This window comes from Perna viridis, chromosome 7, assembly GCF_037379345.1.
Source record: "Perna viridis isolate PV_CMFRI_1.1 ecotype Kerala chromosome 7, ASM3737934v1, whole genome shotgun sequence".
Lineage (NCBI taxonomy): Eukaryota > Metazoa > Mollusca > Bivalvia > Mytilida > Mytilidae > Perna > Perna viridis.
In genome coordinates this window covers 46,497,657-46,568,443 of record NC_142451.1, presented here as the reverse complement: position 1 = coordinate 46,568,443, position 70,787 = coordinate 46,497,657, and the positions used below count along the sequence as shown (strand labels likewise).

Here is a 70,787-nt window from a genome sequence, read left to right as displayed (position 1 = left end):
CGAACACGGTAAGATATATCTGAAATCTTATTGAAAAACGCAGAGATTTTCAGAAGAATTTTAAAAAAATCCAAATCGGACCAAAACATTTGAAAAGATTCGTACCTCTCTAACTCCAAAATAATTAAAGATAAGTCTACCCTATACAAAACTTATAAAACAGAATTTCAAAAGGAACACATTGACATCTGAATTGTCAAAATCGGATGATAGCACAGTATTCTATCAATTCAAATGATTATACCCGTTTCCCCGTTTAAGACGCCTGTTTTCAATGGGACAGGGTGAAAACCTCCAAACCCTATAGAGCCCTCTACCATGTCTCTAGGAGCACGTGTTAAAATTTCAAAAAGATCAAATAAGTTGTACTCAAGTTATTTTAAATAAGCTAAAGTTAACGGACGTCGACATGAAGATAACATAATACGACGGAAAACCTTTCTTGCGGTCGTATTAACAATAGTTAATAGGTTTTATTTTGCTATACTATATCATCTTTTACTCTTGAAATATTGTTCTATAATAAACAAAACAGGGCTACAAAAATAATTCAAAGAAATAAAATTTTGTGTTTTTAAGGTATTCGTAGCTTTTAAAATGCTTGAACAACATCTTCATCTGTGGTGGATTCAACGAGTTTTGGGTGTTGGAATCTACCCTCTCCGCCTTATGCTAGAAAGCGTTCATATTATGCAAAATGTTGCAGTAATCCGACCCTCCCCCCTACACAATTATTGGAAGAATATTAAATCCGCTCTTGTTCAATGTCTTCATCAGAAATACTAAAGTAAGGCTTTACACAATTAGCCACTGCTAAACACCAGAAAGTGCTCCTCCGTAAACTAATGAAGTAAATGTTGGTTAATGGTCATTTATCATCTTCGTCTGAAAAGCTTCGGTCAATCTCTCTGTTCTAGATTCCAGACAAATTGGATACAAAAAGAGATTGGGAGATGTAAAGTGCATCTATTTATAGCAAACCATTTGATTTTTTAAACTATTGTTCAGGAATGTGACGTGACAAATTACGTTTATTATAAGTATCCTATCTCTGCTCTCCCAAGACAGGTATCCTATCCCCGCTTTGCCAGGACAAGTATCGTATCCCGGCTCTGTCAAGACAAGTATCCTATCCCGCTCTCCCAAGACAAGTATCCTATCCCCGCTCTCCCAAGACAAGTATGGTATCCCGCTCTCCCAGGACAGGTATCCTATCCCGCTCTCCAAGGACAAGTATCCTATCGCCGCTCTCCCAAGACAAGTATCCTATCCCCGCTCTTCCAGGACAAGTATCCTATCCCCGCTCTCCAAGGACAAGTATCCTATCCATCCTCTCCCAGGACAGGTATCCTATCCCGCTCTCCCAGGACAAGTATCCTATCCCCCTCTCCAAGGACAAATATCCTATCCATCCTCTCCCAGGACAAGTATCCTATCCCGCTCTCCAAGGACAAGTATCCTATCCCCGCTCTCCCAAGACAAGTATCCTATCCCGCTCTCCAAGGACAAGTATCCTATCCATCCTCTCCCAGGACATACAAAATGCACAGAATACACATTTTTTTCTTTTATAAAATACTATTAAAACATATAATTACAAAAGAATTTCATTTACATGATTTTCATAAATTAAATTGTTAGTCCTTAACATATGTAAAACATATGTTGTCGTTTCTGGTGTACATGTAATACGCATTTTGAAGCTTGATTACGAACATGTGTTAGTACTGTGTAGCATTCTGAGCTTCTTTGAAATTTCTTGTTAATAGCGGCAAATGCGGAGATAATTTTGGGTGTTTGGAAAAAGGCAATTGCCTAATTTGAAAAATAATTAAAGCTAAAAGGAAATATAACGGTAATATGTTCTTTGTATTTTTAAATAGAATGAACAAAACCCCGAAATAATTCTATCAGAAATAATTTAAGCCATTACAGGAACGCATTTCTTTGACATCTTTTCAATACTATTGATGTTATTCGTCAATGAAAATTATCTCCTTGTAAAGATTAGAGGTTTTCTATGGCATCAGACTAGTATTAGGTTAACAGAAATAGATGACATTGTATTTTGAGGAATTCATTTTGAATTGTATGTAATTGACAAAAAATATATGACCGTGTCCATATGATATAAAATACCCGTTTGTTGATAAGCTAACCATTAAGAACTTGTTTAAAAGCAAATTTCACTTAAGGAGGTAGACCTAGGGTAAGGGACACAACTCTTAAAAATCATTCAAACGTTTGTATTCAGCATTTTACATCAATCCTATGTAAGCATCTAATTAACTTGGATTCATTTTATGCTTCTTCAAACAAAAGCTTGAGAGGCTTTGGTGAAATTGAATATAATACAAACATATCACTGATTTCATGAGTTATGTCCCTTACCCTAGGTTTACCTCCTTAATCAACAAGATCAAGAAAGTAGATATACACCACGAAAACAAATTTTAAGAAAACATATAACTAAGTTTTTTGTGAATTTGTAAGAAAAAAATAAAGTGCATATATATTTTTTTTAAATAGTGTCAGATAACAGGAAATATATGGACAGGGAGCTTTAAGACTTTACTTTTTGGGTATGTAACATATTACCATTTTTTCTCCACTTTCCCCAACTTCCTATATTACTTTCATTGGTTATCACTTCAATAAGAGACAAACTGCATGCGTTAATACACTATTGAAAAAGTTGTCAAAAGGGAATGGTTAATAAATTGCCATATAGTAGAACATGATAAAAAGAAAACTGAAATAAAAAGTGCTGACTTCGATAATATGTAAACCGAAGCCAATGATATCAACCTGAGTTTGGTTTTGAAACCAGAGTGTAAACATATTGCCACACTGGACCTAACCATATGTAATATTCTGTCTGAATTAACACGTTTTGTTCACGATCACCGAATCCGCCATTATAAATCGTTTGTTTTAACGACTGGTTTTACGGTGAATCGATGCACGACATGAATAATACAAGTTATCTGAGGTTTCTGTGTCTGAGATACCTGTTCCCGCATGCAATTTACTCCACTGATAGCCGATTGATGCAATATATATTGCCATTTTAATAGAAGTTGCGTCAAATTCTCGTTACGGTTTTCGTAATAAGGGCGGAAATACAAACAGACTAGCGATAAAACTGGCGAACTCGTCAGCTACGTACATAGTAATCATCGCAATGATTCGAAGCACAATGTAAAACAGAAAGGACTTCCAACCAAGGTATCAAATACACACAGGAAAAATTGAACATATGTTTGTTGTGTGTTTTATAGATTTAGGACGACCGTACAAACATATGAAAAAATATGTTTTCAATTAAAATAATAGATATATGATACTCTCTCATTAAAATATTGATAGGTAAAGAAATGTTTCCCAGATGATTTTGATCATTAAATGCATATGTTTTCATTTGAATTGGGGCAAAGTATGCAGTTGGGTAAAAACAGATATATTCTCATTCTCATACCGGTCCGAAATATATGTTTCCATATGTTTTGAAACATGTGAAAAAATATGTTGCAGTTATTCTTGTGAAGAGTAACATATAAATAACTCAAAATATGAAATATAACAAGAAATGGTATACTGGTATTCTGAACTTACATATAATTTACCCATGTACGTATTGTTTACTGGATATTTGTTAGTAGTGTTCATATATTTTCCATTGCACGAAACAAGTGCACTCTACTGGATCTGAGAGCCGGATCTTGTATTAAAAAAACCGAAAAATGAACATTTCTCTTTCGCTTCTTTAGCTGTGTCAGTTTTGTATTTTGTGATGAAAAATAATAAAATATAACCGTCAAAATCACTGTTAGAAAGGAAATTTTTAATCACTACGAACGGTCTTCAAGAAGGTCAGCTCGGAAATATATTAATCAGGTAAGTTAAAACCAAAGGCCTGTATATATTTGTCAATACTGAAGTTGGACAGATCAATACAAGGCCATGCTAAGGCCCCTAGGTAAGTATATACCGGAAGGCCTTCAGATAGGTAATATGGAAAACCTTTGGGTAGCCGAGAAACATGCATACATTTATTTACCTTTTTTTCAATCAGTAATGATGTAAACCGTTTCTATATGCCATGTACTATCTTTTTGTATCCAATTTGTCTGGAATCTAGAACAGAGAGAGAGATTGACCGAAGCTTTTCAGACGAAGATGATAAATGACCATTAACCAACATTTACTTCATTAGTTTACGGAGGAGCACTTTCTGGTGTTTAGCAGTGGCTAATTGTGTAAAGCCTTACTTTAGTATTTCTGATGAAGACATTGAACAAGAGTTTTTTTTTCTTTTGTGTGTGTGTGTGTGTGTGACGTTTTGTTTCCCTTATCTATTTCATTTGGTTCGCTACAATGTCGATGTAGATCATTTCTGTTTCATGTGTTTACGCTTAGGCCCTGTTTTTGATTTTTTACATATTTGAATCATCCCACTGCTTCTTGCCGATATATTCTATGCCATGACCATTACGGTTTTGTATGCAAGACGTCATAACCAGAGGAACTACGAAACTTTTTTTCTTTTTATTTTACTGACAATAACACCTGTAAAAAAACTGTTGTCCAGAATATTTAGTTGTATCGGACGCCACGGGTGCAATCCTAACTTTGTTATAGGAATATACTTACAACATAGCAGACTTGACAACTGTATCGATTTTATCAGTGTTTGGATGCCCTAGGGTATCTCAGATGGTTTTTATTTTCTTAACCGAATGTGACTGTAGTAATTTTTATATTTGTATTTTTTTCTACCTATTGTGCATTGACATTAGCTAAGGCAGTTCATGAAGTAACCCAGACTTCGTGCTAATAGACCCACCATAGTGCCAATGTACGCCATGCACGATTGGAAATAAAAGATACACATTGGGAATCATTCGTTGTTTGGAGTCTGGCGGAGATTCAATGCACAACTATTATATGTGTAAGGAATATAGAAACTAAGTAGTAATGATAATAAAACATTTGAAAGGCAATTCTAAAAAAATTCCCTAGAGCAAAACCATTCCCTAAGCAACAAAGGCAAAAATAACAGGCAACATATTACAACATGAACGATACATGAAAAATACTTTAATAAATACGTTATGATAACCCGAACTCCATTTAGATTGAGAAATAAGCATGTTTTATGCTGTCACAATACTCTGTCTTATAAGCTTGATGTTGGTTGCATTTTGAACCGGTGTTATCTCTTTACTTATAAGCTAAAAAGTACAGTTTGTCGATATAAAGTTATTATCAGTGCATCCCATTAAATTCCTTATCGCAATCTACATGCAGCAATTGTATTCCAAATATCAATAACGGAATTCCATAATACTAGAGTTTCTGTGATATGACGTCAATCTTCCTAACATTACATAATTCTTCATGCTACTTCAAATAAAGATACAAACTTTAATTCTGATGAATGCAAGCTGTTGTATTTCATGCAATTCAATAAATACAAATGTTAGCAAAATGGGAAATTCTTAAAATTCAACCTCAAACTGATCTGACCTCTTTAATAACCCTTATTTAATTATTGTGTCAGTTTCAACTTAAGTGCATAAGAGTTTAGTTCCCTACTTTGTTGGATCTAGTATATTTTGGATGGTCTGTTTTTGTTTATTGAGATCAATCGGCCTGACATGTATGCTAGTTATAATCATTATCAAAATAATTCCATTTGCACCATAGAATCATGAAGTATATAATATGTGAGATGGGAACAATAGTTCTTTGTTTGCTTAGTGTGTGTGGACTTTCAGTGTGTATTTTTATAAGTAGCTATCTTTGTTAAAACCATGCTAGAAAGAATTAATAGAAATTGGACCGGATAACTGCCATCAAAAAAAAATCTACAGAAATCGAAACACATTAAAGATTTCATATAATCTTTCTACTAATAGCGAGAAAAATAATTTTCCGGTTTTTTTTAGTATAATTTGTAGAGTTGATGTGATTTTTTGGTGATGTCACGTCTTAGAAGTATGTGACTTTTTGGTGATGTCACGTTTTAGAAGTAGAACAAATCGGACGGTTTCAGATGGCTATTTTTGAGTTATTTGGCATATAAACAACGATTTGGTTGTAAAATTGTTAATAGTTGAATCATTTAAAATAACACCTTCCTGCCTTTTGGTGGTTACTCACTATGGACCAGAGCCAATATTCACCTATCAGTGAATGTAATATTATAATGTTGACATTTATGCACTGTTTTCTGGTATCTAAGATGATGTGCTGTTCAGTATGGGATTGCGTTCCGTCGCCGTTCTTTCAGTCGTTAACCTTTAATGCCGTTTATAATGTCTTTTCCTACAATTATATGATTTCCTGATATCAAATGTTACTTGTAACCAATATAACCTGGAGATCAGCTGAGATGTCATCGTAGCCCAACAAAACTTCGTGAAAATCGAAAGGAGAATACAAGACTTTATCTAACGTTTAAATAAAACCTGACACCTGGTACTACACCAAAAATACTTCAGGTTTGACATCCTAGTTTAATGGATATCTGTATAAGTACATGCATGCTACAAGGAACAATTTTATCTACCTTTTTTTACTGTCTGATGGCAGAGATCTTGAATTGTGTTATTCTAATTTACAAGACTTGGCATGATAGAAAGAAATTATGCTTTTCTGCTTAGTTGTCAAAATTCAGCCATTCATGTACAATAAATATGAAGTTGATGAATATTTGAATGGCAGGGAGTATTTTTGTCTAGAATAGATTACATAATTCCCAGGGTAATGATTAACTTAATATTTGATAAGTAAGTTTGCCTCCTTGTTTGGATACAGTTCAGAAAATTCCATTGCTATCATCAGACATTTAGGTTTGCAGTCAGTTGAAGAAAAATGATATTTTTTATTAATAGATATAAGACTTATTTAGTGGAAATTATATGACAGAAGTTAGGTGTTAATATTATTAACTGTCCTGGATAATGCACGCAACTTTTTGGAGGGTATCATATAATACATAGCCACTTTGTGTGACGGGGTATAAAATATGTTTCAGAAATGTCTGACAATAGGGTTAATATTTGTGCCATACAATATATGACTAAACACTTGATCGGTATTAAAACACTCTACACGTTGACGTACTACCAAACAGAGTTGGAAAACGCTCTCGCACCCACGTGGGGTGTGGGAGTAGGCCAGAGCGTCAACACAGCAGCCCAGTCGCTAGTAGGGCATACTCTCACCGAGTTTTTCGGTCAGGTATCCCGAAGGTTAGGCTCCGCCGCCAACACCACTTGGTTCTACTAACCACTAACTTCGACCGTGAGAGGCCTGTAATGGTATTCAAGGTTGTTATAAAAAAAAACTAATTATCATCGGCATTAAAAGAGAAATGGTGTTAACAACAAGACATGCTAGGAGCACATCGGCAAGCGGAGGACATGACTCCGCGCTTCCATTGCTCATTTGATTTAAATTTTAATTGATTTCTACATGTTGTTAGATGTTCAGTTTTCTGTTTCTGAAGTCGGTAATTGATGCACTTTGTAAATTTAATTTTGAATGGGTTTGGATGTGTGATAGTCGTCTGCCATAGTACAGGTATTCAGCAGGTTGTGGTCAGGACAACCACTTTTTATAGTACAGTGCATGCACAAGACATTGCCATATAAAAAGAGAACGTACTGTATTCGTATGTTTGGCTTCTAAGCGTGGTTACATTGTTAACATTTCTTTGGAGTATTTTTTTCAGCAAGCAAAAGAGCATGGGTGAAATGTACCATTGACAATCGTATTTATTTAGCGACTTTAAAAGGACCGAAAAATTTTGTTTGTTTACCCTCGCTCCTTACATAGTGAAATGTACACCCTCATGCCAGACATAGTATGAAGTCACGAAGACATTTTTGTAGAATTTTCTGAATGAATCAGTTCAGCATCAAACAAGAAGCTACAGTAAACACATTATAAAATTAGTTGTAGTTGTTAGTCACCATACAGGTGGACTAAGTACGTGATGATTTATGGTTTGGTATGGGAGGCTGTCGTCGTTTATGTACTGAGGGGAAGGGGTTGAATTTTCGTTGTGAATGACGAAAATATATCTATTAATATCTGACGTAGAGAAATGTTGATTACATGAATGGCGTATGAATTTGTCGTTTCTATAATACTATATAAACACTGAACGATTTGGTTTGGAAGTATGAATAAGGAAATCAAATGAAAACAGACGTCGCCAACAATATTAATAAAGACTCTACAATGTACGTTTGATGTATATTATTATTATTATTATAAGTCTACATTGTAATTAAGCTCTTCTAAGTTAATTGAATTTACCTAAACCAAACCCTGACCTCACACGAAACATCATGATAGCATATTCATGTCAAGTTCTTCCTTGCATTTTAATTAAATTTCATGAACGACATTCTAGTGGCTGATCCGGAAATTTTCAAGGGGTGGTGAGAGTTTCTAGGATACAGAAATTTGTGATAATGGTGATATTTTTTTAATTTTTTTTTTTGCCCTAATTCAGTACAAAAAGACCTTTTTTTAAACAAAAAGGGAGGTTCTAAACTTGGGCCCCCCTACCTGGTCCAACACTCTGATCTCCATTTGAAAGTACTGGTTGATTATCGACATAATGATATTCATAGGACGCTATATTATTTGTAGTTTTCTTCTTGTCTTAACTTAAATTTATTACATTTGATATGTGAGGGTCATTTCAGGATATACTTTGTGTTAATCATCAAAACTCTTCACAAAATACCCTGCACGATCAGAAGAACATGAATAACCTGCAGGCTGAGAGAAGCTGAAAAAACAACATTAATCTTTACAAATGGGACGTATCTAACCTTGACTAATACTTATTTTGAAATATATATTTTGGGCTGATGCTTATTTTGGATCTTTTGGTTTTTCTCCGAGTTTTGTTTTTAATACATCCTGTTCCATGCGTATCAATTATGAATAAGTAAATTTACAAGGATTTAACAATAAAAGAGTGCTATAAAATGTTCTTTAAATTTACGTGATGGACTGTACCCTAAAGAGTTCGCGTGATGTTGTATAATGTTTTGTTTGTTTGTTGGTCTATGTTAAAAATATCAATTCAAGATTGTTAAGAGAATACAATAGCATTAAAACACATGATTTTCAGCTCTTTATACTTCTACTCAGTTAAAATTCCCGACTTAAAAGACGGTATGACCAGATCCAAATATTTAATTCTTGGTAGAGATTCCTTGTACCTTGTAAAAACAGTTCCACTTCATCATCATCATCATCATCATTATACCGAAGTCAGATGTTTTCAAAATGCTCGAAATTTTTATCGACAACAAATTTTTGCCCAGTATAGCTAGATCCTTTAATCTATATAGATGATGTATTATCGTTAAAAAATCCTAGTTTCGGGGATTTGATACATCGCATCTACCCAAAGGACACTCAAGACAGCCTCATATCTTTGTTGCGTGTGTCGGTTTTCCATGTCTGCTCTCCCCCTTGATGCATTATTTTGATTTCCGCTAGAATCTTGGTTCCCTTGATTGCCTTTTTATATCTTTTAATGATTTTTTCGAGTTTTTTCAACCTGTTTTCTATGCAAAATTTTATACATTTCGACTAACCCTGAATTATGATGATAAACAATTTCACATGCTAAAGCTTGAACGACACTTACATCAGTTGGACGATATAAAAGTTTTATTTTTTTAAGCGCGTCATGTCAAAAGTACATGTCCACGACACCATAAAATAAACATAATTGGTCAGTTCACACAATACACAACAAGACAATACACATCGACACGTTCAATATACATCTTAGATCATCACATCAGATAGCATATCTTCAAGGTGTTTAAGGCATTTATCATCATTTAGATGTAAGACAAAAGAGAAATTCAAAGATCCACGTGTCCTCCGGCACTCATAACATACAACATCAGTAACTCCCTGCTCATGACCTCATCAAGAGTTGACAGCAGCCTCCGGACTTCGTTAGAACAGCAAGATTAAATCGTAAATACTGAAACACCTTAAGTTGTATGAAGTTATCTCGATTGCACCATAGGGCAATTTATGTCTGGAAATTTCTACATATGCCGCTAAGTTTTGTCTATCGACTTTCAAATTCAAAGGTGACCTTTGGTCTTCGTTTCTTAAGAAATGTTTTGTGTGTGAGAGAAAACACTAGTTTGTAGATTATCAGATCATTAATTGTATATTTTTTGTAACTGAGTAAGTTGTAAACTTTAATGAAATATGTTGTTACTAAAAAAAACATTTGCTTGTAGGACATAGATAAAAATCAGTTGTATCAAAGATATGCAATTTTATTTATTCGTTTAGGCAAGTAATAGAAGAAAAAAGATTGGATATGGTGAAACGCAACAAATGCACCAGCGTATGACATAAATACAAAATAGTAAATACTGAAGGGTCTTTTATACAAGCGTAAAAGCTCTGAGAGGCTAGGATGGCACAGTTCTTGCTTGATTAAAAGGAAGAACTAGTACTGCTGCTCGCTTTTTCGCTTTTGGTGGATATCAGCAATATCAACAGCATAGCAGTACGTGTACTGCAATTAATAATTCCAAGATCACAAATGTTAGCTTATTTTTTAAAGGAAAAAAGCAAAAAGAGATATCTAATCGAACTAATTCGTTGAAATACAAATAATATTCCAAAATATAAGTTGACAAGCCATATACGTGAACTGGTACATTATTACGTTTTATTTACTAGAATTGTGGCCATGAAATCCTTTAATTTATGCAAGGACAAAAGGGTTTTGTTTATGCATGTGAGCAAATAAAAAATATTCCAATTATGGAAGCAAAATGTAGGGAAAGATATAAATCGTGTTTTTACAATGCGAAATGTTTTAAATATATGACCTGTTTGGCATAAAAACTGTCACGAATAGCAAAACACTAGCAAAGCTAGTAAAACTAGCAAAACCTTGTAGAGAGATAATTGCAATGCCACTAGAAAGATTTATCTAGTAGGGTTTCCATTGCCCGACGATATTCTACAAAGGTCATGTGCGCAAAGCATAAGTTTCGTATCTTAGTTAAGATCCATGAGCCCAAAATAACTCGAGACATCAAGTTGGAAGGCGTGTCGAGGAATTAGTAATCAGAACATGTACGTTCAGATAGTATGCAGGTTTTGTTATAAACAGACCCCTCCCTATAACTCATGTGTAAAAATCGCCATTAAACAATGAGACTTAAAGTGTTGATTCGAATTATTTCTCATTTATCACCTCCCCTATCTCGTCCCCGGGCGGAGTCTGTCAGTTGTCATTGAATCAAGCTTGCCCTTGAGCCTAATACTTACATGGACCGTTCACCTCCAAAATAGGTATCTTTTTATGTGTGAAAAACTTCAAAGGATTAAAAAGATACAGATAAAGAGATCAAAACTCCACCAAATGAGATTTTATAGGCGAGCTAAATTTGTGCATGTCATTTGAAAAGCCATGTTACAACTCTCTTTATCTGCTTTAGTATGTGCAAAACCTGTTATAACATATGATTTTATTTTGATATACTTGTGTTCAGAACATCATGCTTGCCAGTGTCTCCGGTATTGGAATTTTTTTCCAACTATTATTATTTGATTTCATCATTAAATTTAAAGAACATTATCTAGTTTTTCGTAAAGTTTTTACGTGAAGTTAGCTGGGAATAGCCCACAGATATACTATGAATTTGTCTACGTTTTTATGTGAAACATGTATGAGTATTATATTGTACATCATTTATAACAGCAGGCTGAGGGCAATATTAAGATGATATGACCATAACATTTTACTATTATTATTGATGAAAACATGCAACTATGCGTATGTCCATGATATAATGTGTCTATTTTCATGTTGGATATAATACTGGTAACCGCTTTGTATGAACCATCTCGCCTACATGAACCACCTCGCTTGCATGAACCACCTCGCTTGCATGTCAGTAAAAAAAACTACATTAAAGAAATATTTCAAAACATTATACACTACGGGTTAATGTACAGTATACCCTTACAATAGTGATCATTTTCCGGAATGATTTTGTTTTCTTATTTCGACGATCTTTCCTATCACATAATTTAAAATATAGCAAAGAAACCAGACTAATAAAATACACACTAAATGGACCCATGGTTGGTTATTGAAATGCCAGATGTGAATTGCTTGAATCTTAGATTTAGGATTGTACCTTGCATGGTAAGACAGCTCATGTTTAACGCATATTTGTAACCTAGATATATGTTGTCCATTCAAAGAATGAAATAAAGATTATGTTAACATATACTTAGGATAATTTGTATGGAATTGAACGCAAAAACGTGATATTAAAAATGAAAATAAATTAACTAACAGATACGTGCTAAAACAGGTTTTCTCGACCTTAGTTTGTCGGGCAGTGTTCTATGTATATCATAATATATATTGATAAGTGGTCTGACTATAGGGAATCCCGTAAATATAATATTGACTTCGAATAAGAGAAAATGTTCGGTTATGTTAGGCATGTCTTTGGTCTTTATTCTCCCCTGACTACCCTCTATATTTTTGTTTGCTTAGTTTTTTACTGAGTAGTGAAATAAACACGGGAACTTAGCTCCAGTTTCTGACACAAAAAAATATATTTTGTGTGGTTAGACGTATGTTGCAATTTCAATAAAATATGAAATGTAACTACACGAATGTGTTTCAGTTCATGGTCATAGAATCCCGAACATCTCTGGAAGTTCTGGGAGAACAAAAATCACCAAAGAACTCCTGCGAATGATTTTTGTCTTCTCAGATAGATAATATATGACGCTCATATATTACCAAAATGTCATCACGATTCGCGTTCTTAAGACAGTGAAGTTCGTTTGACTTGATGACCCGAAGTCATAATCCAATGAAGATCCTATCCACATTTTTTATCTGTAGTTGCTTATGTAAATTTATGATGGATAAGTCGCTATTTGAAATAACAATGAATGAAAATGACAGTCCTATTAATTCTAATATCTCCAGGCTGCAAAATGGATCATCTACTTTGACTGCTTGTTTAATATCATATAATAATGCTATTTTATTTTATTATTATTTTTTTTTGTCATTGTAATTGATATATAAATATCGTGTTCTAAAACCGTTTCATGTATATGTAATTTGTGCTGAAATGAAGCAAAGATGGTTTTTACTAATGGAAGCTAAATTCTATGCGTATCCGTAGAGGTGTCTAGCTATTTGTGAAATATATAACAATAACATCTCTGAGTCACTACATATCCAGCGGTTTTCTTTTTGAAAATAGTTTATATCGTGCAAAATTTTAACAAAAATAGTAAATAACAGTCTACCCTTCCCCTTTCAAAATGCATGTATCTGGATCTGCTCTACTCCAGCAATGCTAGAGGTTGTCTGGCAAGCTCAGGACTACTAATCCTGATAAAACCCATAGTCTTGTTTAAAGCGCTTCAACTGTATATATATGCACTACCCATAAAAAATCTTAAAACAGTTACTAAATTATTGAGATCTGGAAAACAGAGGTACAAACTGAATTTTGACACAACTTGACTCGACTCTTACATAGGCATTGCCTGACTTTGATATGGACATGTACATAATATCATTTTACAACAAACATTTTGTTTAGATTGGTTCTGTGAAAACAATTATTGTCTTCCTTTAGAAATGTTAACCTGGTTTACCTGATTCCATGATGTATGAAATTTGAACTGATTCTATGAGAGAAACTATATTCGACTATTCTGTTTAATCATTTGGTATCAATGTGTAGTGGTTCTTCACTTGGGAAATTCGTTCATGTTGAACATGGTCAATATCAGTGAATGCAAAATTGGTTCAGACTTTACCAAACCGAATCTCATATTTTGAATTTGTATGTCGGTCCCGTACGTGGTATGTCGTTTTCTATGGCAAGCCAAAGTGGACAAAAAGCAATATTTTGTAATATTAGAAAATGAATTTCTAATATTACAAAATAATTTTTTGATTTTAGAAAAGCTTTTTTTAATATTAGAAATTCAATTTGTAATATTAAAAATTCATTTTCTAATATTACAAATTCCTGATTTAGTAATATTATAAAATATCACACATTTTGTAATATTACAAATTGAATTTGTAATATTAGAAAATGAATTTGTTATATTAGAAAATGGAATTTGTAATATTAGAAAATCAGTCACATTTTTTAATATTACAAAATGGTTTTCTGATATTAAAAAATCGTAACTGAATACCACAAATCCATTTTCTAATATTAGAAAATCAATTTCTTATATTAAAAAAAAATCGTTTTTTAATGTTAGATATTCAATTGAATTTTTAATATTAAAAAAGTGTTTTGCGATATTAGAAATCTAATTTGTAATATTAGAAAATGAATTTGTAATATTAAAAAAAATCATTTTTTAATATTAGAAAACACTAATTTTCTAATATTACAAATTCATTTTCTAATATTAAAAATTCATTTTCTAATATTACAAATTCCTGATTTAGTAATATTATAAAATATCATACATTTTGTAATATTACAAATTGAATTTCTAATACTAGAAAATGAATTTTTAATATAAGAAAATCAGTCACATTTTTTAATATTACAAAATGATTTTCTAATATTAAAAAAATCGTCATTGAATACCACAAATCCATTTTCTAATATTCAAGAATAGTTTTTTAAATATTAAAAATTCAATTGAAACTTTAATATTAAAAAATATTTTTTTTAATATTGAAAAAGTGTTTTGTGATATAAGAAATCCAATTTCTAATATTAGAAAATGCACATTTTTGTCCACTTTGGCTTCCCATAGTTTTCACTGCAATATCATCTTGTATTGTAGCGTTTGTCAGCCAAGTCGGATCAGGTATTGGCTGCGAATACGTACAGCTCTGATGCTCTCTCTTCATATCTGGATTTTTGTAATTAAAATGATTAAGTTGATAACTACTGACTATTATTATTCGCGGCTACCTATGTAAGGCAAAAAGGGAAACAATTCTAATTACAACCCCGGAATTATCCGTTTTGTGAAGAAATTAACTAAGTGTTTACACTTCCGCTTACCTTGACAACACACAAAATGGAGTACACTGGCAGTAATTACGATGGAGACTACAAAAATGGGAGGTAAACGCTTAATTTAACGCAAAATACTGCAGGTTATAATATAAGACAATTGCTTGCTTTTAATGGAGTTATTGAACTGGCTAATTAAGTTCAAGTTGCATTGTAAACAAGAGGTAGAAGTTAGAACACGAATTTCAAATGAATTTGTGGAAACGACAGAATAATTTCGTCCACTTAGAACGATATATATGTATTCTACAGAACGACAGAAACTCTAAACGTAACATACTTCCTTCAAAATCAAATATACTGGGTCTTTACCGCCTAGCTGTATCAAAGAGTAATCAAGGGAACCAAGGTTATAGCGGTAATCAAAAGAATGTATTCCAGGGACAAAGACATACACAACAAAGAACATAAAGTAACTAAAATCATACATACAAAGTAACAAAAGTAAATGAGCAACTCTGACTCCACTAAAAACTAGGAGCATGGACCAGGTGCACCGGTAGGGTAAGCGTCCTCTGTAGACAAGTGTAGTAGTAAGGTAGTAAATAGTTTGAATATTTCATCTCCATTCAATTTGACAGCAATTTTCCTAACAGGACCATGAATAATTCAAAAATGGCCAAAAATCATATAACAAGTGGCTCCCAGGGGTCTGAATCGCTCACCTTGTTGAATTTTGCCTTTAAAGGGCAATAAATTTAACAAGAAGTTGTCCAACAATTTTGACTCACAAAGACTTTGGTATGACTTACATGTTCATGTATCATAACTTACATAAGGATCCTTTCAGCTATTGAAAGTTTCATTCTATCTATTATAGTTTTCAAGATGTTGGCAGAAAAATAAAGAAAATGAGTCATTTTTTCCCATTTCAAGGGCAATAACTCTTACAATAAGTCGTCTGACAACTTTTATCTTTGAAGACTTACATAGGAGAGTTCGCCAATCTCATTAGTGATGTCATATTCACTAATCTGCATATCATTAAGTGTCAAATTGGTTGGCAAATAAACAACAAAATAAACAATTGACAATTTCATGATTAGAATCCCAATTTTCAAAACTTTATAGCTTTGTTATTTTATATCCAATTTTGGTTCTGTAAAATGTTTCATTTAGATAAAATAATTCATATTTTGTACGTGAATTTTTTACTCTTTCACTTAAAAAAATGAATTTGAAATAATATTTGTATGAAAAACTCTATTATTATTAAAATTATTTTAAAATATTTATGCTCACACAGTCTAATTACTGAATATTTACTTTAAAATTCCATGGATAAAAAGAGTATTACTGGCAGTGTAGTGAACCAAAAGAATTTTTCAATTACCTTAAAAAATGAAAAAGCTATGATGATGTAAAATTGATGGCCCATGCCACTAAATGGATTTTTTTGCCAACCAATTCAAATCGCAGGTAAGTGATGACATCATGAAGAACTCTCTTATAGTCACAATAATAAAGATCATTTCAGCTATTGAAAGAATTTGGCTAAACCTAACAGTTTTCGAGATAAATGCAAAAAACTACTGTCTGACCCCTGTGTTCTATTATTTTGACGGATTAAAAAAAAAACCACATCAGTTCTATACAGGATTCCCCTAAGAACATTCATAAGTTTGGTTTCAATTGGTCAAGTTGTGTCAGAGGAAGATTAACAAATAGAAAAAAAGTTGAATAAGGGCAGTGACTTCAACATAGCTTAAAGAATTAAAACAAATTTGATCACAGATAGATCTCATCTTGCTGAACACTTTTATACTGTAGATTAAGTGACACCTAACAGTTTTGGAGATATATGTGAAAAACTTCTGTCTGATCCCAATGTTCTATTTTTAGTAATGGCAGTCGTGTTTTTCAATGGATCAAAAATACTTACATTAGTGCTATGCAGGATATCCCAAGGAATATTCGTACCAAAATTGGTTTCAATTGGTTAAGTAGTGTCAGAGGAAAAAATTTTTGAAAAATTTTTAATGACAACAACGATGGACGACAAATGATGGTAATAGCTCACCAGGCCTTTGGCCAGGTGAGCTAAAAATGTCAAGTTTGTCCCTTATTTTCCCGTCTTATATGTGGTTTCAAAATTTACAATACTGAATATGTTCATCATTCCTTATGTCCTTATTCTTGCATTACTGTGATGCAATGTGACTTAAGATAGAATGGGAACTGAATATAATTTAAAAACTATTTATTGGGCATTGACGACAATCATGCTTCATACTTTAGAATTCTTCCTCTTACACCCCAAATAAGAAGTTCAGTCGCCAGCCAAAAATAGTTCAATTCATTATATTAAGTGAATATTCCAATCCATTTAGCCATTAGCCATCACATATCCCCTTCATAAATAAATTTCTATTTCACAAGTCCTTTCTGGATACAGATCTGTAGTTTGCAGTATTTTCCATTTATATTTAAGCCTGGTTTGGAGAAAATCATGCATTCATCTCCCAGTTAAATCAAACAAATTAAGAGTATAAGGTTCTTAAACTAGTGGGTAGTGAAGATCTTGGATATTTTCCATGAGTATGAGAAATGCTGTTTTTTCCCCGAGTGAAGTGTAGGGGAACCAGGGAAAGATGTAGAATTTCTCACATGAGTGGAAGATGTCCAAGATCTTCAGTATTCACAAGTACAAGAACCTATTTCTTTCATTTAAAATTTCTAAAAATATATGAATGAATGGCAGTGAAAAATAGAGCAAATTAATGCACCCATGTGAAAATGTGTGCCATGTCAGTTACAATAAATACCTCAAAATAAAATCCTCAGTAAAATCAATTATTGTTTAATTGCTAAGAATAATGAAATAGAGACACAATGGTGTGGTTCAATAGAAGAAAGTTTTAGATTTTTTTAATGAAATATGTTACTACAATGCACTATTTTTTTACTTCTTTTTTTTTACCTCGCTTTTGATTGGTTGGCTTTGCCAGTGAAGACAGAGTCATGTGCTGCTCTCTTCACAGGGCTGTCTTCACCGGAAATAGATAAAAAAAAAAACCCAAAAGAACAATAAATCTAACATAGACCCAATGTCATTTACAGTTGTATAATTTTTATCTCAAAAGTTCAACAGCCAAATGAAAAACTAAGACTAGTTGCAATCATTGTACAAACACTTGTTTTTTTTTTTAAATTGTCTTTTGATGATTAGATGTATTTTTAGCTACAAATCTATTACATGTATTAGCCACTGGTGATCTCTGTATCTAACTGAAATATTTTCAATAGTTCTTTGTGATTAAAATAAATCACTGAATTCCTTATACATCATTTAGATGAGGTAGGGTTTTGGCCTTTTAAAAAAACAAAATAAAACAATTGGAGTAATAACCAAAAACATTAAGACAACTAAAATACTGGTACTCCTTCCATACATCAACCTGTTCATAAAATACTAACTGTCATCTTATGTACTCGATTACTTTCTAAATTTGTAGCATAGTACTTAAAAGCTATGTGAAAAATGACATGATGAAATAACGATATGATTTCTTTACCCAAACATTATTTAATGTCTCATTTTTCATCTTTTTAGGATGGAAGGGAAAGGGAAGTATGAATTCCCTACAGAAACAAAATATGAAGGTGATATGAAAGATGGAATGTTTCATGGAAAAGGCACATTATTTTTTCCCAATGGAAGCAAATATGATGCAACATGGGAGAATGGTATTGCTATAGAGGTATTTTATTTATTTTATCAAATAAGTAATTCAGTTTATCAACAATAACTATACACATGTTTGGAAACCTACATCTTATCACTGAATTCTAAGTTACAAAGTTTACTTCTTTCAAATCCAGAAAGTACCAAAAAAAAATTCTTAGTATACACAGTGTATCTGTGCAGTCCAATATAGACCATGGTACATATATAATTTGTAGTGTCTTATATGTACTGTTATTAAAAGTGATATCCTTATTGTTCTGAAACATGTTTAGTCGTTCTTCTCTGACCAGACTTGGACACCATCTTATTTTGCTTCACAATGGTCTGTTATTTTTAAAGGAATACGAAATATATAGAATGGTATATTGCAATTAAGATTTCTTTTTCAGGGGAAATATACATTTGCTGATGGTTTGAGATATGAAGAAGAAAATTGGGAGTATTGTGATGGTTATGACAGGAGATTTTACACAGAAATCTGTAATGGTCTAAAACCTGCTGGTAGGTACCATATGTAATCAAGTATAAATCGATCTGCCTGTAAGTCAGAACCTCCTTTTATGTGCAAAATTTCTGGAATCTAGCCTTGACCCACTTATAAGTCAGACTTCATTATTATATACCTGTTTGTTTTGATTTAACTTCAGAAAATGTTGAAATGAATAATTACAAGTCTGAGTTGTTTTGTTTTTATAATGGTAAAAAAAACGCATTCTTAACCAACCAAGAGAGTTGTTTTATTATGGCCATTGTTTGATTCTATATTGCCAGTGATACATCACATCCAACTGTATGGTATACATGTAGGTTACTTAAAAAATCTAATTTTAAACAAAATGAACAGCAATGACTGATTATCCTCATGCAAATAAAGAAATTTCACACAGCTATTGGGGCCAGTTATGTAACTTGCACAGCTAAAAATAGGAATTTTTTAGTCTCTTTAGTTAGAAAATGTCAATTTCTTGGACGGAAGGTAATTATTGGATTAGTCTTGTACAATCCAACAGGTCAGGTATTGAAATTACGTTTTGATTACCAGTAAATCAATTCCTTTCTTCATCACTTTTATGACTAATTACCCTCACATTTTGATCAATTTACTGACCCATTTATTTTGCAGGTCGTTCACAGTTAACTAATAGAGTACCACCAAGAGAGATACCAGAAGGATGCTATGATTGTGGTGATGGATTCTACAATCCAGAAACTCGAGTGGTGGTCGATTACAACCAGAAATTCCTAAGGAATGCTGGTAAGGAGAAATCCTTTGGTGTTAGTGGGGACTAAAATCTATCTAATTTATAATCAGTGATTTGGTTCCAACCTTGTTTTCCAGTTTAACCCTGGTAATAGGATAATGGAACCATGTTTTTGTGGTCTGTTTTTTTTTTATTGGCTGCAAGTTCTTTCAGTCATAAGTTTTATCTTTCAAGTTTGATCATAGCACCGTTCTACCTCTAAGCTAAGTTATTGTGAAAAGTGAATGACCTGTAATTAAGTGACTTAGTCCATTAATTTTCATCAAGTAGAATTGTTGTAGGTTTTTTTAATGACCGTGCACAAAAGTTTGAAATTATCATGATCAAGTTATATTTACAACATATTTACCATATGAAATTTCTCAGCATATTTCTAATGAGATCTTACTTGAATAGAACAAAGAAATAAGTTCAGATGTCGTATTATAGTAAATTTATACTTTTATTAATTACTAGTATAATAAACAGCATAAAAAATCTAGTACCTGCAAACACTTTCTTATACATTCTCATATTATCTTATTCTTTCAGATATTGTTAAAAAAAAGTACCAAAATAAATATTCTTTCGACATATCTACAAATATGAAGCCTAATATATGTATGCATAAGTATGAATAAATTCATTGTATTTTTTCTATTTTAGATGATGATGAAGATGAATGGATAAGAAGAACATGTAGGAAGGGATGGGATGAAATTGTAGGGATCAAAGGTCGAATTCCCCAATCTGCTGCATGATGTAGGAGCTATTGTGTATGGATGCATGTGTTTCCTGTGTAATTGTTTGTGCTTTGTGTGGTATGAAATATTGTATTTGTGTAAAAAATGCATATTTAATGCAGCATATGATGTTTGATAATGAGAGAAGTGGGTCTGAATGGAGATATGATTGTGAGGGTTAATGACATTGGTAGTGTAGAATAAATGGAGTTTGAATGGATTTTCTTTTTTCTCCCATTCTTATTGAGTGTTTATGACCACACCAGACTTTTTAACAGAAGTAATTATATTCTAGCCATTTCATATTTCCTGAGTTTATTCAACTTCTCATCAGAGAAAGTGATTCTGATTCAGCCAAGTTTTGATTTAAAATATTTGTCCACTCTCCATTATAAAATTTGAAGTTTCACTCACTCAAAATAGAGAAATAATTTAAAACTCTTCTACTGGAAGGAGAATATACCTGAACATCATTATAAGTTATATTGTGTCAGTATTTAAGACTTACATTGTATCTTAGTTATATGAACTTATTTCCTGCATTCAAAACAACTGTTAGAGTATACAGAATTCTTGAGTATTTATCACAAAACATGTTTTATAGAAAATATACAAGATTTATTATCATATTTATTGTTTGTTGTGTTTTTAAAGTTCAAAGTTTAAACCTATCTAGTTTTGAATGTAAAGTGGTCTTGCCTGCATGTTGAATGAAAATTTTTTTGAATTCCACAACAAACAAAACTCTAAAAATCAGCAAAGGACTAGGTACACCAGTAACCACACTAATCAGTATCATATTTGAACAGGCCTGCATTTCATAAAAAAAATCTCAAGTCCTGTGTTTTTCCTCAAATCTTCAATTTCTAGTGATCTGATTGGTCGAAATTTGAGTTGAGGAAGGATTTGAGGAAAATCTCAATTTGATTGTTTTATGAAACCAGATCCAGTTTGCATCCTAATTTTGATAGGAAAAAAAATTATCTTATCAAAACAGGTAATTTTTGTATATAATTTTAGAATCAAAACAGGGATTTTTCTTTATTTGCAAAGACTGATATGACTGGAAAATGCATACTTTTTTTAAAGTTAAAGATTGAGAATACACAATAAAAAAGCTTTAAATTATGTTTCTATCTTTTATTACACATGTTTTAACTATTACAATAAATTAACAACCAGTGGTAATTATTAAAAAATAAATACTTTCCACAAAAATGTCACAATAATGAGGTTCTCCCATGCTAAAGCTCCATTCGATCTCTCTCAAGGCTACACAAAATCATTTTTAAGTTCAATTTTGACTGCTGAATTTTTTTATGAAATATTGTTCTAACCATAATATCTTTTTGGCCATTCCTGACCTCTTATCCAATGAATGAGACAGATACACAGGAAATTGCCCTGTTGTGATTTTTGGGAATTTTTTTTGTTTGTTTTTGTCATTTTAAGAATTTTTCTTTCTTAAAAGTACAATGTTAAATTGATTTAGACCTAAAGGTAAAATGAGGTCAGAGTCACAAGAAATATAAACTTACTCTCATTTGTTTCAGTCATTAAAAAACTAAAAATTGAAATTGCTCGGCCTAATTATAAACAACAACATACTGACTAAGGTATATCTTACATACTTCAGTCTATATCTATTTGTACCTGAACATGTATGAAATTTTATGGACATTTTGATGCCAGGTTGATAAATGCCACAAAGAAGATGCATATGTAAGCACCAAGTTAGTGCACAAAAAAAGATACATTAAATAAGTTGAAAACACCTACAAAAGGATTTGGCTAGAAAGTATTAAGTAGTAGTCTGTAAGAATTATGTAAATTATGTGTTCTGTGATACACCCTAAAAAGGCTATACATTTTATTGTTGTTATTAAGTTCATTTATTGACCTATATGATGAAATGTTTCATTATTCACTTCCATCTGTCTGCTTTTAGGAGATTATTTATGTCAAATATTCAATGTTTTATATTATAATTCAGTGTCATTTACAGAATTATCTCCCTTAATTTTGAATTCTATATAATTTATATCTCCTTATTGTTAACAGAACACATGCTAATTTCAGTTGACCATAACATTTGTAACAAAAATATGTAAGCTTTCCAACCATGTATCACAATTTGCATGATTCTTCCGAAGACTGCTTCTTAATTAATTTGTTTCCAACCTTTAATATTGATAATATTAACTATATACCTATTAGTTACAGTTTACCTCTAAATCCTCTACAGGTCATAACTTAACAAAAATTGAAAAACATTTTGAAGACACATCTTGAAAAACTGTAGGAAATATTCCCTAGTCATCTAATAGAACTGATAAAAAATTCACAAAGCCATCAGGATTTATATTATTCTTCCTAAGCAGCCTTTTTAAAAAATACATTGCTTTAACCTCTGACAGAACTCAAGCACTCTGCAAAGAATTATAGACACCTTTTACATGTATATTTACATCATAAAAACCAAAGTAACCCAAACAAGATAGACACTATTATAACATTTAAAGTTTCAATTGCACCTGTGTAAACATTTTATTTCTTAAAGCAATATACAATAGTCGTTTTTCATATTTATGGAATGCAAGCCCTCTTAGCAAGTTTTTCAAAGGGACATAACCCACCAACACCAGACAACCTGGTTGCGAGTCTCATTGGGGGAAAGGAAAAACAGTAAACTGTTTTCACTTTGGTAAGTATCTGAATGGTTAGAAATAAGTTATTTTAAAGTATCCAAGTACTTACTGCGCCTCAAATAAATTGAATATTTGAATTTGATGTCTACTGCTGTCCATTGCTCCCATTTGACAGTAAACCAGTCTGTCAGATGACAAATTTGTAGAATGCAACTCCCCTTTGCTTAAAATCATAAAAAAACAAAGCTAAAATCGGGAATACGAAAAAGGACTATTCTAAAGTAGTTTAGATTCAAAATGGATTAAGCGTAACATGTATTGGTAAGGTACATGTCACAAATGAGTAAATACATTAAGCATTGTAAATAAATAAAGTTTATTTTTTTGAATTTTTGAATGTACCTTGATAACTTAATGATCACAACAGTTCTAAATGAACCCCAACTCCTCTAATAACATCCTCAGGCATACAGAAGACTGGGTTGACAGGTTTGATTTTATCCTCTCCCAGAAGTGACAATCCAGCTATACCAAACAGTGTATGGAATGGGTCAACCTGTAAAAATGAAAATTAAATTTACTTTGTCTCCCTCCGTCCCCAAAAACTAAGTTTTAAGGGGAATAACTCCAACAAAATTTAAGAGTTCAAAATTTCCTGGTGATCTGCACTACATATGGTGACCTCACATACTTATCAAGTTTCATGAAAAATAGTTTTGAGTGTACTATTTTGCCTTGTTCTTTGTTTATTGAGCTTTTGGTGTTCTTGTCATAATTCATAAAAAAAAACTTTTTTATTTGTCAACAGCATCTTGTTAGAGTTTTATAAAAACTAAACATAAGTCCATAATTCCTGGGTTGGACACCTCTATACTCTAATTGCTTTGATTTTTAATAATTCACTGCTATCTATATTATAAAAAACAACAGTAGAACAGTACATTAAAAGAAAACATAATTATTTATTTATATACCAGAGGTTGTTAATAGTAACCTTGACCTTTGACCAACTGACCTCAAAACCAATGCTTTTACCTGTCACTCAAAAATTTTACACAAAATTTACCATGGCACAGAAAATTAATTATTAATATTGCTTTTACCTCAGACAAGAGATGAAATTAATTTTATATGTAGAAAATGAGAAAGAGATTAATACATCTATGAAGGTGATTGAGAGATATTTGTTAGAATTAGATAGGTCATCTGAACATAAAGTAGAAAGGAGTGTTGTAATTTTCTACATGCAGTGACATGGAATAGGAAAATTATTGGTAGGTCTAATTTTGATTAGATTGCTTACCATATCTCCAGGTCTATGGAGGAGATTGAGAGATTTTTGTTAGAGCTTACCATATCTCCAGGTCTATGGAGGAGATTGAGAGATTTTTGTTAGAGCTTACCATATCTCTAGGTCCATGGAGGAGATTGAGAGATTTTTGTTAGAGCTTACCATATCTCCAGGTCTATGAGGGAGATCAGGAGATTTTTGTTAGAGCTTACCATATCTCTAGGTCCATGGAGGAGATTGAGAGATTTTTGTTAGAGCTTACCATATCTCCAGGTCTATGGAGGAGATCGCAAGATTTTTGTTAGAGCTTACCATATCTCCAGGTCTATGGGGGAGATAGGGAGATTTTTGTTAGAGCTTACCATATCTCCAGGTCTGTCAGCAAACCCTCCAGTCTCATCATCTTGACATGCTAATATAAACTTGACTAGTTTAGCCTGTAAAAATATTATACTACAGTGAACTTTAGATGTCTAAACAAAACACTGAATAAACAACAAACCTGTTCAAACAAGACAAGCTAACATTCCTTTATATCATTTCAAATTCAAAATAAAACAAAACCCTGTAGGGTTTACTTTCAACAGGTTTCACAGTATGTTATATAACAGTCACAGACACAAGGTGGAGGATTCTTTTTTACCTGCTTAAAAATTTTGACCCACAGGTGGTGTATAAAAATTAGTGACTTTCCATCTTTTTTCAAGAACTTATACTGGGACAACTTTAAAACATCTGCAATACATAGTACATGAGTGCACTTGTTCTTTTTGATAATGGAAGCACAGCTAGTTAAACTTACCTGAAGTATTGCACTAGGCTTAACACCATGTTTTTTTATTGATATTCTGAAAAATTATGCCCCAAACTTTCAATTTTTGTAACATTCCTGTCTCGGTTATTTTTTTATCAGCATTTGTTGTTTTGTGGTGGTGTAATAACCCACTAAATATTTCTATAGTTTGGAGTTCCTTTCTGCTATTGAATTGTCAAGACAACAATATTTTTAAAAAGTTTTTTCAACATGCCTTTTCAAAATATATACATATCTGAAATAATTAGTATATAAGTGTTTTTTCTCACTATTTGCAAATGATCAACTTCGCAACCTGACACATTTTAAAGAACAGTTTAAGCATATCAAATTTATTTGGTATGGAAGGTCTTTTGCAATGAAATACATGTAGTTACATTTTAAACATCATTCTGTACATGTATTAAAATTTAAAAAAAATGTATGAATTTTTATTGTAAACTTGTAAACAAGTAATTCATAGCCATATAACCCCCACCACCATAAAAATAATTGAAGTGCAAAGTCCCATAACTCCTGGAAAATTAATCAAATCAAAATGGTAGCAAAATAGGATCAACTGCAAATGGTGACTTAAAACCATACAAAATTTGAATAAAATCCATTAAGTAGTTTTAGAGGAGTTGCGCCCACAAGTGTGACCAGACCGATAGACGGTGGCAAAGACACCAATATCTCTATGTCCTCTTCCTTGTAGTGGCCGGGGATGAAAAAGGGAGATAATAAACCAAGAAATCCATGCTTTATAGCCTACACATTCTAAGTTAGGACACCAAGCTTTGTAACAGACAAACAAATAGTAACATGACAAAAATAATATGACTCCTTCCCAAAGGAGGGGGGAAGTGACAAATATCAGTAATAATATGACTCCTTCCCAAAGGAGGGGGAGGTGACAAATCTCGAAAATAATATGACTCCTTCACAAAGGAGGGGGAAGTGACAAATATCAGAAATAATATGACTCCTTCCCGAAGGAGGGGGAAGTGACAAATATCAAATAATATGACTCCTTCCCAAAAGAGGGGGAAGTGACAAATATCAAATAATATGACTCCTTCCCAAAGGAGGGCAAACTGACAAATATCAGAAATAATATGACTCCTTCCCAAAGGAGGGGGAAGTGACAAATATCAGAAATAATATGACTCCTTCCCAAAGGAGGGGGAAGTGACAAATATCAGAAATAATATGACTCCTTCCCAAAGGAGGGGGAAGTGACAAATATCAGTAATAATATGACTCCTTCCCAAAGGAGGGGGAACTGACAAATATCAGTAATAATAATACTCCTTCCTAAAGGAGGGGGAAGTGACAAATATCAAAAATAATATGATTACTTCCCAAAGGAGGGGGAAGTGACAAATATCAGAAATAATATGACTCCTTCCAAAAGGAGGGGGAAGTGACAAATATCAAATAATATGACTCCTTCCCAAAGGAGGGCAAACTGACAAATATCAGAAATAATATGACTCCTTCCCAAAGGAGGGGGAAGTGACAAATATCAGTAATAATAATACTCCTTCCCAAAGGAGGGGGAAGTGACAAATATCAAAAATAATATGACTACTTCCCAAAGGAGGGGGAAGTGACAAATATCAGAAATAATATGACTCCTTCCCAAAGGAGGGAGAAGTGGCAAATATCAAAAATAATAATACTCCTTCCCAAAGGAGGGGGAAGTGACAAATATCAGAAATAATATGACTCCTTCCCAAAGGAGGGGGAAGTGACAAATATCAGTAATAATAATACTCCTTCCTAAAGGAGGGGGAAGTGACAAATATCAAAAATAATATGATTACTTCCCGAAGGAGGGGGAAGTGACAAATATCAGAAATAATATGACTCCTTCCAAAAGGAGGGGGAAGTGACAAATATCAAATAATATGACTCCTTCCCAAAGGAGGGCAAACTGACAAATATCAGAAATAATATGACTCCTTCCCAAAGGAGGGGGAAGTGACAAATATCAGTAATAATAATACTCCTTCCCAAAGGAGGGGGAAGTGACAAATATCAAAAATAATATGACTACTTCCCAAAGGAGGGGGAAGTGACAAATATCAGAAATAATATGACTCCTTCCCAAAGGAGGGAGAAGTGGCAAATATCAAAAATAATAATACTCCTTCCCAAAGGAGGGGGAAGTGACAAATATCAGTAATAATAATACTCCTTCCCAAAGGAGGGGGAAGTGACAAATATCAGTAATAATATGACTCCTTCCCAAAGGAGGGGGAAGTGACAAATATCAGAAATAATATGACTCCTTCCCAAAGGAGGGGGAAGTGACAAATATCAGTAATAATAATACTCCTTCCTAAAGGAGGGGGAAGTGACAAATATCAAAAATAATATGATTACTTCCCGAAGGAGGGGGAAGTGACAAATATCAGAAATAATATGACTCCTTCCAAAAGGAGGGGGAAGTGACAAATATCAAATAATATGACTCCTTCCCAAAGGAGGGCAAACTGACAAATATCAGAAATAATATGACTCCTTCCCAAAGGAGGGGGAAGTGACAAATATCAGTAATAATAATACTCCTTCCCAAAGGAGGGGGAAGTGACAAATATCAAAAATAATATGACTACTTCCCAAAGGAGGGGGAAGTGACAAATATCAGAAATAATATGACTCCTTCCCAAAGGAGGGAGAAGTGGCAAATATCAAAAATAATAATACTCCTTCCCAAAGGAGGGGGAAGTGACAAATATCAGTAATAATAATACTCCTTCCCAAAGGAGGGGGAAGTGACAAATATCAGTAATAATATGACTCCTTCCCAAAGGAGGGGGAACTGACAAATATCAGAAATAATATGACTCCTTCCCAAAGGAGGGGGAACTGACAAATATCAGTAATAATATGACTCCTTCCCAAAGGAGGGGGAAGTGACAAATATCAGAAATAATATGACTCCTTCGCGAAGGAGGGGAAAGTGACAAATATCAGTAATAATATGACTCCTTCCCAAAGGAGGGGGAGGTGACAAATCTCAAAAATAATATGACTCCTTCCCAAAGGAGGGGGAAGTGACAAATATCAGAAATAATATGACTCCTTCCCGAAGGAGGGGGAAGTGACAAATATCAAATAATATGACTCCTTCCCAAAGGAGGGGGAAGTGACAAATATCAAATAATATGACTCCTTCCCAAAGGAGGGCAAACTGACAAATATCAGTAATATGACTCCTCCCCTAAGGAGGGGGAAGTGACAAATATCAGAAATAATATGACTCCTTCCCAAAGGAGGGGGAAGTGACAAATATCAGTAATAATAATACTCCTTCCCAAAGGAGGGGGAAGTGACAAATATCAAAAATAATATGACTACTTCCCAAAGGAGGGGGAAGTGACAAATATCAGAAATAATATGACTCCTTCCCGAAGGAGGGGGAAGTGACAAATATCAAATAATATGACTCCTTCCCAAAGGAGGGCAAACTGACAAATATCAGAAATAATATGACTCCTTTCCAAAGGAGGGGGAAGTGACAAATATCAGAAATAATATGACTCCTTCCTGAGGGAGGGGGAAGTGACAAATATCAGAAATAATATGACTCCTTCCCAAAGGAGGGGGAAGTGACAAATATCAGTAATAATATGACTCCTTCCCAAAGGAGGGGGAGGTGACAAATCTCAAAAATAATATGACTCCTTCCCAAAGGAAGGGGAAGTGACAAATATCAGAAATAATATGACTCCTTCCCGAAGGAGGGGGAAGTGACAAATATCAAATAATATCACTCCTTCCCAAAGGAGGGGGAAGTGACAAATATCAAATAATATGACTCCTTCCCAAAGGAAGGGGAAGTGACAAATATCAGTAAGTGATAAATCAAGCATACAAGGCTACTGAATACCTGAGAAAGTACAATACAAAATACTATACCTTATCAATCCAATGAATTTTTCCTATAATTTTCAGTGAAGCTAAAACCCACCAAGAGTAACATACATCTGGTAATTTTTCTGGTCTTCCTAAAAAAATATAAAAATTTCAAAAGTGAAAGAAAAAACTCAAAGTACCCCATACAAAAAATATCTGAAAAAGTTAACAATCTGATACCAGTGAGAGAACTAAGCACAATATATTGTTGTAAATTGTGAAATTTTTTCTATTTTTGCAGTTATACCTGAAATGAGAATATCAAACTGCCATGATTTTTTTCCTAATGATAAGATTTGAGAAATGATGACATATTTAAAGATCACAGAAACTGCAAAACAAACTAGAGGCTCTAGACAATATGAATTGCTCACCCGGTCAAAAATAATCTTTTAGCCTTCTAAAGCAATAACTCAAAAATTGGACTCTAGACCCTACTCTACTACATTGTCATAAGCATCATTTAATCAATAGACAGCATCTTAGTTTTTCATCATGTTTTCAACTTATAAAATAAATCTCTCATAGTCATTTTTTGGCTCTTCAAAGGCAGTAACTCCAACATCGGTCAACAGTTCTTTAGGTAATCTAGCCATGCTGATTAATTTTCCTGTGTCAGAATTTAGCTACGCCCAACTTTATTTTTAGCTCTTCCTCACTAATGATACCCCTGCTTTCAATCAAGATTAATCAAGAACATAACCAAAGTTGTCGGTAAACAGCAAGTTGTTGTCAATTTTTTTCCTAAATTAGATCCCACCATATGGCATACCTACTTAAAGAATGTGTTAAAATTTCAAGCCCTTGTGAACATAAAGTCAAAAAGTAAAAGTAAAAACACCAGTTTCTGAAAATGGAAAGCAATCTTGTCCAGGTAATTCTAGTTTTTGGAATGATCTTCAAAAGAAACAAATGTGATCATTAAAGAAACAGGTTTACTGATTGAAATCAGTCTGCACACTATCTGATCAGAAATATTTTTTCTTTTATCTAGCCAGTAGTAAATCACTCATCCCTTCTTTGACACAAATTGTGTTCTCCAAAACAATGCTCCTTTTATAAATAATATAAATATTATATAAATAAACTAAAGTAAACAAACACCAACAGTACACATTTTTACAATTCCTTTTTTAAAACTCTAAATTCTTTCTAATTTCATCAAATTTTTTACTTACTTTTTAACAACTTTTTACCCAAACAATATTACATATTAGAAATGCTAGGGATGCAAACAATAAAAGAAAAAAGCATTATATAAATATTCCACATTTAATTCATGGGACATACCAAAATGGAATGAGAATCTAAATCGATTTTTTCAGTGGTGTATTGCAGCTTCATGTATATGTAGAATGTTAAATAAGAATTATGCCTTAAACCCTGTGTAAGACATGTTTGATATGGATTCTTCGAAAATTCACAATAAAAATGTATTTATATGAAACTTGTATGTATTTCTGGTTATAAATTTATTTTTCATTTTTTTCCCAACGGACCCACCTGATGTTTTCAGGTAAAAATTCTGTAAACCAATAAAACAAAAAAAAAACAAAAAAAACTATGGTTTCAGTCTGGTTACAACCTGTAACGTAGTTTCAAAGGTAAAGTTGTTTTAAAAAGTTAAGGAATGACGACGACCGAAGACTATGGAGGAGGGACAATTAGTAATGGCATTAGCTCACCTAAGCTAAAAAGATGTTTTAGTGTGTGGCCCCTATGACCCCTTATAACTCGTAAATATTTATCTAAAATCTGATTAAAAACATGCAGGGATTTTCATATGGAATCCAATAAAAAAAATTGTCAAATCAGACCAAAAAAAAAGTTGATTTTTTTGGGGTATGGCCCTTATAATGCCTTTTGATCCCTTATAAACTGAAAGAAAACCTTAAGATATCTGAAATCTGTAATATTGCAGGCAGGGATTTTAATTAAGGAATCCAATGAAAAAAAATTTCAAAAAGTGATTTCATAAGGAACATAGTCCTAGTGACATCTCAATAATAAAAATTGGGTCAAATACAAATCACACACTCAAACCAAAGATGAGGAAATCGATCCAAACAGCGGATGCTGCAAAATTCTTCCATGAATTCAGAAATAGAAAAATACCAAAAGTTAAATTACCTAAAGATAAGCTGAATTACACAACAGTTTCCAGATTTATCCCTGAACACGTCACAGGAATTGGATCAGTGAAGAAAGAAAATAAAGAGGTCAAACTGAATGAGAAATTTGAGATTTATGACATTAAACAATTTACAACTGATCATACCATGATAAGGAATATATCACCAGATCCAAACAAACCAGACCATTTGTGGATTAATGAACTTGATGATAATGTTATCCACAATATCAAACTGATGGACAATAACTACAGTACAGTGTCAACAATAAATGGACAGTGTGGTGATATGGCCTTCATATCAGAGACAGAAATCCTCATGTCTGATTCGAAACAAAAATCAAGACTACTTACTCTGAATGTTACAAACAACACTATCAAAGAATCTAAGTATGACACTGGATCTTTACCAGCATTAGCCATTCACATAACAAAGGACATGAAAGTCATCATAGGAGCAGGGAGCACTGATAGAAGACAAGTGGTCATCATGAACCAAAGTGGTAACATAGAAGCTACTTATGAACTTATGCAAAACAACAAACCAATAATTACCATTCCATCAAAAATCACTACTATTACCAATGGTAATATATATTTGACAGACTTGGACGATGAAAACCCAGATAATTGTAAGGTGGTAGTCCTTGGATCAGCTGGAGAGGTTATCAACACCTACACAGGACATCCAGACATCAATAAAGATGAACTGTTTACTCCAATGGATGTACTGACCACACCTTCTGACAATGTCATTGTAGCAGATTGCAGTAGTAATGCTCTCCATATTCTAGACAACACAGGAAAGCTACTGACCACTTACAACACTGAAGACAAAGGATAACTGAACCATTTTCCCTTGCCTTACTTGGTGATGATAATTTTTACATTGCAACAAAAGACACAAATAATGCCAAAATTTATGAAATGAAAGTATCTGGATTTTTTTGGTAACATCATTACTTCATACCATATCTAAACTTTAAAGTTTCAATATGCTATGGTGAACTGTATGAACTGTGGTCAAAATAAACATCAATTCTATCATAACAATTCTGTAACTTTACATGGACATACAGTATTTCCTAATTATATTCAAACAAAGGATTTATCAATAATTACTCACTATATCTGACTTGATAATAACATTGTTGATATTGGAGACAAAAAAGATGATCATATCAAGTAAGATAGTTGTGAAAGATTCAAAGGATTCCATAAACCATATTCCTTACAAAGGATGCCAAAGATAAGTTGTGAACAATTTAAAGGTTTCTCCATCATTCCTTCATCTTTCATGTTATCTCATAAAAATTCATGAAACCATAGTTTCCAAAGCAATGACAGTATTGTACATTTCATTTTACTTAAAAACTGTACAGGGACATACATGTAATCATATTTTACCATGTACAATTATAATGACTACAAAATTAAAGTACAAAATTTTTTTATAATTGCTCATAAGTCATTCAAAATTTTTTTTAAAAATCAATGTTTTTAAAAGCAGAAACATACATTTGCTTTAAATTCTGAACTGAGTATCATAGAAATCAGAAATTAATATTTTAATTTACATTATCTCTTTTGTCTGCTTTAGCGTGATGTATTTGTACTTACATCTTTTAACCTTTTAAATGTGACTATTTTTACTTATTTAATATGAGGCAGGTGTAACCTGCAAGAGACCCAAGTTGAATACATATTTTAAAAAATAATAATGCCTTGTACAGTTTTACAACTAGGATTTACTTTCTTCATAATTTAACAAAACATTAAGATGTAAGCTATAAACATTTAATGTTTTGGAAAATACAAAACTAAAAAAGATCCTTGCTTTGTATTACCTTGGGATTACAGGTTAACTTTCTGTCAGACTGAAAACAGGCTGTCAGTACTTATAAGGTCAAAGGTTAAATTTGCATTAATTGCCATAATTTATGAGGACTTGGTCCTCTTTTAATTACCAACTTTGTCCTATAAATATGACTGGTGTACAAAGTCAGGACCCTTGCAGTGGTTTCCAACATTCAGGGTTTATATTTTAATATTATCATTTGTTATATACACTTTACTTTTTGACTATTTTTTCACTTAGAGGTTTATCAGTTAGGTAATTTTGTTATTAGTATTCATTGCTGAGATGTTTTCATAAAAGTGAAAAATGCAACTTTACATTTTGTACATGTCATTCAAGCTCTTGTTTGACATCCTTGATTTTAACTCAAAATTATAAAGATAAAAATTGCATTTTAGGTAAAAGTTCTGAAATTGCAGAATACATGTACATGCAAGCAACATTTTTGATTTGACAGTATTAATCTATACAGGAAATAGATACTCTTCAGCCATAAACCATCGAAGAAAATATACAATTTATTTGGCCTCAGTTATTTGTTTACAGAGCCAAACAACCATCTCCTACCATGTATCTAATTGAAAATTTGGAGACATAAATTTATTACAATTGGGAACATAAAAAATAACAAAAGAATTACTTGAAGTTTACCAATATTCCAAAATTCTGCTAATTTTGAACTTTTAGGCCACCTTTGGTCATATCTCTGGCAGGGAAATGCAGCCAACACCCAATCATTTATCACTACATAGTTTATCACATATGAATGTGTTATGTTACTTCTTAGGTGTGGACATAAATTTCTTATGTAAATGTAGAAAAATTAAAAATTTCCTACAATTTTTTTGTATATTTTTTTAAACTGTGACACCATTGTGACATCATTACATCAAACATTCATTTTCCTAATACATGTACATGTATATCACAGTCCCTGAACTGATCCACGCAATCTATGACTGCTGACTAAGGGTGCACTATACAGTTACATTAAGGCGCACTGTTTCGCACACCAAGTTATCCCTGTCGAATTTTGTAAAGCTTAAAATTAAAAGTTGAAATTTGGTGGATATATTGTTTAAATGTAGATAAGCATTTATACATAGACAGATGTAATAAATGTTATGGTAAACAGATGTAATTTAAATGAAAAATGGTATCCGGAACGTTTCAGTCCCCTGCCATATAAGGTTCTCTCCTCAGCATCAGATGGCTGATTTTCAAAATACCTTATTTTGCATGAACTTTTGGGACTAAAATTGTGAGAGAATGAATCAAAAAGGGTCTTATTATTTTTACCTTTTCTCCACCTACTCCATGCGTGCTTTCATCCTGTAGTAGTGTCTAAGTGCCTGATATTTTATAAAACATAGTATTTGGCTGTTAGTTTTGGAAAGGCACCCCTGATTTGTAATGTTTTTTTCAAACTATTGACCAAACTTTACGACTAACGTGATGACTTTTCATTCAGAATTGTCATCTTTCCTTTCATCTGTGGCAACATCCCTTCGGCTCCTGCGTATGGAGTGTTCATATCACGACTCATACGTTATGCCAGAGCTTGCCGAAACTACGCAGACTTTTTGTATCGCGCTAGAACTCTAACAAATAGGCTTCTGGAACAGGGTTATGTTGCTACAAGATTGAAGTCATCACTACAGACGTTTTGTGGTTGTCATCATGAACTCGTGGATCGTTATGGTGTATCCATCAGCACCATGAAAACTGATTTATTCAACGGGTCATAGTTTTCCTTTCCTTGTTTGTCTACCCCGGACTTGACTTTTTATAAGCAACTAGGCGGGTGTTTCTAGAAAAGCAGAGGACGCTTACCCTACCAGTGCACCTGGTCCATGCTCCCAGTTTTTAGTGGAGTCTGAGTTGCTCATTTACTTTTGTTACTTTGTATGTATGATTTTAGTTACTTTATGTTCTTTGTTGTATATGTCTGTTTTCCATGTCTGGTCTTTGTCCCTGGATTACATTCTTTTGATTACCGCTATAACCTTGGTTCCCTTTATTACTCTTTTAGTATGTTACCATGGCTACTGGATTTTATAAGAATAATCACTAAAGTACTTATAAATGACTTGAACCTCCACACACCAAGGATTTAAAAAATATGCACTTTTTTTTATGACAAAACACTAGAAATTTTTGTGTGGACTGCCTCAAAACAGCTTTTTTTAACAAAATGAGACCAAATTTTCAGAAATGACCTAACTGTATTGGACTACCTAATTGACTGGTGACAGATCGATAACCGATGAGTGATCTGATCAGTTTTGTTATGTAAAATGACAGATGATTGGTTCATGTAAATTTAAGAATTTCCATTGGAAAGAATTTAATATACTACCACAATGAATCTACCTTGAATTTAAGATATTAAATCCTTACATTGTATTTTGTTAAAAATAAACCAAGTGTAGAATAAAAATAATTAAATGATGTTTAAATTTATTGAATTATGTAAATATGTGTAAAAATTACAAAACGAAACAATGGAGTTTAATGGATCGTTTGACGGATCGATGACTGATCGGAAACTGATCCGTGATCAATGACCAATCGCAATTTTAGTTGCATGGATCAGTTCAGATAACGTACAATATTGTAACTACTTCAAGACGTGATATTTTCTGGGCATTTTAAGGGTGGTATATCCCTACTCCTTTGTTCTCAAATGTAAAAAATGTATCATTTCAGATTGATTTTTTTATATTCATTTCCTCATTCAGATTATTACAGGAAATATAAATACTGAGGGAAAATTATAAATCAATTCAATTGTGGTGGTTTTTATAGTGAATCAAACAATAAATTCAAATTTCAAATGAAATTTATTGCAAATTGAATGACTTTACTTAAATCCATGGATTCAATATAACTATGACGAACCATTAATTATGCCTGAAGAGTTTTTTTTTCCTGTATAGATTAATACTGTCAATTATTATGATAATAATTGATATCCTTAAATGAAAGGACTTTTATCATCTAAAAATAAGTCTTTAACAACTCAGACAGTAGTTGTATATTGCATGATGTGAATATTGTGATGATTAAAATATTCCTCTTTCAAAAACTTTATTTTTTATTTCAACAGACTTAAGTTAATATATTCCACAAAAATCTGTCAACCAAGTGTGACTTTAAAAGGTTTTTTATCATTAAAACAGTGAATGCTGTTTAAGCATTCCAGTGGAAAGTACTATCAGAAATTTTTATGTGATCACAGGGCTTTGTAACAGGAGTCTAAAACCCTTAGGTAAACAAACAAAAGCAAACATTTGCTGATATCTTTAACTATGAATCTCTCGATTGTGGAGGACAAATGAAGACACCACTGTACACACGCAGAAATTAAAAAAATCATGGACAAAGTGCACTAGTAGGGTAATGTGTAATGGAGGCTGAATTGAGTATATAACCCTTGTACATATTTATAAGAGATGATAAAACCATTACAAGTATCAAGCATGAATCCAAGCAGTGAGATCAAAGGTACACAGCTGATGTTTAAATAAGAAATCAATCATACCAAATAAAATTCTCAGGTCAGCATGACTTAAAACATCAGCTAAACATACTTTAAGAACAAGTACAGGTAGTAACTAACTTCATGGTAAAAAACGTACTAAGAGAAATATAGGAGAAGCGAACTTTTTGACAAAAAATTCTCCACAGAGTGTCCCTCATTCCTAACCAGTTCAAGTCACAACCCCTAAAATCTTATCCCTTATTCCTAATTGAGCTACAAAGAAAAAAACAAAATTTATGATAATCAATTTAAAAAAACATTAGTACCATAAAAATAGATATTACCCAACTTGAAAATGATACATCATTTATACCTGTATATTTGGGGAGTGTTGTTAACCATGTTGGAGGCACAGACGACAACGTAAAATTAAGGATGGCAAAAGCTTATAAACTGCTTTTGGTATTCTAAGGAAAGTTTAGAGAACAAGTCAGATTACTACAAGAACCAAAATAAGGATATTCAATTAGCAATGTAAAATCGGCATAGCTTTATGGAGCAGAAACAAGAAGTCAGTATGGAGAAATTTCTAACCTTCATAAACAGATATCTAAGAAACATCAAGTGTTCAATCCAGGACATGACAGTACAGGATTTCCACAATTTTTGTCATTCTGGTGCAGTGGAAATGGTAACGTTTGGGAGAGAACAAATCAAATACCGATCATGCAAAAAGTAAAACAGAGGAAATGGAAACGGCTAGGATATACACTGTGTAAAGGCAGTAATAATATCAGCTGCCTAGCACTACAATGGACAGACACATCAAGGAAGAAGAAAAAGGGGGAGACCAAGATTAACCTAAAGGAAAGTAGTATACACCAACTACCAAATAACATAGTGAGATGGAGAGGAATTGTCAGTGGCCTATGCTCCAAAGTGGAGTATATATAGAATCTAAAACGATAATAAGTTGATTATGGAATTTCTCACATTCAGTGAAATAAGTTTTATAGTTTTGATCGCAAGGCTTGCCAAGCTATTCAAACTATAAAATTTATTTCAAGAGAAGTGAGGAATTCATGATCAACAAGCTTTGAGTGTAGATTCTGTTTCTCCAATGCCCTAAAAATGCCAAAAATACTCAAAAATGAAAAGTGTGTGAAACGTTATGATTACGATTCATAGGAAACATGTTGCTGTCAAACAAATGCAAACATTCCAAACAAAAGAAACCTGACGAAGGTTTTTTTCACTTCAAATCTTCCCAAGTCCCTTCATAATTCTTATTTAAGGTAAGAAAACACCAAATTTATGCCATTTAACTGAAATATAACTACATTGGCAATAGAGGGGAATCAAGATGGAGTCCAAGTCAATCGATTTCTAAGCCAATCATACTCTGAGAACAAAAAAGTCACTAGTGATGAGAACATCTTTTTTTCCATACCAGTCAAGTGGTATGAAGATTAAAGCAGAATTAGAGAAACAGGGTTTAAGTTAAGTAAATATAAGTCATTTCTAATTGGTTAAAGTCAGAACCCCCAAAAATAAGTCTAAACTTCCTTATGTGGTATGGCACCTTGTGCCATAGTGGTAACAATTCACTTGTACTCAATTTATTGTCTAGCAATCATGAAAATGTTTGTTTCTGGCCCAGTCATGACCCCAACTCCTAAACATTCTGTAATAACTCCCAAATCAATCCAAAATTTCTTTTTGTTGTATGGCACCATGTGGCACAATTTAAGTTATGGTTCAGACATTTAATGTCCATTGACAACAATGGCAAAAACAACAGCTTGATACCACTACAATACCACTAAAATTTGAGGGTGATGTAAAAAAAAAATACATAACACATAACTATTACCATTAAGACCCCCAGAAGGCAGCTGTCGCTCACATAACCACCATCCCAACAAGTCTGCATTGATATGATGTAACTGTCCAACTATAGCTAACATTCCAACACAACAATATATTTGTCCTGAATGAGATTCACTTCCTGGTCGACAGCCAAATCCACCATCAAAGTTCATACAGGTTAAAACAAATTCTACAGCTCGCTCTACATCAATGGCATCCAATCGTTTCTGAAAAAAAAAGGAATATTTCTGATAGAATAACTTCTATCAAAATACTTTTACTAACATTCCCTTCCAATAAATAAAATGCTTTCCCTGGGAAAAGCTTGATATGACTGCAGTGATCAAACCCTCAACATGGACATTATATTCATGCCTAAAAAAAGACAGGACAGGAATTCCAAGAATTTCATTCTGATTGAAATCATACCATGTTTAATTTTGAACCATCATAAAAAAATTGGTAAGGAAACTAGTAATATAATGGATATGATAAATATGTCAAAGAGACAACAACCCCACTGGAATGAAAAATGTTAGCTGAAGGCCACCCATGGGTCTTTAATGAATGATGAGAAAACCCTCACATCACAGGGCAGGCTGCAGCTGGCCTCAAAACAACATTATACACAGATACAACGAAATAGTGGCCCCAAATACATGTACTCCAGCAACATAAAAGTAAACTGAAAGTGAAAAAGAAACAGTACATACAGAGGAAACAAATTCCCGACTTCGGACAGGTGCAGAAAAATTGGGCAGGGTTTAAGTAGGGAGAGTATGATCACAACCTTCCCCCTTTTTAATCTGGTTACTGTGGAAAAAATATTACACAATTAAACACGCCTAAAAATCAGTTCAAAAAAGTCTGAGTTTCTTGTTGAAACAGAAATAAAGAAACTGAATGTATGTTACACAAATGCACAAACAAAGGACTAGTAGCATTTAACTGACATACCAGCTCCAGACCAGTTTAAACCAACAAAAAGATATGCCCTCACCATATGTAATATCAAATCCCAATTCTTCCCATGGGGGTTGAGAACTACGGTACATCATAAATCATAAGTCATACAATGACAATACAACTTGTGTTATGTGTTAATTTCTCTGTAAAGACCCTATGAGCTAATCAACATTAATGCATGTACCAAAAAATGCTATCTTTAATGATTTGACAACAACATTAAACTATAATTATGAGTAAGCAGACTCAATGGTTTTGTTAACTTATTGGGCAAGTATTCAGCTTTCCATGCTTTGTGAACAATATTACCATAAAAAATAGAGTGGGAGATGCCAACATGTATTAATCCTTCACAAGTATATATGTATTGGAGAATGAGTTCCTTGTATCAGTTGAAAAAATTTTGTGAATTTTTACAAGCTTGTGATATCAAGCTGAAATTGACCTTGACATAATAATTTCTCATTTATATAAAGATTTCTTTTTGTTAAAATCTGAAACATTGTTACAAATACAATAAAATCAAACCAATTGTGATATGTAAATACCATGTGATGGTGACAAGGGAACATCACCATCTTAATATGGATATTAACAACAGAGAATGAAAAATCATCCCTTTTATCATATGTTAATTTTTAGTATTAAGTTCATCATTGTCAATATGAATACTAAGATCAAGAAGAAGAAATTATTTATTTTCAATTTTTGCTTTATTTAAAGAAAGTTCAAAATATTGGAAGGTGTTACCAGTATTAAATTTTCTATTGAATGTTGTATGGATAATGCAAGCAGAATATTATAAAATACTTCCTTTGGTCCATAAAATCTAAACAATATTAGGATCATAATCCCAAAACCAGTTCCAATCTTCTTTGTGTGGTATTGAACCTCACAGTAAATAATACTCAAGTAAACTTACCATACACTAACCTAGTGTTAATGAACAACAAATGATGAAAGCTTAATTTAGTAGTCCTATCAAAAGGACAATTACTTAGACATGTATTTTGCTGTTCAATTGGGTTTTTTTGGGGGGGGAGATGAATTCAATTTTTCTTGGAGAGATAGCAGTTTCAAACAAATGATAAATCGTTTCATTTAATAACAAATCTTTCATAAACAAAAATTCTTACCAATAAAGAAAGGCAAGCTACAGCACAGAAAGAAAATCTGGTATCCACTTCACCTGAAAATACAATCATAACATGAAGGAAATCTCAATTCTTAACATTTTTGGTAATTTTCATATATGAACATGTATCTAGGCCCTTCAGTACTCAGATCATTATTTTATTTCAACACAATGTATAATTTGAATTGTCTCCCTTTGTAATGGAAAATGTCAGGGTAAATATTGGTATGAAAACAACATAGCATCTACCACTATTAAGGTAGGCAACCTTTACCAATGTATATAAGTGAAAACCTGTTTAAACTGAACCCCTATTTAACTTCAAATTTGGTTTGGTTTAGATAGGTGATCAGTTTACCCAGGTTCAAAATGCGTTGAAATTGATATAAAGAGACAATAAAAAGTTTCTGGTTATGACAGGTTTCACTGTATTAGTTTCTTATCAAACATTTCACTTCACACTAAACTATTATTGGTACCAATTGGACTTAAAAAAAGTTGGTAATTGACCTGTCTGCATGCCTTTCATAAGTAAAGAAGCCAAAAAATTTTAAGACACTATTTTGTTTTTCAAATCTATCTATAAAAATCCACCGAACAGCCAAATAGAAAAACTAATTACCGTAGCAGGCGAGTATTTTAGGGTCTACATTTCACTGATTCAGGAATAATAACCTGGATTAATCAAATTCAGAAATATCTATGACACTGATGTGCAATAAGAACACTCTTGACATTTGCTCAGCATTCGTTATGTGTTCTAATAGGACATCCTATAAATATCAAAATAAACATTTTGAACTGACATTGCTACCCCTGAGGGATTCAGATGCAAAAAAAAGTCTTTTTTTTGTCATACAGTAATAGAAATAATTCAAGTTAGATTGGTGTTGTACTCATACAAACACAGGGCTAGCCTTTATATTCATATTTTATACCTCACTAATGCTCTAAATACAATTATATTAATACCCAGCCCATATGTTAATGAGTAATCACAATAATACCCCCCCCCCCCCACCCAATGAATTAATTCACCTTTCTACTAACCCCACTTATCGCCATAGAAACTACCATCATCCTGTTGTAAATTCCTGACATATTCCACAATTTTTTCTACATTTACACTATCCATAGCATCATACAAGGTCAAAATCTAGGACAAAAAGACAATAAGAAAGTGAACATACAACAATGTAAGGCAATATACAGAACCCCTATCTTGTGACATCTATGACATCTAGATGTCACCTCTGTACGAGTTTGAGTCCCGTTGAGGGAACCACCAAAAATTTGCATCACAAATTTGACAGTTCTAACATCGTTGGGAATTTTTCAGACCTTTCTATACATTTACATAACCTTAAACATTACTTTTTAAATGTGTTATTCAAGTCTACAAACATGTAAAATGTTATGGTCAATTATTTCACTTATTTTGTATTTCCAACAAGGAAAAATGATATTATTGATTGTCTCTTGATTTAAATTGCAAAATCTTAGAAACATATACATTTGTATAACATGTACATACATGTACAATGGAAATATAATAAAAAGATAATGTTACTTCAAATGATTGATCTTGAATTTTTTGGTCACTTGTTTATTAAAACTGACAAAAGCTTGCTTTTCAATGATCACTGAAGACCAATGGGTGGCCTTGGGCTGAAATTTTCATCCCAGTTAGTTGTTGTCTCTGACATATTCACCATACCTATTCTCGATATATACATGTACTTCATACTTTTTTAATTGTTGGTGTTATTGTCAAAAGGGCTTCTCCCTCATTTTTGTTTTCTTCAACAGCACAAACATCATACCTGTACTGCACTGAGGGTGTATAAAAGATGGGGGTCATGTCCAACACTAGCACTTATACCCCCACACTCATGCTGACATTGTTGTATAAATTGTATAACTTCATCTTTGTTCATTCTATCCAGCTGTCCCATCAAGTCCATTACAGTTAGTCCCCAATACATCCCACTCATTCTTAGATATTCTGTAACGCAGTATTCCTTAAAAAGAATAAATATATAATTATACATGTAGTTAGGTTGTCATACTGATTATTATATCCTAACCATATACCAAGATAATAACTGGTTAACTGGTAGAAATACAATTGTCAGTAATATATAGAATAAAACTTCAATTACGACAACTGGGGCTGGTTCATAACTGATCTCAAATCCCAATCCTGGAAGTTTTTCTCAAATCTTCATATTGAAGCAATGTAATTAGTCTAAATATGTGTTGAGGAAGGATTAGAGTAAATCCTCAGTTTACAAGACTGTTTGTGAAACAAAAGCCAGCACCTACTATCTTTAATCCTTTTTACCTTCGCGTGAGATAACTTAACTTGGAGCCCATGTGAGCTTAACAAACATGATAAAAACCAAATCTTTGCAATCAGAAACGACTACTCTTATATGGGATTATCAAGGGTACAGTCACATATACATTAGAAAACAGAATGGATCCGATATGGTGAAATGCAACAAATGCATCAGCTTATAAACCTAAACATATAATACATACCCTTTCAGAGGTAATACAAAAAGGGTTTAATTTACTGTATTTAGGTGAAGCATTTTTAAATTGATCCTTTTTTCCAATTCACATAATGTATACTGTATAAACAATAGTACAATGGCCATTGCATTATTAACATATTAGCTGTAAGATAACATCTTAAACACTAAATGCTGAGATCTACACTTACATAATCATCCTTTTTGGTTCCATAAGATGCTATGTAATCTCTGTGCTTTTGTAACAGTAAAGTTTTGGGAGCATTATCTGGAATTGTGACATCTTTTACAGGAGTTCCCTGAAAAATAAAAGATGAAGTACCAGTAATGTGATACAGTCAATGTTACACAGTGTCAGCTATCTTCTTTGTACATATGTACATGTATGTGAAATCTTCTATTTGACCTTTAAAAGGAGTAATATTGGCTAAATTTGTATCTATTTGTGTGTATATATGAAGATGTTAACATTAAAAAATTACTAGTAAGGATACATCACATGTATATACAATGTATATGTGTATAGTCATCTCAGCATAGGAACTGTCTACTTTCTGGGAGACTTATACATGTAGTAACTGACCAATCAAATCTAAGAGTGACTTAATACTCAAAAGTAGAATGTAAAAATTACATGTACATGTATGTACTCGGTGGCGGAGGTATAATTTTGTGAGTCTACCATTACAATCAAAATATTTCAATGAGTCTAATTTTGAATGCATACATTTTGTACATGGATTTTTATGGTGTACAGTAAATCACAATGGCAAACATAATTAGAATAATTTACTAATAGTAAATATAGTCTATATACATTTTTGTACACTGTATGGAATGTTGAGCTGATTTAAATAAGTTAGTAAACACCTCTTGACCTGACCTTAATAACATATGATCCACAGACACACACAAGCCTGTGTTCTTTGTTACAACAAAAAATCCAAATTTGTGATTTCACCAGATGTATGTTAAACCACTATACATGTTACTGTTAGCCTAGTCCTATAACATAAGACTTTGGTAATTATTTGGATGTTTGGACTCTAGTGAGTTAAAATTACAAATAATTGATGGACATACATGTATTTTGTTTCTATATATATATAGCATAGATATTCTTCTATTGAATGTCGAAAAAAATATGTAAATCCTGACCTACTTAAAGAATGGATGAATGACAAAGGTGATCCGCTCCCATTATTTTTTTATCAAACCTGATTCTGGTGCAAAGGTGAAATTCTAGGGGTCATGCTTGCAATTTAATTTTCACCAGATTTTAGTAAGGAATATCTCCTACATAACAGACCATTAATCACTGCTGTTTATTTTATTTGGGTTGAAAACCAATACAAAAATTTAAATCTAATTTTGAATGTATACACAGATTTTTAGGGTGTACAGTAAATCACAATGGCAAACTTATAAAAAGAATAATAAACCATACATGGAATGTTGAGCTGATTTTAATATTTTAGTAACCACCTCTTGACCTGACCTGATTGATGACCTACGATCAACATGATCAGACCACTTCCTTAAAAATAATTCCAAATTTGTGATTACACCTGAAGGTGGTTACACTGGAGACAGGGTAACCCACTAAGGGAGTATATATTAAATGGAGAAGTCACTTGTTATCATCTATGTAGAACACTGATGTTGCTATTCTGCTGTTTATTAAGCAATTTTCTCTGTTAAAAATATGGCAACTTTGCTAAGAATTTTTGTAAAACCACTCAGGATGGATTTTGATGAGTGTACCAAATTGGTGAATGGCAGCATATATTTCTTATTTACTTGAAATAATAGGAATGTAAATATTTTCCCGTTCAAAATTAGGTCTTTTAAGACAAATGACCAAAAAAATCACTTCTTTAAAAGTTAATTTGTTATAAAGTGTTTGTCAAAAGTATCGGCTCTATCAAAATGAAATTAATATCAAATGAAAGAGAAAACTCTGCTGAATAGCAATGGCTATTTTCTATAATGTGCTTTCAATAGCAATAAAGTAATGACTAAATGAATGTACCTATGTCTTGAGAAAGAAATATAAAAATATTCAAGTTAAAAAACTATACTCCAGTATAAAGCTTTTAATCATCATGTCTTTCTGATTATTTAAGCTTTTGAATTTACTACCAGAGAAACCTCTTTCATATGATACAACTTTTACTGCACAATAATGAGTTGAAATACTTAATTAACAGAACTTGACCTACTTAATGGCAATTACTGATAACTAGTAAGTGATTATACATGAATTCACGCTTGTCTTTTGCTCCAATTAACGTTTGGAGTCATAAGTCATTGATCTTTAAGTTGAAGGAGAATTCAGTAAGAACAATGGGAAAATATATTATTTTCTTCAATCACATCCACAAATGTAAATACATCTTTTGATTTTTACTGGTAAATTTTGACATTATTATTATTTATTAGTGTTTTGGGAACACACCCTTCCTTATTATTTTCATCATAATTCTGTCATAATCAATTTGTTTATTAATTACATGTAACTCTTATAACTAAAATCCTGAATAATTTCTCTTTCCCAAATCGTGTATATTTAAGTCAAATATAAACCTTATATATAGGCTTTAAGTTTGCCCAGTATAAAGACAAAAGAAGTACAGTTATATTAATATTTTTGTTCATTGTGTAGAAACCACACGAACAGGTTCTAGTGCAATACCTTTTGGGATTCAGTGTCCGTACCTGTTTTCTCCCGACACTTAATCCCAAAAGGGATTAGCTCTTGTGTAGAGAGATTACTGGAAGATCGCCAGCCGCTAGAAAATTACATATAAATGTACACTTCCTACAGTATTATCTTTCTATATAAGCCAAGAAAAAACGGGCAGTACGACTACCCAACGCCAACATAAATTTGGCTTCAACAAGTTCAAGTTCAAGACAATCAAGATTTGAAGTAATCATATATTATGTGTACTTAAAATTCATGAACAAATAACGAACTAGCTAAGACTTTTGTGACAAAAATATAACGTCACATAAGAATTTACAAACCATAGTGTATTCAAGTATCTTGACCGAGCTACAACTCAAAATAAATATGATTAATAGTTTCCAATGGGGGCGTCCATTACAATGTCCCGTATGGTATTTCCCCATCAGATAAAAATAGGTTTCAATCGGGCAATCTTAATACCAATAACACATAATCGAAACACACGATGACGGTCTGAAATATGGGACATTCTGAGAAAAGAGTAATCAAGGGAACCAAGATTCTAGCAGAAATCAAAAGAAAGTAATCCAGGAAAAAAGACAAGACAAGGAAAACAGACAAACACAACAAAAAGCATAAATAACCAAAATAATATATACAAAGTAACAAAAGTAAATCAGCAACTCGGACTCCACCAAAAACTGGGAGCATGGACCAGGTGCACCAATAGGGTAAGCGTCCTCTACCTCTCTAGAAACTCCAGTGAGTTGCTCATTAAAAGTCAAATGCGGTGAAGACGAAAGAGGAAAGGAAAACTATGAGAGCTTTTAATCTAACAGTGATTTACTCCAGCAATGCTAAGGTTGTCTGGCAAGCTATTTTCTGACTTGGTGCTATGGAGGAACGGAATTTCAACCTCTTGCGTTGTAGGAGTAACAGTGATTGACTTGAATTTTCTTGAATTTCAAAAAATTAATAAGACCAGAGAATTCTTCTTAAAAATGGTAGACATTGGTTAGACTTTTCCCGACATGCAGATTATCAGGTGTCTTAACTGTATACATGTAAGTACCAGTCCACATCAAATTCAAACAGTGGCCGAATGGTAAAGTGATTCGTGGTGTAGTAAAACACAACAAACAAACGATGCTTTTTCTATCTATATTTGCTATACCTTCACTTAACGATAACATGCGTAACAGGTTATTTTCAAGTGTGCACCAAAAAAATTGTAAGTCATAAAATTCAATTTTAGTATCAAAACTCAACAAGTAAGTCCTTAAAAATGGTTGATGTCCACCCAGTTGGTCTGTGAGAGACGATGGACACCTTTTTATCCGATCAGAAAGCGCGTTACTTCTGAAATTATATTATATTGTAAAAAATAAGAATCTCTAAAGAACTTGGTTACTTTTAAGTTGTCTTAAGCATATAGTGATACTAGGGCAATGGTTAGGCATTCTATATTTTAAGACGTTAGTGTTAGAGAAATGGGGAAATGTGTTAATAAAGACACAGTGTGACTTTAGTGGTTATTTCTACTTATTTTATATATAGATTAAAGTCACATGTACTCAAAGGAAAAACACCTATAAGGGAAGCACACAAAAAAACATATATAGAAGTAACTACCAATTATACACAATAAATTGACATTGGAGATACTTTCACATAATTAAAAAGAAGTTACTTGCACATAATTAAAAAGGAGTTACTTATACATATGGATACATATTTAAACAAAAATAAATAAAAAGGAAAACGGGAGTTGTACACGTTCATATACAATGAAAAAGTATTAGTGATAACCAGAGACAAAGTAAAAGGGGTAAATAACTAGAATAAATCAAATATGACAAAAAAAACATGAGCAAGGGGTTTGACAAATACATGGTTGTTTTACAAAATTGTTAGTATATGTAGAGAAATAGAGAATTGTGATGAGACGAAAAACTCATAACTAAGACTAAGACTGCATGAGATAAAGATTCAAGATAGTTCGTCCTCAAAAAGGGGGTCTACTTCCTCCTTCTCTCTTATTATTGTCGTACTTTGCTACTGTATTTGTGCTTGCTGAATATTAAAATTACCAGTATACAACTGTTTATTTATTCAATAAATTAATTGAAGAATAGAGGTAGTCCTACTACAATATACAGATTTATGGCATTGTGTGAAACGCCCATTTTTAACAAAGAAATTTTACTCAAATAACAATGTTGTGAAATGAATTACGAAGCAAATTTATTAGCATTGCAGTGCCGTGCATGTTTCACATTTATAAATTTTTGGAAATTTTGGAGTCTCAGATTAGGACCCTCTTTGTAAATATCTGGGTCAGTGAAGGCGTATCTATTAGCAAACAAATATAGAACCAGGGATCAATAAATGGTCCTTAATTGTTCATTATCTTCATCAATGATATCGTCATTTATCACCACATACAATTCCTGTAAAACAGAAATAAAATCTGCTCACCACTTCTCTCTCTTCTATCTATTATATCCAGCGCTCAGTGGACAACATATCTCGACATTTCAATTTCCTGATCAACTGACTTCAAATCTTCTCCTATTTGGATCAGATGAATATAACGTTGAAATGTTTACTAAGGTTGCAGAGCAAGCGCTTCAAATAAACAACCTAAATTACGCAATTACTTCTTTCGAATAATTTTGAAAATTGCTTATGCCCTGAGTTAATACTTAGAACATTAAATATCAACCTATTCACTTTCCACCTAACTCGCCAAATGCACATTACGAGCACTACTCCCTTGAGCTATGCTATATATATCAATGAAATAATTATCGTTCTTGATTTCAGGAGACGGGCTGATATAAGACTATAGTACGTGCGCTGAGATAACCCCCGTGCATCCCCATTCATCAACCAAAATATGATTTTCAGGTACCCTTATACCTCCCATTTACGAATCTTTTTGTCGCCAAAAAATAAACTGAAGCATTTTTATTTTTTTTTGGCTACTTTTTATACCTCGTTGAGGCAAAAATCTTGATTCTACGAACTTCTTCTTTCTACAGAACAAAGTAAACTGACATGTGTATGTACCATCATGTAGCTTAATATCTCAGCTTTACAATGGTACCAGAAGAGTTGCTGTAACACCTTGGATTGTGTGGTAAAATGAAAAAAAAACGTACCTCTACCCCACAGAAAAATCGCTTAAATTCACATAGTTTTCAATGTCGAAACCCCTAGACTATTAATGATTCAGTCAAAAATGGTTTATTTGTTATTTTGTGTTTAGTATTATCCCAGTTGATACTTCTGTGGTTCTTTTGATGATTTTTGGTGATTTTCGTAGACAGAATTTATCGAAAAATGAAAGAATAGCGATTTTCGATTTTTCGGCCAAAAGTCACATAAATTCGACTCTACAAGTTATTGCTCAACTAAAACGTCTCAAATTTGGTATCATTCGATATATAATTTAATGTTCTACATAAATGATTCACGAAAAACTAATTTTCAAGAAAGGATTTTCAAAAAATGTTAAACATAAAAAATATTACCACTACCCCTAGAAAACTGGTCTCAGTATCAAATAGAATTCTCATTCAAACCATACTGACATCGTAGAACTCATATTTTAGGCATTCATAATTATGATAATATTGTTCCATATATATCTGATCAATTAAGGCGCTTGGATTTTCCTTTTGGGGTAACAATTAATATAAAATCGTAAAAGGGGGAATTTTCAGAATTTCAGAATTTTCTTCTATATCACCCGATATTGTATTTTTTTTTTTTAGATTATCGTAGTTTAAACAAGCTTTTGTGTGATACTGTACATTAATATAGCGTCTTCGCTTCAAAATGATCCCAAGTAATAAATATTGAACTTTTCCAAGTCAAGTTAGGTAGAAAATTGCTACCCCTACCCATGAAAAAAATGCTCTAACATGAACTAAAATGTTAATTTTTGGCATATAAATGGTGTACAATAGACATGTTGGGTACTACTGTTTTAATTATCGATGTATTCAAGACATCCTCTCATTTTAGGCGCGAATTTTTCAGTTTCAATGTGACAATAATGAGTTTTTCATAAAAAGCGGAATTTTCGGACATTAATTTTTCCTTCCATTTCACCTATAATTGGCAATTTTTTTTTCAGATACCGTATTTTAAATAAGCTTTTGTATATTCAACTACAATTATATAGTGTCTTAGCTTTCTAACGAGCCCAAGTAATAAATATTTGAACTTTTCCTAGTCCAAATAGGTGAAAAATTGCCACCCCAACCATGAAAAGAATACCTGAACATGAACCAAAATGTAATTTTTTAGCACATAATCGATGTAAAAAAGACATGTTTGGTGATATTGTTTTAATTATCGATATATTCAACATATATTCTCATTTCAGACGAGTAATTTTCAGTTTCAAGCTGACAATAATGAGTTTTTCGTACAATGGGGAATTTTCGGATTTTCATATTTTCTTTCATTTCACCTGTAATGGGCAATGTTTTTCAAGTCCTCTACTTCAAACAAGCTTTTGTATAATCAAACACATTTATATAGCATCTTTCCTTTCTAATGGGCTAAGGCAATGCACAATTGAACGTATTCCAGGCCATTTTGGCGAAAGAATGGTACCCCTACCCACATAAGTCTATCCCAAAAGAAAATGATCGTTTATACACAACGATAATTAAAACAATAGTACCAAACAAGTCTATTGTACACCGTTTATATGCCAAAATTAACATTTCAGTTCATGTTGAGGCATTTTTTCATGGGTAGGGATGGAAATTTTCCACTTAACTTGACTTGGAAAAGTTCAAATATTCATTACTTGGGCACATTTTGTAGCGAAGACACTATATTAATGTACAGTATCACACAAAAGCTTGTTTAAACTACGATAATCTAAAAAAAAATACAATATCGGGTGATATAGAAGAATATTCTGAAATTCTGAAAATTCCCCCTTTTACGATTTTAAAGTAATTGTTACCCCAAAAGGAAAATCTAAGCGCCTTAATTGATCAGATATATTTGGAACATGATTATCATAATTATGAATGCCTAAAATATAAGTTGTACGATGTCAGTATGCTTTGAATGAGAATTCTGTTTGATACTAAGTTTTCTAGGGGTAAGGGTAATATTTTTAACATTTTTTTAACATTCTTTCTTGAAAATTAGCTTTTCGTGGATCATTTATGTAGCACATTAAATTATCTATCGAATGATACCAAATTTGAGACGTTTTAGTTGAACAATAACTTGTAGAGTCGAATTTATGTGACTTTTGACCGAAAAATGGAAAATAGCATTTTTGCATTTTTTGACAAATTCTGACTACGAAAATAACCAAAATGCATCAAAAGAACCCCAGAAGTACATATTGGGATAATATTGAACAGAAAATAACAAATAAGCAATTTATTACTGAAGCATTAATACTCCAGGGGTTTTGACATTGAAAACTATGTGAATTTAAGCGATTTTTCGGCGGGGTAGGGGTACGTTTTTCATTATACCCCATAACCCTAAGTGTTACTTCAACTTTGTAGATCTAATTGTAAAGCTGAGACACTAGGCTACACGATGATATCTAAGATTGTTTAGTTTGTTCACACGAGCTATCCCAGGAAGACTTAGACGCTCATAAAATTGAGTCGCAAAAATCTTTGCTTTTTGACCAAGTGGGGTACAAATATAGGCTTGTACTGAAAAAGAATCCGAGAATATTCTTTGGCGACAAATTGATTTGGTAATGGGAGGTATAAAGGCACCTTAAAATCACCATGAAGTTGATGAGTAGGGGGTGCACGGTGGACCCTCCCAGCCCATGGACTATTAGTCTTGTTTCTGAATCCTGTAATTAATCAGATAGCACATCCACTGAAGAGGGAAAGGTTTATTTTTTTTTTAAATCGTAAAATAGGAGATGTGGTATGATTGTGTATTAATTGCCTTTTTTTCAAACACGTGTTTTCAAATTTCTTGACTCAGCGTATTCCCGACGTGACCAACTTTTCAGTTGTCAGTATAAGTAGCGACCTCACCTGTAAGAAGAATTCCATACCAGACAGGACCCAATGGATCTGCCTCTTGATGCCATTCCTCCCTTTTTTGGCCTAGGCAACTTTTTTCAGTTATTGATTAGTCATTACTATCAAACACTTTATTTTTTTTTTCAATAGGATTTTCTGATATTGATAGGAATCGTGTTGATAATACTTGTATTTGAAATGCCTTTAACCAAAACAGAAAGAAGAGTAAAGCTTAGAAATTACGGAATGTGTTGCAAAAACCAAATGGTGGGGGCGGCAGATGGCTGCCTACAAGATTCTTAACTTAATATGAGTCCCGATCATTTTCGATTCAACAAGGTTAATGTTTGACCTTCAACGAAAGTCTATAAAAATCAATGAATTCAAAGAGCGGCGGGGGTATCATTAGCAATACGACCCGTCCGTTCCGTCCGTCAAGTAAATTTTCGGGAGAAACACAGAAAATCGTTTTAATATAAAATCAAGTCGTAGGTGCAGATTTTTTAGTCAACTTGCAAATGTTTATTTAGTATTAAATATATATACTTGTTTACTCCTACTTACGGTTGTATAGCATTTTTACATGTATATCAAATAATATTAATAATTTAATTACAATAAGTGTTAAGTTTTGATAATAATTGTTTATTAGTGAAAATGGGAGGTAATCACCGATGTTTTGTTGATTTCATCATTACAGGCAAGCCAAAGACGAAGTCAAAGTCAAATATTTTATTATAATAAACAAAACTGTACAGTTGATGTATCTCCACCCCATATTAACATGACATTAGATTCAAGAAACAAAATAGAATGTCATATTAAAGTTTTATACTCAAGTTGTCTGAGCAGAAACATCCTACCCAAGTTAAATTATCTCCCATTTCATATACATGTAGTTATTTACTGGCTTCGATTATGTGACTTGTGTGAAGGGCAGTGTTTTCTACGCGTAAAAAAACTTTGATTTTTAGGTTAAATGTAATGGTTCGTTGATAGACTTTTTAAAAAAAAATTGTTGCGGATTATTTATACATAAATTGTTGGGTTACGTAAACGATTTCGATATTTCGCGAGTATTTTCATGACCAGTAAATGTTCATTTAATACCAATTATCATACATCCTTTTTTTTTTTTTTTATTTTACAGAAGAAATAAAATGAGATATATGTTGTACCAGATCAACTGTGAACATTTTTGCTGACCTGACAACTAACTCGAGAAGGCAACAATGATAAAAAAAAAAAAAAAAAAAAAAAAAAAAAAACAGCCACAAGTGCAGATTCACGTTGGAATCACGCAGGCTGTGATATCTAAACTAAAAAGAAACGAATTAAATATTTTGTGCTGTCCTGGATTTTTTTTTCAGAGTGCATTCCCATTTAAAAAAAAAATCTATGGATGCTTTTTTAAACAATAATTCTACTTTAAATTATCAGGGCAGATGATTAAGACAAGTTATCAGCGAAAACGTAATGGAACCCAGAGATGCAGAAATAAAACCCCCTTACTTCAGAAGAACATTGACAGAGCTAAATTACATTTTATTTATAAACAAATACTATCTTTAAAAGAATAAGTATTCGCATGTTAATTAAAATACCAAATTAATCCGATTTAGATTTTAAATATTTGGTGATTTTTCTGCTATTATATGTATTTCAATAAATTATAATTGAATTTGTTCACGAAGTAAACGGTTTTCAATTATTAAAAAATATATATGAGAGTGATTGCAAAACATTCCGAACACAAATGCCCTCCAAGCATCATGGATGTCGCGTGATGTCAAAGCGTGCGTCGAAAAAAAAAGAAACAACAACTTTTGCACTTAAAAAAATAAATCAAAGTAGCTAATTAATTTTCCAAATTAAATGGATGATAACAAGAAGATTCGTAAGCATTCGTTTTTTACGCTTCGGCATGTCAAAATATTTACACAAATGCCCACGATTATTTTATTCCTAAAGAGCTCACAAACCATTTTTAACAATTCGATTGCGAACACGATAGTTTTTAACTAAATAAGGGGTTTTTTAACGTCATTGACTACCCTGACGGGTCTCACACGAACGGAAATAGTTTGCATATCCAAAAGATTCCGTAAACTAATTTGCATACAAAATTGACATTTGTGACGCAAAATTGAATTTGCAATGGAAACAAGCAAAAGCACTTCTATGTTTAAAAAAAGAAATGTTTTTTAGATATATCTCTGTACAAAATTCTTGCTTATACAATTTATACGTTCTTAATTTACTACCATCAGCACAGGGGCGGATCCAGACACTTTTAAAATTAGTGGTGCCAGTCGGGGTTCCTCAGAAAAAAGGGAGGTGCAAGGACATTAAGTACCATTTTTTGTCAATTTTTTACATGAGAATGACAAATTTTCAAATCAAAAAGGGGGTGCCAACCCCCTGCACCCCTTTGGATCCGCCACTGCGCATATGAGCTAACACTTAAGCATCTTCCTCGAGTTGTTTGACAATATTTTTATGCATCATAACAGCAGATATTTACTGGTATAAATCGTGCGATAACTTGAGTTTTGTAATCAGTTGACCTTTATTATATTTACTACAAGTATGACAAGCCAAAGAGGTGAAACTTGAGTATTTTGTAATATTGCGAAATTAATTTTCGTTCACCTGGCCAAAGGCCACGTGAGCTATTGTTATCACTTGGCGTCCGTCGTCGTTAAAAAATTTCAAAACTCTTCTCTGAAACTTCTTGACCAATTAGAACCAAACTTGGTATGGATTTTCCATAGGGTATTCTGCATAGAACTGATGTGGGGATTTTTGATCTGCCGAAAAACAACAGAAGTTTTCCCTATATACATGTATGTCCAAAACTGTTCTGATGTTCAGCATGAGATCTATCTGTAGTAAAAATTTTTTCTGAAGTTCCGTAAAGCCAGGTTGGAGTAAATACCATTGTCGGCCATACCAAGACAAACCGCTCCAGAATCCAACTTTAAACCTGCCGAGATAATAGATACATCAATGACCACATCTGTACTATCACGTTACCAAATATAATTAGTGCCTCTAGGGGGCAGACCAGAAATTTTTGGGGGTATTTCTTGGCATGTTTTTTTTTGTGCTTTTTCGATGTTGTTACATTTGCTTTCAAAAATCTTCTCAGAAAATTGATAAGATTGTTCCTTAAAGAAGAGCGTTGAATCAAATCAATCAAACATGTAATTTCATTGGATAAGAGCACAGTTAATAATACACCAAGTCAAAATTAGAATCATAGTAAATAAATATACATAAACATATAGAGGTAAGGGTTTAGAAACATACAGAAAGATATCCTTTCAATTATAATGTATTCAGCATCAGAGGAGAGGGACTTAACAATTTTTCCGGTATAGTTTCGCTTTTTACACTTTAAAACTGCTTTCTAAACTTTTAACGTCTATGCTCACAACTGTCAAAGAGGGTCTGCAGTCCTACCACAACACTTGTTACTCCCGTAGTGGTATTAAATCAATGTGGATCTTGAAAAATTCGAAAGATCTTTTGGAGACAATCAGTTCAAGACTATTATCTGAATACAATAGCATTAAAACCTATGATTTTTCAACACTGTATACTTCTACTCCCCATACTCAGTAAAAATCCCGACTTAAAAAACATTATACATCGTTGTTTTTTTTCCAAAAAAGATGGTACACCTAGATACAAATATATAGTTCTTGGTAGAGATTCCTCATAGTTTGTAAGAAATAATTCCAAATCATCTTCCAAATATACAGAAGAAAATGTTTACAAAATGCTGGAATTTTTAATCGACAACATATTTGTCCAGTGTGGTGGACGTGTTTTTCAACAAACGGTTGGCATTTCAATGGGAACAAATTGTGCTCCTTTACTTGCTGACCTATTCCTTCACTCTTATGAGGCTGACTATGGCTCATCTGTATTATCTTTAAACAATCCTAATTTCGGGGATTTGATACATTGCATCTACCCCAAAGAACTTGAGATAAGGGATACTACAGATCCTGTGATATCAGCCTCATATCTTGACGTACACTTAGAAATCGATGGTAAAGGAAAACTACAAACGTGATGCCTTTTTATTCAAAATTGTCAATTTTCCTTTCATCTGTGGCAACATCCCTTCAGCACCTGCGTATGGAGTGTTCATATCACCACTCATACGTTATACCAGAGCTGGCCGAACTACGCAGACTTTTTGCATCGCGCTAGAACTCTAACAAATAGGCTTCTGGAACAGAGTTATGTTGCTACAAGATTGAAGTCATCACTACAGACGTTTTGTGGTCGTCATCATGAACTCGAGGATCGTTATGGTGTATCCATCTGCACCATGAAAACTGATTTATTCAACGGGTCATAGTTTTCCTTTCCTCGTTTGTCTACCCCGGACTTGACTTTTTATGAGCTACGCGGCGGATGTTTCTAGAAAAGCAGAGGACGCTTAGCCTACCGGTGCACCTGGTCCATGCTCCCAGTTTTTAGTGGAGTCCGAGTTGCTCATTACTCATTTTGTGACTTTGTATGTATAATTTTAGTTACTTTGTGTTCTTTGTTGTGTATGTCTGTTTTCCATGTCTGATCTTTGTCCCTGGATTACATTCTTTTGATTACCGCTATACCCTTGGTTCCCTTGATTACTCTTCAACCTTAAAGACGGTCTTCCATGAAAACTCAAGTCACCTGATCGCAATTATGTTTCCCGATTGGCCAAATACTGATAACATAGTGGCGTCCGAAAAAATGGTATCGAAAACTGTGTGCCATGTGTTGATGTAGAAAATTATAGGTAAGAAGAACAAAGCCTTACTGTGTCGGCTATCTTTTTTAAAGATAGTACTTGATAAAGTCTATGTCCCGTTTTGAAACTTCTTTTAAAAACATACAAGTGTTTTTGGTTTCTTGTAGGTTTCGTGGATTGAGGAGGATTTTAATAGATTCCTCCTCTTGTAGTTTACCTTTATTATTCGAAAGATTTGCATACCAATCCCTATATAATACGGTAGCTGATAAACCCTGTGAAATGCAAAACAAAATGATTGTATTTCGGCTTCAACGAAATTGTTAGAGTATTTGTATGGTCTTTGGACCGCTATAATATGAAGGGTCGGTTATATATCTTCCTGTTTCAATAGCTTAAGGATGAGCAAACATTCTAAGTTTTGATAAATTCGAACGTATTTTTTTTATCCAAGTTGAACACGAGGTAACACGATATAAATATTTAAGTTATTATAAAATTGGTATTTTTTTTTAATTCGAATTCGTCTAGAAATACTAGGGATATTTTTCATGTATATTAATGAATAGGTTACGTATAGACATGCCATATATATAAATCAGTTTTTCATTGTTAGAATAAAAGAATGGGGATAAACATTTTCTACGCCGTACACCCGCGTACCCTATTCAAATTACACCCACCGCGTGTTCAACTAACGGTTTGATATCTTAAAAACTCCGGGAGGGAATAAATACAAATCTTGCTCTAAATCATCTCTCAAACACACAGTAAAATCAGATTTTAACTCAGTATATTGTCAAGAAACCAAAACAGAAGATACATCCCCAAATTTAAAATCAGCTGTCACAAACTAAAAGTTGAGACTGCATGGAAGATATACAAAACCTGTAACACCCTTATCTAGTCGATTTTGTGATGGATGCAATGAACATGGTTCATCTTCTGTAGTAATAACTGCACTTATCTTGAAAATAATTGAAAAAAAGTTACATGATCCATAAAACCAATAATGGTTTTCTATCCCAGTCATCTTTCAAAAAATGTTTTGGATCAATGGCGGATCCGGGGGGGCGTGGACGGAGGTAAGCTCCCCACCACCCTCAGAAAAAAATGTTGAAAAATTGTGTGTGTTAAATCATGAAAAACACTCACTTCGTGATCCTCAAGGGTGATCCCGTCAAGATTTTTTTGCCCCTGCCCCTTACCTAAAACTCTGGATCCGCCACTGAATATTCATAAGTAATTACTTATGACGTTGCGTACGTTGTTGGTGTCACATTCGGTTGAACCGGGGCTGGTTACGAAAACCGAAATATTGCTATTAGAAAGTGGAGTTATCAAATGCAATATAGATATTAAAAAGATCGAAAATAGTTGTTGTTTTAGGATTACAATCAAAATTCTTTGAAAGATGCCGTAAATTGTGGTGGGAAAACATTATTCGATCGCAAGAACGACCATTTTCATATGTGGACGGGTAACATTAAGAAATGCTTGCTCCCCATTTCACCAATATATTCCTTGGCGTATTTTGATAAAACAAACTTTTTTGGAAAGAGTAGTTTGTGCTGCAGACGATGTCATATTTTTCATGACGTAATGATAAGATCAAAGCGTATTACAATATCACAAATGTCTCCCCTTTGATGTGGACATTTTGTAAAATTGGAAAGAAGTCCATTTGAAGACAAAATGTTAGACATTTTTTTTAAAGTTATGCGGAGAACTTTTTTTAATCGGGACTTATATTAACTATATTGACAATTTATTACACAACCCCACTGAAAAAATATATAAAATGTTCAATCAGTCTTTTTGTTAAAAGTCTTTTTATCCGTATTTTAATTATGGTACAAATCTTAATTTTTTCATGAATATTCAGAATATTATGTTTATTCTAAAAGATAATGAGTTTATTGTCTAATAGTAGGTAAATACGCATGCATGTTGTGATGTCATGTTGTCTTTTTCTTTACGTTTTCTACACGTTGCGTGCTTCCTAGTCTTTATCAAAAGCTTTTTTCGTTAGCTTTGAGTGAACGAACAACTATGAAATTTTGAATTTCACATGTTTATATGCTGCATATAGTATATTCTAAAAATAATGGCGCTTGGTTGAACATGTATTTAAGCGCAGCATTTTGTCTGTGTCTAACCAACATGTCACAACATCTTAAATTTGTATCTTTTGTTTATTCTTGCGTACACCATGCGAAATTCGAACGAATTGTTCAAAAAGGCAAATGGCGTTGAGTCGCTTTCTTCATATACTTAAAAATGTATTCATCCTCCTCTATGGTTTTATTATTTCATTATGTCTTTAGCTTAACAAATGGCTTAAATATATATAACGTCAATTTAAAAAAAACAAAACAATAAAAAGTATCGAAAAGTTACGATACTAGATTAAATTATTACGACAGTGGACGTAATGAATAAAAAAATTACGATTTTAGCGAATCTGATATAATAAAGAAATGTTGAAAAGAAAAGAAAACAGGAAAAAGAGAGTATTTGAAATCGAAAAAGAAACCAATTTACATGGGTTTTAATAAAATACGTATTTTTATCCTTTTTGGCCCCTTTTTCTAAAGCGGCAGGGGCAACAAAGTCCAAATTAAATAGGCATCTTCTTAGTTGTTAAAATCATATCAACATTTCAGAACAATTCGTCAACCACAACTGAAGTTATCGCAGTTTTTTTTTGTCGCATAATGAAAACGGGAAATTTCGCTCTCAAATCTCCTCAAAGAGGGAGATTTCCCAAGGTTTTGTTTTTTCTCGAAATGTTAAGCAATGTTTTATGTTTAGCAACATACCTTATAAAATTCCGAAACGATTACATGTATTCGGAAATATCCACGTACATCTAGATTAGAGATATAAAACCAAATAGGAAAGATTCACTTTATACGCTTTCACGATATTGTTTCCGGGGGGTGAGTGGAGGGGTGCCACTGACTTTTTTGCTTGTAGGTTTGTTGGCTTTCTGTTTTAGTGGGGGTGTTTTAATTTTTATTAGCGCATCACGAAATTTGTTTTCATAATTCCTAACATTTTTCTCAAAGGATAAAATTTCCTTCAAATCATTTTTAAATGGTTGATGCCAAACTATTTACCAAATTAGGATGTAATCTGAACATTTCAATTAACCAAAACGTACGAAAAATTAATATCGAATCGGATAATTAAATAACAAAACATGCCGTGGGTGTTATTTTATGTAAACAAAAATAAATAAGCACACTTTTTTTTACATGTAGCAAATATAGAACAATGTACGTCGCAATACAAAAAAGACTTCGATGTTACCAAAAGTGACACCACTTATGTATGTCCTCCTTTCTAAAGTAACGCCATCTAAGTCATTGTTTTATTACTCAGAAACATATTTGATAGCTGTTTTTTGATCGATTGCAATAATATTATTGCAATTTTGTTAAAAGTATGTCTTCAATCACAACTGTAATTTTAAGTTGACAACTGATTATTTCCCTTTCAATGAGAACCTAAATAACCAAACCGTACAACATTTTGTAAATATTGTTTATTGTATCATACTTTGAATTCAGCAAACAATGTAACACAATGATAAAGAAGTCAATAGTATTTTTTTTTTTGTCCAACAATAGATTTTTATTTGTAAATTAGATATAATACACGCACCACCTATGACTTGTTTTTACCCTGAAACATTCAATATGGTTTCTTCTCTTCTGAACTGAACCCGTGACGAACGGTTAAACAGGTAAAGAACTAATACACTCCCTCTCATTTGATTTAACTCAGAAGTGATCGCTGTGACTTTAAAAACAAACTGAAAGAATAAGCAATGGAACCAAGGTTAAAGCGGTCAAAAGAATGTAATTCAGAGACAAAGACCAGACATGGAAAACAGACGTACACAACAGAGAACACGAAGTAACTAAATGAAAACAAACATTCAAGATTCCGAAGTGATCACTGTGACATTAGGAACAAATTGAAAACACACATTCAAGATGGCTTCAATATAGACCTATATTAAAAGATATTTTATTAGTCATAAACTCTTTAAAAGAACAACATATCTCAAAAGCAAGCACAGGATGCAAAGCTCCAAAAAGTCGTTACATATTATTTGTCAATAATATTCTGGAAATAAAATAACTTGTAACCAAAGGCGGATCAAGACCCGCCGCACTTCCCTTTGGTATTTTTTTTTCGAATGGAAGATCAAAACTTGTTAAATCTGTGGTCTGCTCAATTGTTTCTGGGAGGTTGCTTTGGTACACGTCTTATCATTTGTTGATTGTTTGACCCATTGGGAAGAGTTGTTCTAACTCAGTTTACCTCTAGGTTTTTTTTGTATTTCAGTTTTTCTCTGAATGATAACAACATGCGAATGATGAGGCTATATATCAACATTTAACCATAGGTCAACATTTAGGTCACCAACTCTATGGATGTATTCATTCATTTAGCTGTGAGTGAGGCCAAGATGGTATAAACAGAAATTATAAGTGTGCTTGAAACTACGACAAATCTTTCTATGTTGTCTTAATAATCATTTTACTGGTAGTCATTCTTTTTTTACATAGTTCGTTCACTATTCCCATTGCAGAATTTTCCCATGCACTGAAAGACGATGCATTTCCAATGATTAATGAATATTTCCTGTTTTCAGGTATCAAAAGAATAAAGACGGTTTCAGTGTGCGTTTATTTAATCAGACTAGGTGACATTCAATTTCAACGGGATCAGATATCAGAGTTTGTTTTATCAATACAACGAAGCGCTTGATCAATATTTTTCATGTACTGACAAAACATTTAACTTGATCCCAAAAAAGTACAACTGCATTTTCATCGGTGCTCCAAGCAGCATAAGACGTCAAATTTATCATAGAATATATGGATGCATTCATGTTCTTGAATTTTATTTCTTCCAATAGAATGGGTAAAATTGACACAGTTCCTTCTTTAGACAACTTACTTCTTGCAACTGCAAGTTGGAACAAACACCATTCATTTCGTGAGAAGTTGTTAGATAGAATTGGAAGAACAGTTTTACTAACGTTCATGTGATCAACAATGTTGTCTGCAATCACGGATCCAAGTTCGAAATCTCTATGAGGAATACAAAGTTTTGAACCTAATTCTCCCTCTAACTTTGGTATTAGGTTGTCTTTCACCCAGGTTAGATCATCGTAACAATAAATAATGTATGCAGTATATTTGTAGTCATCTTCGTCTGTAATAGTATGGTATCGTGACCTTGACCTTATTTTATAAAGCTGGAATCGAATGCGCCATCTGCAACAGTATATACAGATAGTTGATAACGTAAGAAAGCCGACTCCACAGCACGATGAAACCATGATGATTAAAAGTGTGTCACTGCAGTCAAAAGAGTTTGGGTTGAAATTCTTTAGAAGCATATTTGTGTCACACTTGTAGTCATTTTTACCAACGATGTCAATATTTGTTTTGTCCAACCAGTTTCTGAACCATAACAGTTCACAGGTGCAAGTAAAACGGTTATTAGTTAAATCTAAAATCTGAAGGCTATCCCGTACAATTTTGGGGAAAGTGTTGGATGTAATATGGCTTATTTTGTTATTTTTTAATGACAGCAATTTAAGACGTCTCACTCCACCAAAAATTGCGCCCCCATCTGACCACGCTGAAATAAGATTATTGTCTAAAACGATTCCTTCCAACTGATTGAAACGTCCGAAGAAACTCGTTGGTATTTCAGTAAGTCCCATTCCTATCAACGTAATGTTTTTGAGATTTGTTAGTGGATCAAACATGTCTTTTATATTTTTGACGTCAAATTGTACGGTGTTGTAAGATAAATCGATTTTTGTCAAATTTCTGCTTAATGCAAAAATCTCGGGACTGAAGTATTTTGTTTTGAGAGATTCTTTTGAAAACGCAAATCCATCACATTTAGAGAATTTCAGTGTTGTCAATGATGAACTATTAAATGCATACTTTTCAACCCGCTTTGTACCTGTAGAAAGTCTAACCATGCTGAGTTCCTCCAACATTTTAAGTTCTGAAAATGCATTATTTGGTATGACAGGTACAGATATGCCATTTATATAGAGTTTTTCTAGACTAACCAAACACCGCGTATTGTTTTGCAGATTATACAGGTTACCCAACCTGGTATTGGACAAAAACAGCGTTTTTAAATTCCGTGGCCCATTTCTATACTTACAAAAATCTGGTACATAGTTAATATAGTTTCCAATAAAACTCAAGAATGTCAAATTTGACAGACCATTAAAGCTTAATTTATCGTTTTGTATCGAATTCCACGAAATGTCCAGCGAGTTCAAAGTAGTAAGATTTTCAAACCACGAGCCGTTGAAGGGAAACAGGTAACTGTGACTCAGTTCAATATTGGTAATTCCCGAATTTTTCAAACCATCAAACATATCAGACTTGTTGATAGGAAGGTGCCATAGCATGTGATTAAGGGATACTTTTTGTATTGACTTAGATACAAAAAAGAAACTCTGACTTACATTTTCGATGTTTAGATCATTATTCTTGGACATATCTAATACTTGTAAATATTTCAGTGGACGGAATGTGGTTTTCTCTAGACATTTTATGTTGTTGTTTGATAAGTTTAGATGTGTTAGGTTATGGTTAATTGTTTTCATTGTTGTTTCGTTGAGTTTTGAAAGGATGTTGTTAATGAATATTAATTCCTGTGTTTCCCCAGGAATTTTTGGAATCGAAGTCAACTTCTTTCGAAATTTTCTTCCGTCACATGTGACCGTACACCTCCCAGTTCTTTTAGAGAGCTCACATTTACATTGATTTTGTTTACTGCATCCACAGGGGGACGAAACTATGACGGATGCATCGTATTTCTGTATGGAGGATGAAACCGTGGCGGATACATTGTACTCCAGTTTGTAGGATTTGATAGAAACGGTGATGGACATCAGGCAGATAGCAAGCCAGGAAAACTTCGCATTACATAACTCCATTTCCTAGAAGAAGAAAACCATGTACATATTTTAGTGAAAAGAAAACGCTACAGCACGGGCCCTAACGTTAGAGGAGAAAATCTTGGCATAGAATTGAAAGCATTTAATATCAGGCGAACATGTCAGAGAACACACATAACAGCCCTAATACGGAACCAAGATGATTTAATAAAAATTTGGTGATAAAAAAAAGAATCTTGATCCCAAGGGCCTGTGCGTTAACTGTTTTCGTTTACTTAACTTTCGCATTACATACTTTTACTAAGTTTTAATTAAAATCTTTCACTTCAAGCTCATTGTGGTTCATTGTAATCCCTATTCACACAGTGACGATTATAGTTTACGATTGTTCCTTTATCATATTTTTACTTATTGATAATTTTCGAATGGTGATATTTTGAAAAAGGATACAGCATACAAGTAATTTTTAAGAAGTGTCTGAAAGTTTGTAAATAACATTTTTTTAAGTTGTAGCATATGAAAATACAACTGGTTGTTTCTGAAACATGACATAATAACTTAAATGAACTAGAGCAATAAGAATGACAAGGGGTAAATATAGATCATTTTTCAAGAGCACTTCCAGCTACCCAAAAACGATGGAGAAGATGAAGCACCGCTCCACTTCTTCACAGCTCAGAAAAGCGTGAACAATCACTTCAGAATTAGCAGTCCTATTTAACCTAAATATTAACTTTTATTTCTAGTTGCATTCAGTGAGTTTGAGAGCTAATGAAATTATTGACTTACCCCAGACAAATATTTAGGCAACCCTTTTCTGCCGAATGAAGAGCACCTTAATGTATCTTTTTTTCATTGATTGTGTTTCTCTGAAGTTTGCAGAATTACAATATTCAACGGAGCTTGTTTGAACTCAAATGTTTGAAAATACATTTATCAGAATCATTCCATGTATGACTAACCTTCATTTCCTTTTCATCTTCCTTGGTATGATATATACACATTGTGCATATTGGTATTATCAGGAAGAAAACGCCAGGTTTCGAGTAGGTCGCAATTCATGTTACTTCCGGTATAAATGATTAATAGCGTGATGACGTGATGTCTTTTTGTTGTCGCTGTCTGTTATATATAGCGAAACCAGTCTAAACCGAACATTGAATAAAATGGAAACCTGTCCAAAACAGATTACAGTTCAGTTCAGTTCAATAGTTTATTAGTCTCACCACATACATACATGTAATATAATGACAATTTAAAACAACATACATGTGTAATAAAACAACATACATGTGTAATAAAACAACATACATGTGTAATAAATTCATTCAGCATAGAAATGTCTATGTATGCGGTATTCTAAAAAGAATTATGAGACACTATTAAAGAATATTAATTCATGTAGAACTTAAAATTGCTATAAATTGCTAAGAAATGTGAATAAAATATATAAAAATGTTAATAATATAAAATACTTTTTTTTTTTTTCGCAATAAATATTGTGGCAATTTTGGCAACTACATTATAAACATTATCTTCCTTAAACAAATATATAAACTACATATGAAATCCCACGATATCTATTATATTTTGAACCTATTTAAACAAATACCTTCCGAGATCAAACAAATTTCTTACGTAAAAAAGCTTTGGGTTTAGACAGGTTTCACTGTATTGCTTTCGTATTGATAAAATGGAATTTTAAAGCGATGATTTGTTTGTTTTAAAAACGACTATTTCACACCTCACCAGGTGAGAGTTATGGAAGCAAAACTGAAACCATTTTTTTTAAAATTTTTCACACAATTCGTTACGAAAAGAGAAAAGAAATTTAATTTCCTTCAAATCGTGATCTCTTTTTCTAATTTTTAGTTGTATATGTCCTTTTATTCGTCATATTTGTGTCTAACAATGGTAAATGTGTTTTGTTCTTAAAATAAGAATCAACAGTGGAATTGGTGTTCAAAAGCTGATCATTGACGGGTTCGGGAGAGAGTGGAAAAATTAGAAAAATTGAAATAGCGATATCATGACATTGTGTCTATTACAGTATTATGATATATAGGGCAAACTGTTGCCTTAATTTTCGCATTTTCTGAAAAAAAAAGATAAATATTGCTGTCAATGACGCATTACTCTATATTATTTCCAAATTGTATTCATTTTGACAGACATCCTTGAATTATTTGAAGAAGTAGCAGTTTTGCTCAGTATAATAGGAATTAAATCTTTTATGTCACCCCCTTAACGTCCGTTACTTTCAATTAAGTTGAGTTTTGCTGAAATTATCGAAATTAAGTGCAACATCGTTAATTTCCTCCGTTTACGAACATGGTACAATACTTATCCGCTATCAAACTTCTTAATACTTATCCGCTATCAATCTTCTCGCTCGACATGGTGACGGGGTGTTAACATCTTTTTGTCAAGATAGAAACCTGCGTCAAAAGGCTCTTAAAACGATATCAGCGCTTTCTTCTGGACTATGAACTCATAAGTTGAATTATAATTCTTCTGCTACAAGCACATTTGCACGTGGTGCACAAATCTGCCCTTGAGTTTCATTAAAACTTTTTGAGTAGTTAGGAGGATGACCTTTAACAATTTTGAAATGTTTTAACCGTAAAACAAGTGTGGACACAGACTGATATTGGCCGAAGGGGAAGTATGGACGCAGACTTGTATTGCCCGAAGAGCAAATTTGAACATACATACGTTTTGTCTTGAATGTGTTTGCATTGTCTAGAAAACTCCATTTATTGATATCAATAATTGAATTATACACATGTTGATAAATATCCATTAACACGTGTTACTAAATATCTATACTGATATCAATAAATGGGGAATAAATTCCACAATGGCTTGCCATAACCATAAGGCAAGTCATATACATATAACAATCCTTCTTTATTGAAGGTGTATTTTGCATGTCATGTTAAGAATTGACAATTTCACTTTATTTAGGTCAGCTTGGTAAAATTTGTTGCTCCAATTCTGAACTCTCAGGTATTTTTTAAGATTAACAGAAACCAACAGTGTGGTATCTGTCAGTTACATGGATGGCCCTAATATTAAAATGGTTGGGACCATAAACTCCAAATTAAATAGGAGCCTTCATTTAGTAGTTAGTATAATCATATCAAAATTTCATAACAATTGATCAACCATAACTAAAGTCATCCTACGAAAATCAAGTGTATATGAACGACGACGACACGGACGCCGCCGACAATGACGCCGCTGTCCACACCATACCAATATACATGTGCGATCGCAATTACATTAAATATATGACACTATTATATTAAATATATAAATACATGTGTATATAGGCAGATTCGGGGTTTGGGAATGCTCCATTTTCAATTCCCTAAAAAGCCTGTCAATTACTCTTCCTTATGACCTAATTAGTAGTGTGTGATTTGCTTAGAAGTCTTTGTTTTTACAGAAGTCCTAGTTAAACATTTCTCTAGCAAAAAAGAATAAAACTGCGTAATGGAAAATTTTCTCACTTACAGTCTTGTACTCAACAGAAAACATTCTAAATTCTTATGAAACAAAATTACAACAGCGGTATACGAAGGACTTTTAAGGCTAAATCCATCGATACTGGCTCACTGGACTTTTAAGGCTAAATTCATCGATACTGGCTCACAGTTAACACTTCAAAATCAATAATTCAACTAAATCTGGTATCGGACAATTTTATCAACTTCTAAATAATTATATACATTTCTAGCCTGAAAAATGTTTTATTCGGACAAAAAACTGTATACTGCAGTACTTGTTTTAAAGCTGTATAAAATATATCCAGAGGCACTGCCAGTATCCTTCGGTTTCAGAACCAACATAACGTGTATGTACATTCACAACACTGTCATTAACTTTTATTTAGAATCTGCATTTCTTTATACCCAGTAAATCTTCTTCACAATTTCACAAAACTTAGTTATTTTTACGTGTTGATGTCTTGTTAATAAACAAAACCAAAACCCTTTCAACAGAGAAGCAATTCATCCATTCATGTATCTGTCTATCTGCAAATATAAGAAAAAGAGTAGACATTTATTTTTAGTACTTTACAAAAATTATCAAAATGTTTTTTTTTTTTTAAATTGTTGTACATCAATGTCTGCACTTGTTGATTGAGTGTAAGGACTATGTAGTTATTCGTATATAAGGATAAGGAGATTATTAATTAATCCTCATTTCTATTTCCTGAACTATTTCTCCACTTATTATGCTAAAGCTCAGATATTGAAAATCAAATTTTACCATTCCCAATGGAGAAATCATACTGCAGGAGAATCTTGAGTAATACAAACACATGCACACACACATATATATATATAAACCTTAAAAATAGTCAACAGGTTTGTCAAATTAAGATTTTGTTTGTATTTATGTATGTATGTAAATGTTCTGATTTCAAAAACCAGTTAACCCTATATGTACTTTTGTACATGTATAAAACATACTTGATTTAACAAATGTAGACTTGACGGACCCGTTGTACTTGTACAGTTCATAAATTATTTACACACAATAACATGTACATAAATGGGACTGTGTAAACGCTTTGATGCTTTACACCTTCCGTTATGGGCCCTAAATGATTGCCAAGACTTTAAGAAACCACCCAGTCCGTCATGTATTACAAATACCACATATGAGTGCAAACCGGGTCTAACAGCATTGAGTATATAAATTTATGCTAGCACGAAAACGGCAATTAAACCAAGTATAGGAACAGTCAGCTGATGGTCAACGTCACTCATATCGTGCAATTGATTGGCTAACACTGTGTTACGGACAATTTTGGTGGATTTTAGTTGTTCATATCCAAAAAGACAATCAAATTATCTACTAGAAGCAACGATATCCTAGCTTTATAACGCACGAAATGGGTGTAACGGATATATATGGAGAGTGCTATCTTTTTGAACTTTATTGTTGTTGTGTTATTTAAATATGTGCCAAATCCAATGAATATGCAGACCGAAAAGACGTACAGACATGGTGTTTTGAATTCCCGCTTGCCTTCAGGGGCATATCTAAGCCTGTTTTATTTGTACGCAAAATTACGGCGAGGGGTCGCTCAAGGCCCCCAGTGAGTCATTGCATAAAACCTTTATTTCATCTTTAAAATGTGTGTTTTTATTTATGTTACTTTTTCCGAAAGTACGCAACTGCGCCCCTGGCCTTGGATTCAATCAGATTTATTAGTTTTATAAAAAAGAATGATGTTTGACCTTGCAGATAATTTTACTCATTCTTTATCACGAAGACAGTTTTATTAACTTATCAATTAAAGAATCGTACATGATTCGATGACAGTATTTTCTTTATGGAATTCACATGCCCTTTCCGTGTTTAGAAAAGCAGAGAAACTTAAATGTATGAGACTCAACAAAAATAGTTTGAATTTAGTCACACATGAATTTTAAAAGAAAAGTTTTAAACAAACTCGGATCAACCCACTTAGCGTGTTCCGGGATGATGACATTTTCTTTTTTTGTTACAGAGATAATCCTGATTTTAGAACACTGCTTTTCTTACAGAATCATCACGCAAGAGTTTTCATTTTTGTTTTTATTAACATTGATTCTACAGGCCATTGTTTCTACTATAAGTATCTTCGTAGTTTTACTCAAAAACTCATCTATATACTCGGTGTAATACGCTTCCGTTTCAGAAGAAAATAATGATAGCCTTAAATACAATTACTAACAACGATAAGAAAACTTCCCCCTTTTCTATCGTTGACAGTGACATATAAGAAAAAAATGCACAGGTACAACGCTGAGGTCGTTAACTCACGAGAATTTTCTAACTGCCGTTACTTAATAACCCCACTATGTGTTAATACGGTTATTGTGCTTAAAATTTTCAGTACAAGTCTTTGTAAAAATTATGCAAAATCTGAAATATGCATATCAAAAGCATAAGTGGTTGAAATAACAATCTACTTTCACTCAACCGATTTTCCTATATTCGTCTGAATATAGCTGAAATATTGCTGCTCGGACGTTAAACCCCAACAAACAAACAAACAAACCTATATTCGAAATGACCACTATTAGATCATTACATCAATTGTTTGGAAAATAGAGGTCTTTTACAGAGATTTGCCCGTGCAATGTGCATCCGCTGTGTATTTAAATGAAATTATAACCAATTTAACCAGAATGATATTGAAAGAGTAATCAAAGAATCTAAGATTCGAGCGGAAGTCAAAAGAGTCTAAAACGTCTAGTCCGGGGTAGACGAAAGAGGAAAGGAAAACTATAACACGGTAAAGAAATCGGTTCTCATCGTGCAGATGGATGTACCGTAACAATCCACGAGTATGAATGACGAATATAAAACGTCTGTAGTGAGGACTTCAATCTTGTATCAAAATAACCTTGTTGGAAAAGCCTAATTGTAAGAAGAGTAGCTCGGTACAAAAAGCCGCCGTATTTAAGACAAGCTATGTTGTAACGTATGAGTTGTGATATAAAAACTTCATACACAGATGCTGAAGGGATGTTGCTACAAATAAAAGGAAAGTTGGCAATAAGGAATGAAAAGTCATCGCGTTTGTCGTATACATGTAGTTTGGTTAATAGTTTCCCTTTACCATCGATCTCTAAGTGTAGATAAATATATGAGGCTGACTTCACAGTGTCTGTAGTTTCCTCTATCTCTAGTTCTATGGGAGTAGATGCGATGTATAAAATTCACTAAAATAGGATTGTTTAAAGACAACACGTGATCTATACAGCGGAAACTGAAATCAAAAGAACTTACTACACGATATTCCTTCTTTAGAATCAGATCAGATATAAATTCAGCCTCATAAGAATAAAGGAATGGGTCAGCGAGTAGCAGTGCTGAACATCTTGTCTTTTTCTAGAAAAGCAGAGGACGCCTACCC

General features: G+C 32.8%; 3 protein-coding genes across 4 annotated transcripts; 1 reads left to right on the top strand and 2 right to left on the bottom strand.

The window, feature by feature from the left end:
• The first annotated feature begins 15,075 nt into the window (after nt 1-15,075).
• Nucleotides 15,076-21,420, top strand: LOC148612968 (MORN repeat-containing protein 5-like). Its single transcript, XM_088594911.1, has 5 exons — nt 15,076-15,170; nt 18,673-18,820; nt 19,197-19,308; nt 19,931-20,062; nt 20,715-21,420. The coding sequence occupies exons 1-5, from the start codon at nt 15,124-15,126 to the stop codon at nt 20,807-20,809; spliced, it is 534 nt and encodes a 177-aa protein (XP_088451037.1). The 5' UTR covers nt 15,076-15,123; the 3' UTR covers nt 20,810-21,420.
• A 496-nt stretch (nt 21,421-21,916) lies between these two features.
• Nucleotides 21,917-46,560, bottom strand: LOC148612967 (geranylgeranyl transferase type-2 subunit beta-like). The gene is made up of 9 exons (XM_088594912.1): nt 46,461-46,560; nt 43,622-43,729; nt 42,717-42,914; nt 41,944-42,049; nt 40,895-40,947; nt 38,797-39,019; nt 29,454-29,542; nt 25,093-25,167; nt 21,917-23,995 (listed from the first exon to the last, which is right to left on the bottom strand). The coding sequence occupies exons 1-9, from the start codon at nt 46,461-46,463 to the stop codon at nt 23,858-23,860; spliced, it is 993 nt and encodes a 330-aa protein (XP_088451038.1). The 5' UTR covers nt 46,464-46,560; the 3' UTR covers nt 21,917-23,857.
• Nucleotides 46,561-61,595: 15,035 nt separating this feature from the next.
• LOC148612966 (toll-like receptor 6) lies at nt 61,596-64,958 on the bottom strand. 2 transcript variants are annotated; one of them, XM_088594908.1, is made up of 2 exons: nt 64,828-64,958; nt 61,596-63,907 (listed from the first exon to the last, which is right to left on the bottom strand). In XM_088594908.1, exons 1-2 carry the CDS (start codon nt 64,867-64,869, stop codon nt 61,706-61,708), a joined length of 2,244 nt encoding a protein of 747 aa, XP_088451034.1. In that variant the 5' UTR covers nt 64,870-64,958; the 3' UTR covers nt 61,596-61,705. The 2 variants fall into 2 exon arrangements, with proteins under 2 accessions (XP_088451034.1, XP_088451036.1); XM_088594910.1 differs by lacking the exon at nt 64,828-64,958 and adding an exon at nt 64,655-64,821.
• Nucleotides 64,959-70,787: the final 5,829 nt, after the last annotated feature.

Bases quoted from the DNA above. Each gene is read 5' to 3' on its own strand.
- LOC148612968 (XM_088594911.1), top strand. From the start codon at position 15,124: ATGGAGTACACTGGCAGTAATTACGATGGAGACTACAAAAATGGGAG. The intron at 15,171-18,672 runs GTAAACGCTTAA...TCATCTTTTTAG, and splicing joins GGAGACTACAAAAATGGGAG to GATGGAAGGGAAAGGGAAGT. The intron at 19,309-19,930 runs GTAGGTACCATA...TTTATTTTGCAG, and splicing joins TAATGGTCTAAAACCTGCTG to GTCGTTCACAGTTAACTAAT.
- LOC148612967 (XM_088594912.1), bottom strand. The intron at 39,020-40,894 runs GTAAGAATTTTT...TTTTTTTTTCAG, and splicing joins TAGCTTGCCTTTCTTTATTG to AAACGATTGGATGCCATTGA. The intron at 25,168-29,453 runs GTATAGTATTTT...ATATTTTTACAG, and splicing joins AAATTCATTGGATTGATAAG to GCTAAACTAGTCAAGTTTAT.
- LOC148612966 (XM_088594908.1), bottom strand. From the start codon at position 64,869: ATGTGTATATATCATACCAAGGAAGATGAAAAGGAAATGAAG. The intron at 63,908-64,827 runs GTTAGTCATACA...TTCTTCTTCTAG, and splicing joins AAGATGAAAAGGAAATGAAG to GAAATGGAGTTATGTAATGC.